Source organism: Athene noctua, chromosome 32 (assembly GCF_965140245.1).
Source record: "Athene noctua chromosome 32, bAthNoc1.hap1.1, whole genome shotgun sequence".
Lineage (NCBI taxonomy): Eukaryota > Metazoa > Chordata > Aves > Strigiformes > Strigidae > Athene > Athene noctua.
The window spans coordinates 1052319-1122864 of NC_134068.1; the positions used below are offsets into that span (position 1 = coordinate 1052319).

At 56.2% G+C, this 70546-nt stretch overlaps 2 pseudogenes; one reads left to right on the plus strand and one right to left on the minus strand.

The window, feature by feature from the left end:
- Nucleotides 1-8779: 8779 nt before the first annotated feature.
- LOC141972320 (acrosin-like) lies at nucleotides 8780-14445 on the minus strand (annotated as a pseudogene).
- A 4096-nt stretch (nucleotides 14446-18541) lies between these two features.
- LOC141972321 (acrosin-like) lies at nucleotides 18542-53934 on the plus strand (annotated as a pseudogene).
- Nucleotides 53935-70546: the final 16612 nt, after the last annotated feature.

Here is a 70546-nt window from a genome sequence, read left to right on the forward strand (position 1 = left end):
GCCCTGGAGAACCTCTGGCACCGATCAGCTACAGAAACGGATGCACAAGGCCCTCTGAGGTCCTCTCCGGCTGTTCCTGTCAGTCCACGCTCCGTGACAGAAACCCCCTGGGTCAGAGCTGCCTGGGCTGAGGCGTTCACGGGAGGAAACGCTGCCATAAGCTCCGGCAGGAGCAGCAGCCCGGGCAGTTTGTCTCCGGGCTCTGTCTGCCATTAGCGATGGGATTCACCCACCAAATGGCTTCTTCCCCCCCACAAATATCCAGCCCCATGCCGGGGGAGGGACGGGGAGCTGCTCCCAGTGCCCCGGCCCAGTCCCTCCGACAGCAGAGCAGCTGACCTGAGGGCTGTCCCAGCAGCCCCAGTCCCATTCCGGAACCCACCCGAAGCCCTTTGTCACTAACGGCCCCGCTGGAGATCCCTCAGGGCTCGGGATCTGCAGCGAGAGGCAAAACGGCATTAACCCGGCCCCATCCGCCGGGGCCGCTGCTCCCCCGGGCGGGCTGAAGGACGGTGCCTCCCAGCCCCGAACCGCCGCTCCCCCCCTTTCAGCTCCCCGGGAATTCAGCACCACGAGTCACCGGACAGGCCGCGGGGCCGCGGGGGGGGGAAGCCGCTTTTCTCTGGTTTTTTTTCCCGTTTCCCGCCCAAAGCTCCCGCCGCTCCGGGGTCCCGCTGTACTCACCCCGAGCGGCTGCTCCCGCGCAGGGGCCGGGCGAGGCTCCCTCCTCCCGGGGGTGCCCGCGGGGGGGCCGGGGGGGGCAGGACGGAGCGGCGCTTCGCTCCCGCGGAGGGCGCCGGGCGCGGGGGGGGCGGTTTCCCCGCCGCCTCCTCCCGGCGCCGGGGCTGCGGCAGCGGCGGGCGGACGGGGGGCGCTTCTCGGCGCGGGGCCGGGACGCAGCTTCCGCCCGGCAAAGGCGGCCGGTCCGCCGGCGCCGGCACCGAGAGAGCCGCTCCGCTCCCTCCGCCCCGCCCCGCTCCCTCTGCCAGCCACACGGCAGCTGGGACAGCCTGCGATGTGACGAGCACGGTGACGTCCCTGCGAGGAAATCCGCCACAGGCCACGGCAGAGAACAGCAGGAGCTCAGCCAGGGCAGGAGGAAGGAGGCCTCTGCCAAAAGCCTGGGCAGGGGCTGACGGGGAGAGGTGGCGCAGGAACGCAGCGCTGCTGCCTCCGTCCTCACGCCCGCTTCCGTCACAGACGTGTTCTCACCCAAAGGGAACGTGGTGCTGCCATTGCGGGCCAGGACGGGGCGTGAAAAGAACACGCTGGCTCCCAGCAGTAAGATGACCACGTTAGTGTCAACATTCCCAGGATATTCAAAATTCCCCAAATTCTCAAACACAATTGTAAGGAGCCACAGGACCGAGGACTTCATCGTGCCATCAATCAGTGTCACGCAGTTCAGTAAAAAACAAAAAATACTATTCCCACTCCCACGGGTGGTCAACAGCAGCACGGGGACTATAAACAGCAAATGAGGAGAGGAAATTTTAAGGAGCCCAGCGATGGACATTGTGACCAGCCAATAGCATGAACGCTTCTAACAAACGGTTATGGCACACTGACAGCCTCTGGGAAAATGGAGCGGTACAATGGGTTGCTAAAGACGACACGGAGAGCAACGGGGGGTGGGACTTTCAAACCCTGGGACGTGCATTTCGCAGAAGCCACCTGGTCAGTCCATCGCAGAGGGCCAGCCAAGCAGGCTGGGCCTGCTCAGTCAAACCTCCTACCTACTGTGGATGGGGTAAAGCCCCCGTAATGCGCATTAAAAATATGCTGGGGCACACAGTCTGGGTTACTCCTGCAACAGGTAAAGGTAAACGCGTGCGTGAGATTTCTTTTGCCAAGGACCCGAGTGCACTTGGTGGGTAATGCAGAAGGACAGGGAAGTCTGATGTGTGCCTCGAGGGGATTGGATTTTAGGAGAAAAGAGCTGATGAATGTTAACTGCCAACTAAGCCTGTTATTGCATCGCGTCATCGCTCTGTTTGATAGATCTTACACTAACGGCCTCACATGAATAGAAAAGATGAACTTTGGTAGGGTCAGGGCTGATTGCAGCACCTGGTGCCCAGCAGCGCCCTGCAGATGGACACCTTCGGCCTGCAGACTGTGAGCAGGGACCGCGCCAGAGGCACCAGCTCCACTTGTGGCAGAGACTTCATGCCATTGTCCCGCTGAGCCCAAGGTCACCCGCTCCACCGACGCAGCCAACTCCGCTTCATCCCTCCTGCCTTAAAAGACTGTCATGAGAGATGGAAGCCGGAGTTATGGACTAAATGATCTCCCTGCACATTTTGGAGGGATGGCCCATAGATGAAGGGAATGAGATCTGTGGAGACATTTGAGAGCAGGGAATGGGATGGGGATTCCTTACCATGTACTGGAAACCTGAGCATAATGTAAGGGGTGGAGCCAGTCCTGGTTTCAGCTGGGATGAGGACGATTTATCTTCTTAGTAGCCAGAATAACGCCGTGTTTTGGATTGCGTACGGGATTTGCTATGAGAAGAATGCTGATCATACAGGGGTTAATGTAAGAGATCAAGGTCTCGGAGGGGGCGCAGCCAGAGCACCAAATTCGCCAGTGGCATATCCCATCTCCTGTAACGTCATGCTCAGGGTGTCAAGGAGGGGCGGCTGGGAAGCAGGAGGTTCTCTCTTGCATCTGGGACTGCGATTGCGGGGTCTCGGTTTTTGGGGATCGCTGGCTGGGCAGGGGCTGGGTATCAGCGGGCAGGTGGTGAGCAATTTGTCCCTGCAGTTTGGTCCCCCATTTCCCAGGCAGGGGGAGGGTGAGCGATTGGCTGCGTGGGGTTTGGCTGCCGGGCAAGTTCAAAGCACGACAAGGGGCTGAGCAAGCGCAGAGGCCCAGGTTTGCTCTTGGGCTGAACAGGTGCCAAGGGCTGCTGAAGGCCGGGGACAACATTCCTTCCTAGGAGCTTCTGTGTGGCCTGAGCTGATGGTGTGTTGGATGGGTCTGGTACAGCAGCAGTCAGGGTGGGCAACAGGACCCGGAGCTGGGCAACGGGAATGCCCTTCTGTACAGCAGTCTCCATGTCACAATTCCAGCCGTGACTCTGAGCAGAACTTGTAAAGAAAAGTAGCTTTGCCACTGGTGTGAACCTTCCCCGGGGAGACTGAGCCGGCTGCGGGGCCAGCGAGGCCCGAGGCACACGGCCATGGCACTGGGCAGCCGGCCAAGGCCAGCCCGCAAGGAGGGAGGGCTGGGCAAGGGGCTGCCAGGCCCCGGGGGAAGAAACCCTCTGGGCCCAGCCCCTAACGCTGCCCCTGGAGAAAGGCAGAGGAGGAGGAAGCCGACAAATGAGCGTGGAATCTCCCAGGGCAGAGATCAACAGTCAACTTTATTGCGCTGGTGGAGGGGCGTCAGATCCATCACCTGGGGACAGATCACGGCTGGTCCCGCGTCTGCGTCCGGGCCGGCTGTAAGGGGTTTGGGCCCGACGTTCCATGCGGGAGCGGTGCCTCCTCCGCACGGGCCCACGGGGGCTGGAGCTGCTGCCACTCTCGAGCGCTGGAGAGGGGCAGGAGGACTCCGCTGGCAGCTGGCTGGCGGTGCTGGGGCTGCTGCTCTCAGGCACTGGGGAGCCCTGGGACGTCCCCAGTGCTGCCTGGCCGGGGGGGCTGCCCTCAGCCCTTGGTGCTGGCGCGTGGCTCCTCTCCCGGCGTGTTCTGGGCCGGCTGTAGGGTGTCTGGGCACGACGTTGCACCCGGGAGCGGTGTCGTGTGTGCTCGGGCCCAGGTGAGCTGGAGCTGCTGCTGCTGCCCCAAAGCACTTGGGAGTCCGATGACCCCCATGACCCCTGGCTACCAGAGCTGGGGCTGCTGCTCTCTGGTGCTGGCGAGCGGTGGGATGACCCCGATCCTGAATCGCTGCCATTGCCAGAGCCAGCGAGCTCTGAGCTGTCACTGGAGTCTGTAAGGGGAAGCAGGAAGGTCAGGGGCACAGAGGCCACAGTGGAGAGGCCAGAGCGGTGCCCCCAGCCCTGCTGGGGCAGAGAGGCTCTGCCAAGCCCAACCTGGGCACCGCCTGCCAGGCCTTGCCTGGGCCCTGGCCCCAGCCCAGGGGCATGAAGGTGCTTTGCCTCTTACCGGTGCCCTGACCAGTACAGCTCTCACACACCCAGCTGGTCCTGGTGGTGCTGACGCTGGAGCAGCGCCGGTGGGTGCCCACGGCAGCGCAGGAGCTGCACAGGAGCATTTCCCAGGGCCTGGGGAAGCAAAAGGGTTCATGGCTGTGAGGACAAAGTGACCGCAGCACGGGATTGTGCAGCAGAGCTCCTGTTCTCATCCTTCTGCTCTGAGCTCTTGGTGAGACAGATCCCGTGCAGAGCCCAGGGTGCTGCTTTGCCAACTTACCCCTGTTCCTCTGCGTGCTCCCTGCCTCTGGGACAAAGGCACTCACGGGCATCGCAGCGCCTGTGCCTCTGGACTAAGGCTTCGACTGGAGGCCCGTTGTCCTGTGATGGCAATCTGATGGAGAAAGGGAAATGGCTGACCCCCTGCTGCTCCGGCATAGGGCCGATGCAGGGCAGCCCTGCTCCTCCCTCCTGCCCAGTTTACAGCTCCTCCGTGAAGCTGAAGCCCAGGCAGACGGGACAGCGGAGGGGCAGGACTGCAGGGGCAGCCCCGGGCATGGCACAGGGCTTGCAGCCTCCTGTGCTGTGAGCCGGCAGGACACCAACCTCACGGGCACTCGGATGCCCATGGTGAGCATGTCATCGAGAAAGCCATTTCTGTCTCTGCAGTGAGGGCAGCTGAAGTGACTAACAGAGTTGTACCGACCCTGGCCCTGCAGCGGAAACAAAAGGAGCAGGAGTCAGGCCCTGGTGCTGCCCAGCTCCTGCCGTGTCCCGGGGGCGAGGGAACGGCTCCTACCTGGATGCAGACCCGGTGGAACCAGGCATGTTTGCAGGCCGGGCACACCAAGGTGTGGAAGGACTTTCTGTCCTCCACAGGCTCCAGGCAGATGAGGCACTCGGTGCCCTCCTCCAGAGCTGCCTCCACCTCCTGCTCTGGGCGGTGCTCCCTGCAGAAGGACCTGGGGGGGGAGAGGGAAGGGATGGGTGAGTTGAGAAGTGCTGGGTCCTTCCTCGGTGGGGGCAAGTTGGGAAGAAATGGTACCTGTACGGAAAAAAGTACTGGGTGATGCATTCACCCTCGATGGCACAGGGCAGGTGGAAGCTGCAGTCGCAGCCCTCCTGGGAGCAGCTGATGGCGGCCCCGCTCTCCCCACAGACGAAGCATCGCTGGAAAGAGAAGAGCATCCCCCGTCAGCGGCAGCCTCAGGGCCTCCCCAGCCAGCCCCACGCCTCCGGGCAGGGCGCAGGATGTGGCCGCCGCTGGGCCACAGCCCACAGATCCGCCCGGCGCACGAGGCTCCTGGGCTGGAGCTCTGTGGAGCTGCTGGGAGCAAGACTTTTGTCCCGGAGCTGCTTGGAGGGGCTGGGATTTCTTTCCTGGGCTCTGGGCTAAGCTCCCCCAAACCTCTCTGACACCAATCTCTCTGATAGGGTCAGGTCCTCACCTTCTGCACTACCCGCTCGACTAGGTCACAAAGCTCCTCACTGATAAAGGCCCCGTCTCCTGATTCCTCATCCAGCAAGTAAAAAATCTTGCTGGCAAAAATCTGCAGAAGAGAAGACACGAGAGGATGAGTGATGAGGAGAGTGTGGCTGGGAGAGCATGTCAGCCAGCAGGAGGGTGCCCCAGGGGACTCACCATGCAGAAGAAATGGGCACAGAACAATTCCATATCTATATTCGGCCCGCAGAGAAATTGGTCCACTGCACTCTGGCCACACAGCACGCACGCTGGAGGGGAAAGAACAAATGCCGGCAGGAATGAGCACCTCTGTGGGGCTGGGGGAAGCGTCCCTGAGGGATTGTCCCCAGGGCCCTGCTCCGTCCCTGAGGGGCTGAGGGGCAGGGCTGGGGGCCGTGGCGAGGAAGGGGCATCGCAGGCACTGCCTCCCACTGCCACCACGCTCAGCCCCACGCTGACCGCCCCGACAGCCCCTCTGCTGTGCTGCGGGAGGGAAACTTTGCTCTCACCCTGCTCCATCGAGTCGGGGGCCTCGTCCTCTCGCCTCTCAGACATGGCGCACGTCCTCAGCGAGTGTTGGGAGCGTCCCTGTTTCAGCAGCACCGGGGTGTCTCTCCCAGATGCTCCTTGGCTTACTCTGAGGGAGAAGCGGGGCGCGGGTCAGCTCTCAGCACAGCCCCGGCGTCCTGAGGTGTGGGACCTCCCCTATTTCCTCGGCAGCCCCCGACCAGCCCCATCCCTCCCCTGCCCTCTCCTCACCTCCCAGGTCGCACTGACGTATGGCTGGAGCCCAGCGACCCTTGTTATAGGCTTGTTGCCACGGGTTACAGCGGCCGTTGTGACATCAGCACCCCTATATGTGGGCAGGGACGGCTTTGGTGGTGTCACCATGGCCGTCGTGACATCACACCCCCATATCTGGGCAGGGACACCCTTAGCGGGACACCGTGTCACCGGTGACATCAGCACCCCCACATACGGGCGCTGACCCGCCCAGCCCGAGAGGACTCCTGACAGCAGGGCTGGGCTGCAGACGTGGCTGCAGGTGCTGTGGGGAGATGCTGGGTGTCTGGGGGCTGACCTGGCTGCTTTGGTGGTTTGAGGGCGCTGTACTCTCTGCGCCCGCTGCTCAGAAGGTGTTTTCTGTCGGCAGGGCTGGTGGCCCATCGCTCTGTGTTCTCAGATCTGAGCCCACAGGAGTCCCTCGCTGGGCCTGGCTGCAGAGAGCTCTGTGGTACCTTGACAGGGTTTGACATTTCCCAGACAATGCTCAAAGCTGCCAGCTGACGCTGTTTAACACTCTCCTCTGTAAGAGCCTCCCAGCGGGGATGCCTATCAACTCTGGCTTTCCCTTCAAGGAATTGTTACCAAAAGCTGCTGTATCTTTGTCACTTGCCAGATGCCACCAAAGAATCTCGACTTCTGTTGTTTGGGGCTTTTACATGTTGCCTTTAATTAGGATGTGTGCTCTTCTGGCCAGGGGCTGGTGGGTAGCTCTCTGGTGACCAAATCCCGGAGAAAACAAGGGGGTTTCCTGTAGGACCTCTTGTACTTGAAGGAACAATCCTTTAGCCCAGGGTCTTTGGACATGTCTTTGGTACGGGGATACCAGGCCTCCAAATCCAGCAGTTTATATCACCTTATTCTTTGGTCTCTTTGTGTTCTCCTTCTGGCCCTTAACCTGCAGCAGCAGTTTGGGGCTGCACAGAGGTTCAGGGCAGGGTCCCCTCTTCCTCCAGGACAGGATCTGCTGATTCAGCTCAGTATTTTAAGCAAGATGGAGCCCAATGTATCCTCCTTGTGGCAAGAGCTGGTAGCCGGGCTGGATGAGCAGTTCATTCACCGTTCCTTACACACTGAAGGAAGAGAGATTTGCACCTTTAAAATTGCTTTCTTAACCAGGGTTTAGCACCCTTGGGTTCTCAAGGGTTAAAATACCTCTGGCACCTTGGATCAGTGTATGGGGATTTAAAAGTGCTCTAGATGAAGCAGGCAAATGAGTCAAACTGCGTTTAGTGAATTCCCTGGCTGTCAGTAACGCAGCCAACCCTGTGCTGAGGACATCTGGGGCTCGTCTGCTGTTCGTAGTGGAGGTTTCGGGCCCTTTTTCAGAGATGTCCCCGCTCTGTAAGTGACGGCTTTACTGACCAGAGGGCAGGAGGCACTTTGGGAGTGGCCCCTTCTGATGGAGGCTGGAGAGCTCTGCTCTTCTGTCCTGGCCGTCAGGCCGTGGCTTTCCCAGTGCTCCCATCTCTCAGCTCAGCTCTGCTTTCTGTCATTAGGACACAGCTTTGATTTGCCAGGGCTGAGGGAATTGGGACGTCCCCTACTGCCCATCTGCACGAGACACACCCCTCTAGCAAGGGACAGGACAACCTCACACATACAGAAAGTGAAACCACCCGCTAATTACTCCATGGGAATGCAGCAGGCAGAGCTTTTTGTCCAGACTGCGCCCGCGCTGCTGTTAGCGTCAGGAGCCCAGAGCTTCCAGCACGGCATCTTCCTCCCCGTTCCCCTCCCTGCCCTGGGCAGATCTCTGTTTCAGGTCTGTCCCTGCTGTTTCATGAGCTGTGCCCTCTAGGCGTGGTTGTCGAGTGTTAGGACAGACTTTGGGTGTTGTGTTGCGTTGTGTTACACAGCAGTGGTTGTGTCAGTCAGATGTGGACAAGTCCAAAGTGCAGATGTGCGATGACAAGTGCCCGTTATCTGGCCCCGACTCCAGGAGAACTGAACCCCTTCAGCCTTCTCATTGCGCGTGTGTGTGCATGCACGTGCCACCAAGCTGTCTGCGTGTCACATCGATTTTTCCTATCCCCTCTGTGGCCCTGATGTGACAGTCTTCTCCATGCCGGGTGGCTCTGAGCACCTTCCTCTGTGAACAGGCTGGGGTCAGCCCTTTGGAGGGACTCTTTCCCTTTGTGCCCGACGTGGCTGCCTGCAGCCTCACTTTGCAGGTGGCAGGCATGGAAGTCCTTGCCTTGCACAGGAGACTGAATTGGACTGCAGCGTGTTTAGCTGGGAAATTCGGCAACTTTATTTCAAGAACTAAGTCAGCCTGAGCGTTTGTGTGTGCTCAGAGGAGTGTGGGCAGGACCGAGCAGGCCTTTGACACTGAGGCTGCCTTTGGGTCCGCAGGCAGTGAGCGTCCCAGCAGGAGATGGCCCTGGTCCACTGCAGCCTGCGCTGGATCCTCTTCCTCCTGTTGCTCAAGCCCTTTTTGCCTTTAGGATCTGCAGGAGCTCCTGCAGCCGGGTAAAGGATTGCAGCAACTTCTGGAGGGGAAAGGGGCAGGAGGTAGACCAGCCCCACTGTGCTGGTGTTGGGCTGGGCCTCTGAAAAGGAGCTGAGGCGGTGAGAGAAGGACTCCATGCCCATGATGTTGGTGCAGCCCTTGGTGTCGAATACAGTCCCATCTGTTGCAGGATCCAGTGGTAGTAGTGCTGAGTCGAGGTGTACATTCCATGCCGTTTCGCTCTGGCGCAGCCTCTCCCCCAGCTGCTCACCCCAACGAGCCAGAAGTAGTCAGCACTCTTGTCTTTGCAGACGAGAGGAACACCGCTGTCACCCTGCAATGGAGGAATGAGGGTCATGGTGGTGTCGGGTGGCTGCTGGCAGCACTAGGGCCGGCTCCTTCTCTCTGCCAGCACCCCTCAGAGCTGTGCCCGCGGCACAGAGGCCCTGCTCAGGTGCTGAGGGTGACTGGACCTTGTCTGGGAGGGGGTGGTGGGCCCATGGGGTAGGACTCGCGCTCATCTCTGCACAGCCATGCTGGCCGGGTGCAAGAGGGATGTTCCAGGGCTGGGAGCTGGATCTCAGGGCTGCCAGGAGCGCTGGGTGGGCTTTCTGGGCAGAGTCCCGGGCCTCTGGGCAAGTGGGGCCCTGGGCAAGGACCTGCAGCTGGGGAAGGGGAGCCCCAGCAGCGGTGGGGACTCTGCGGTGGTGGGAGGGCGACTGGCCAAGCAAAGACCGTGCTGGGGAGTGTCTGGGCAGCTGTAGGGGGCTACCGGTGCCACTGGGCGTTGCCTTGTCGCAGGCTCCTACCTGGCAGGTGTCAATGCCGCCCTGCAGGTAGCCATCGCAGAGGTTGTGGGGGTGGACGGCTCCGCGGTACCACTGGCTGCTGTTGCAGAGGTTGAGTTCGATGAGGCGGACCTGGGCCTCCTGCGGGACGTCCGTTGGTCCTGCGGCTGCGAGCACAGAAAGGAATTAATGCCAGGCAGCAGGTTGCCAGGTCTCCCGCCCTGTCTGGGGGAACCCCTCTATTCCCTGGGGTTTGGCTTTGTAGCCTGACAGGCGCTGCCCCAGCATTGCCTGGCTCTCTTGCCACGGGCCCCAGGCCAGGCCCATCTCTCTACGGGCACACGTCCCCACAGGCGGGCTCTGGCTCTCGCCTCCGCTGTCAGGAAACCCAGCCCGCCTCCCCGTGTGCCGAGCTCGCACTCAGGATGCGAACACTCTTTGTGAAATCACCTCTCGCCATCGTGGCCCCCCAGCCGCTGACGTAGCGCATTGTCAGCTCCGACACTCGCAGCCAGCTGTCGGGCACGCAGGGCAGAGTGATGTAGTAGCCTCACTGCACGGGTTGGTCCAACTGCAGCAGCGCAACGTCGTTCCTCTTGGTGACGTTGCTGTAGCGTGGGTGAACCAGCAGCCGCTTAATGCTGCCAACTTGGGTCTCTGGGCCCGGCTGAGTCAAATGGGTGGCCCCGACCACCACGCACCACATGGTGACATGCCTGGAAGGCAGATGGGGAGAGGGCTCAGAGGGATCCCAGCCACGTGCTGCCGCAGCCCAGCAGGTCCCTGCTCTCTGTTTCACACGGGGCAGAGGAAAGCAGTGCTACGGAGGCTCAGAGTGCCCCTGCGTGCCTTGGGCTCGAGGCGTGTCGAGCTGGAGGCTATAGGAAGCCGTGGCAGGATCCCAGCTCTCTCCTGAGCAGCCTCTCAGCCGGGCTCTGCAGTGCCCAGGCACTGGGTGTACGGCAGGGAAAGGGGACGGGAGTAGCACGTGGTGCTGCGGAAGGGGGACCCGCGAGTGCCGGGGGATATCCCCGTTCCTGGCCCTCCTTCCCTGGCCTCGAGGAAGCAGTGGGCTGCTGTCAGGACCCACTCTGTGCTGATGGGAGACCCTCCACACACATGCCCCGTGCCTGCTTCCCAGGGGTCCTGGATGCTGATGATCCAGGGCCAGGCCCCTGGCAGGGTGCCTGTGGCCCCACGACGTGCGACGTGCCGTAGTGAGCAGCCATGGGCCGGAGCCCACAGGTCCCCCTGTAACCAGAAACCCATCACCCTCCTGCTCGACGGCTCGCGGCTCTCCCTGCTGGAGGTCAGCCCTCTGCCCTCCCCACAAGGTTCTGCATGGATCGTGAGGCCAGGGAACCCCGGGGGGTGGACAGGAGGCATCTGCCCCATTTCGGCTTTAGCCCCGCAGGCGAGTTGTGCCAGCAGCCCGGGTGTGGCCACAGGGGAGGCAGAAGCTGGGGTCGGACACGCCCGGCAGACCCCCCTGAATGCCCTGCCCAGGGGACGGGGGTGTGCAGGCGTTAATAAACTGGTCCCCTTGTGCCCCTGCAGCCTCCTCCTCTCCACTGTTAGCTCATTTGGACTTGACCTCCACACATCATCATCCTTTCTGCAAAGCTATCTCCGGCATCAGGACACACTTTTAGGACTTTCACATGATTGTACCTTAACAAAGATTGATGGGTTTGTAGGTCCTCCAAGTTAGCAAGGGACACAGAACTGATCCTGTGCTGAATTAGAGGCATGGGCTTGCTGCTGTCCTTCTACATGGAGACGAGTGCCATGGATTTGATATTGCTCGGAGTAAGAGGAAGGACCCAGTAATTGCTGGAGGTCTGAACTGGGAGCTGCAGCTCCACTGGAGAACTGACGGCACTGATCCCACTCAGGGCTTCTCGCCACTCTAAGATTAAGATGGCTAAGGGAACATTATTTTGGCCCAGCTTTTATCTTAGCTACTCTATCGAGAAAAGCGGCCAAGAAGAGAACTGAATGCAAATTATTCTCTTCTGTAACACAGACATGGCTGTCAGGAAAAGGACCCAAACACAACCAGGACAGCATGGGATCATTTTTATTCTCAGATAACCTTAACTGGATTCCTGCTCAGTCAGGAGAATGCAGTTCAGGAGCTTATTTACCAGCCATCACACTCTTTAACTCCATCCTTGGCTTCATCCCTAGCAAGGAGAACTAAAGAATGAGATTAATCCCTTTGCAGAGAGGATCAAAAGAGTCCAGGCATCATCATCCATCTTGCCACGGAAAAGACACTTCCTCAGCAGATAGACAATAGAAACCGGTTGCTAAACTGTTTGTATCCTTTCCTCACCCTCATAAAAGATGTAAGATCCGCAACTTAGTCAAAAAGTCACAGACAGGCAAAGGAGAACCGTTACTGTTGAGCTTCGCTCTCTGTTGGTTCCTGCAACATCTCATCTCACCGAGAGCGCTGAGCGAGTGTCCTGATTAAATAATAATAAACCTTGCTGCCTTTAATCATTGGGTTTTATCATTAATAACAAGGTTCAAAACTCCAGGCTGCCATTTGTAAAGGGCGCACAGAAAACGTGAAGTAGCGTTATGCTTCATCTGAGGAATACGATCCCTTTCCCAGAAGGGCCAAACAGCCTCAAAGTGCTCAAGGACAGTCAAGGACAACTCAAGCTGTGGAGAAAAGACAAGCTCATTTTATTTCCATGGAGAATAAGCCTGGGCAGACCAGGCATAGAGGTAGAGCTTCCCGAGGCACACAAAGCTGAATCCTCTGAAGGCATCAGGTGCCTGCATGGGAATTTAGGCTGCCCTGACTCCCACAGATGCCTTGGCAACAGGAGGCACCTAAAGATCTGGGACTGTGGCCAAAGCAGACCAGCTGCCTTGGCCAAAAGCCACAGGGGATTGGGGCTAAGAAAGGTGACCCTAATTCAGGCTCTAGCTTCACACCTGCAACCTTGACCTTCCTCTTCATAAGCACATTTACCCCTGCTGTGGACACAGGACAGTAAAATGAAAGAGAAGACCAAGACCCGGAACAGTCACCTTCACTAGACAGGAATAACTGCATCTACTACAGCACCACCACCCTGATGGGGAAACCTGTTGGTTTGGAATAAAAGCTTATAGGAGAATAGTGTTTTCTCTAAAGGTGTCCATGATGCTAAACAAACATTTTAAGGACAGGAACTGTGGCTTTTTTCCACCCATAATTAACAGTGTTTTCAGAGCTTTTACACAAACCATTTAGGGGTTGTTAACTAAAAATCTGCCTCGTTACTTTTACTGTTTAACACTTTCAATTTCTCCTTTCTTTTCTGGCTTATGCATTTCTATTGAAACTCCCCTCTTTTCATCTCAGTCTGCAGCCCATGTGCAGCGCAGAATAAAACTTTACACCCTTGAGAGAAAAAGTAAAAAAAAAAAAAAAAATAAACAGGACAGAAATAATCTTGAAGAAATAATCTTCACTAAGGTTGGAATGCGACCTGGCAGGAAGAGGAGGGAAGCGTGACTCCTGCAGCAGTGTTTTTAAGATGACAGGAAAAGTAAGAGACTTCAGAGAAAAAGGTGTGCTGTAAGGAGGCAATTTAGCCATGACCACAGCCTCAGAGGGAGCAGAAACAGTGCCTGAGGAATGGAAACCAAAGCGTGGATAGTCACGGCGCTGTGGAACCAGAGATGGAAGGCTCTACCGTTCCATCATTAGAACAAGGAAAGCAATTAACCCCCCCTCAGAGCAAAGTCCGTTTGCCCTGACTGACGAGAAGAAGCAGGTTCTTTCCCATATTCAGTGGTTGAGAATAGAAACAGCTCGGAGACAAGCACTAGCGACTGCAGCTCTATTCTTTGAGACTCTTCCTCTCCACGGCACAGGAAAGGCTCTTTCTGGGGAGCCGGTTTGAGACCCCGAACCCAGCACCTGCACCTCAGGACCATACTGAACATAACAGTGCAAACCCAAAACAACTTCCAATTCACGTTCTCAAGTTGTAGCTTGAAAAACGCAACTCCTGCCATAACATCTCCTCCACTGCACTCGGCTCTCTCCTGAAGAAGAGTGAGAGCACGCACTAGAGACACTCGCACAGCAGCGTGGAGTTCACGACAGAAGTTTGGGAAAACTGTGGCAGAAGAGTTGTAACAGGGATCTAAAGGGCATTTGGTACAGTTTGCTGAAGCAAGTTCAAATGCTTGCTCTTCTGTACACAGAAACCACAAGCTGAAGTCCATCAGCTCCCCTCTCTGCTCTGAACCCCTCTGACCCTGCGCAAGTCCAGAACCAGACTCAAGGTTTCAGCATCAGCCTACTGCAGCTTCTCCAGGGTGGCTTAAACCAGGCTGGATTTAGGTATCAAATGAGCATCAAGGAACAACTCCAGCCCCCAACTGTGATGTGTTCTTTCTAATTATCTTCACTCCAGTGAAGCAACCACCAGCAGGGCAGCAGGGAACAGACACAGTCGCACCTCAGCCAGCAGCAGCTTTCTGTCAGGTCTTCAGAACCTTCACAAGATGAAGAAACTAACGACCATATGCTCAGAAAGCATTGTCATGAGGAGCACAACAGGCACATCGAATCATTGAAATCTAACTACTGCCAAGTCCTGTAAAAAGCTCCAACAAAAAAAGCCCTCCCAGCCTGCTTCGCACTAAGTTTTTCATTTCCCAGGTTAAAAGAAGTTTTACATTATCATCACCACCTGCCCTCCACTAAAACCGTCCTTTCTCCGCAGATGGGTGAGGCCCACTCTCCTTAATAAATCCTCACATAGAGAAGAGAAGGAACAGAAACAGCAACTCCGTACACATTGGGTATTTCCTCTGCAATCACGTAGCCTTGGGACATCTTCCATAATTCCCCTCAGTCTGCATTGTAACAACCTTGAGAAGAACTTTCTGTCATTCTTTCTGTCTGTTTTCTAGCTTTTAACCCTTTGATATTATCCAACTAGGGTTAAGTTCTTGAAGAGCCTTCAGTTTCTTCAAGGGGCATGGTTTTTTCCTCCCCTTTCTAAAAGCATTCATTACTCCGCTGTTCAACCACACTGCTGTTCTCTGAAAGGATTTTAGCTATGGTTTTGACAGGTGGTAAAACATTTACTCTGAACTGCTCACACAAGGTCTTTGAACAGTCTCCAAGCCTCCTGCAAGCCTTGTACCCTCTGCCCCTCCCGCTCATTCCCTGTTAACAAGCTTTCTCCACTTCAAAAAGAAAACCCCACCAACAGTGTAGTCTTAAGGGACTTGGGGGCTGTTTCATGACTGTAAAGCATTGAGTTGGAGTACATTTGGTCTCTACAACTGAACAGCTGTTTCCTCGTTACCTCTTGAGCCAGGTCCTGTACACAGCTGACAACCAGCAGAGTTACATGTCCCTTGTGGGTTCTCTGCTTGACGGCTCAAGGAGCTGTCAGTCCGGGGGCCTAAATACATTTAAACAAACTGTCATGACATTCAATCAGTCTACGCGGGTTAAACTGAAGTCTCCTGTTATCACTAAGAGCAATTTCAAAGGAAAAGTTTAATGAAACTGTAGTCATGACCTCTTCCCCTTGCCAGCTCTGTCAGGTCTCCCAGCCAAGGAACTTCTCTGCTTTTAAATCAAGTGGAATCTTTGGACTCATACTTTCCACTTCCTTCTCTTGCTGTCTTACTGTAGAAGAAACATCTGGGGATAAAAATGCAATTATTTCTCTCCCTCCTCTTTATCTCCCTAAGAAATGAATGCTTCTGAATCACAGCAGGCCCACCATACTACTCTTAAAGCAAGAGAAGACATGTTTGGTAAGACGCCCCTACAAACCTTCTGCTTCCATCTGCCTAGTTATTTTCCTGATCCAGTTAGTGGTGCAGAGAATTAAACCTCAGCCTTCAAGACCAACAGCTCCCAGGAGACCACTCCAGATATAATACTATTTAAATATGAAACAGCTCCTGTCCTCAGCTAGAGCTCCTCAGCTACAGCTGAGGAGGCATAAACCAGAGAAAAGTTGTAATTACTAGGAGGGATTAAGAATTAATAAAAAAACGTAAAGGTTTTGATACCCGAGAGGCTCCCAGCTCAGGGGAGATGCTGGTCACAGGCCACTGCCATCCAGGAGAGCTCAAAGGGTCTCTCTTGGGGTTGCAACTTACAGGGTCCAAGATAATTGACTTTTGTCAGATCCCTTTTGCTCACGCCCAGCTCAAACAACAAAGTATTCTGGTGCCTTCCAGCAGTCGCACAAGAACTTGAACAACGGGCAACTCTGTTATTGTTCTCATCTGACCCCATCCCAGGCACACCTGTGCCAGGCCCTTGGGAGATGATGGGCTGGTATAACCGTTTCCAAGCAATCGGGAGGGCAGGAGCCAGGCTCGTTAAGAGGTGCCTTAATGTTATCAGTCCTTATCTCCACAGATGGGTGTATTGCTCGGGGGAGGTGGCTGGAATCACACCTGGCACCAAGCAGCCCAACAAGGAGGGGCGGGGAGGGGGGAGAACTGCACCACCACAATCCACCCCGTGACTAAAATCAGTTTATCTTGTCCATAGAGTGGCAGTGTGGCTGCCTCTTGCCTTTATGCCTATCAACAGAGGATGCCACAATCCAATTATAATTGGAGGGGATTTTGTCTTTGATTAGCGTCTATCAAAAAAAAAAATTATTTGTGGGAAGTATACACACAGAGATACTTCTGTAACTGCGTAATCTGTCTAACCATCCCCCAAACCCTAGTATACAAAACTACTAACCAGTCCTATAAGCAGTAAACAAAGTTAGAATTAGGAAAATCATGACCGGGTGAAACGTGGAATTAAACAGTCCTGTGCCTGTTGGTGACCACCCAAAAAAAGCTTTCCCACCATCGATGCTCCCCATTCTTTTTGACTCTCACTAGAACTTGGTGTATTTCTTTTATATCATGCTGGACCGTGATAAGAGTCTTTTGTCCATTTTTAAAAGCAGTTTGAAAGGCAAAGAGCAGAGCCTACCTGGAGCCATCTTGGACCAAAGCTGGCCAGCCAGATCCTACTCAGGGTTGTCTTTGATCCTGGCCTGCCACTCACAGACTAATTAGAGCCCAGTTGGACACCACCTGGCCACCCAGAGGACACGTAGAACCTGCCTGGAGCAGAGGTAATCCTGCCAGGGCCTACCCAGAGCCCTTGTGGCCTACTGCCAGCTAGCCAGAGACTACTTGCAGCCCTCTTGGACCAAAGCTGGCCAGACAGATCCTACTCAGAGTTCTCCTTGAGAACAGCCTGGCACCCAGAGCCTACTTAGAGCTCACTTGGACACAAGCTGGCCAGCCAGAGGCAATTCAGAGTCTGCCTAGACCACAACTCAGCCAGCCAGAGCTTACTCAGAGCCGCCTGGGAGCCCAGCTTGCCAGGCAGAGCCTACTCAGAGACCTTTGGGCCTTCAGGCTGCCAGCCAGAGCCTACCTGGAGCCCTTGGTATAGGCCCCTGAGACCCCAAACGCTAAACACTGGCTAAGAAAGCAATTTTAGATACACAAATCTAATTTCCTTCAGTGTTTAAGGAACTGAGTGAACTGCTCCTCCATCCTGGATACCAGCTCTTGCTACAAGGAGGATTCATTTCCCTGCATCTTGCATGCGGCTCCTGCTTCAAATACTGAGATGAATCAGCAGATCCTGTCCTGGAGGAACAGGGGATCCTGCCCTGAACCTCTGTGCATCACACAGCCCCATTTGTCTCTGCAGATTAAGAGTCAGAAGCAAAAGAGAAACAGAACAAACAATACGCTGATATAAACTGCTGGATTTGGAGGCCTGGTATCCCCGTACCAAAAGACAAGTCCCAAGACACCCGGGCTAAAGGATTGTTCTTTCAAGTACAAGAGGTCCTACAGGAAACCCCCTTGTTTTCTCCGGGATTTGGTCACCAGAGAGCTGCCCACCAGCCCCGGGAGAGAAGAGCACACATCCTAATTAAAGGCAACATGTAAAAGCCCCAAACAACAGAAGTCGAGATTCTTTGGTGGCATCTGGCAAGTGACAAAGATACAGCAGCTTTTGGTAACAATTCCTTGAAGGGAAAGCCAGAGTTGATAGGCATCCCCGCTGGGAGGCTCTTACAGAGGAGAGTGTTAAACAGCGTCAGCTGGCAGCTTTGAGCATTGTCTGGGAAATGTCAAACCCTGTCAAGGTACCACAGAGCTCTCTGCAGCCAGGCCCAGCGAGGGACTCCTGTGGGCTCAGATCTGAGAACACAGAGCGATGGGCCACCAGCCCTGCCGACAGAAAACACCTTCTGAGCAGCGGGCGCAGAGAGTACAGCGCCCTCAAACCACCAAAGCAGCCAGGTCAGCCCCCCAGACACCCAGCATCTCCCCGCAGCACCTGCAGCCACGTCCGCAGCCCAGCACTGCTGTCAGGAGTCCTCTCGGGCTGGGCGGGTCAGCGCCCGTATGTGGGGGTGCTGATGTCACCGGTGACACGGTGACCCGCTAAGGGTGTCCCTGCCCAGATATGGGGGTGTGATGTCACGACGGCCATGGTGACACCACCAAAGCTGTCCCTGCCCACATATAGGGGTGCTGATGTCACAACGGCCGCTGTAACCCATGGCAACTAGCCTATAACAAGGGTCGCTGGGCTCCAGCCGTGCGTCAGTGCGACCTGGGAGGTGAGGAGAGGGCAGGGGAGGGATGGGGCTGGTCGGGGGCTGCCGAGGAAATAGGGGAGGTCCCACACCTCAGGACGCCGGGGCTGTGCTGAGAGCTGACCCATGCCCCGGTTCTCCCTCAGAGTCAGCCAAGGAGCATCTGGGAGAGACACCCCGGTGCTGCTGAAACAGGGACGCTCCCAACACTCGCTGAGGACGTGCGCCATGTCTGAGAGGCAAGAGGACGAGGCCCCCGACTCGATGGAGCAGGGTGAGAGCAAAGTTTCCCTCCCACAGCACAGCAGAGGGGCTGTCGGGGCGGTCATCATGGGGCTGAGCGTGGTGGCAGTGGGAGGCAATGCCTGCGATGCCCCTTCCTCGCCACGGCACCCAGCCCTGCCCCTCAGCCCCTCAGGGACGGAGCAGGGCCCTGGGGACAATCCCTCAGGGACGCTTCCCCCAGCCCCACAGAGGTGCTCATTCCCGCCGGCATTTGTTCTCTCCCCTCCAGCGTGCGTGCTGTGTGGCCAGAGTGCAGTGGACCAAATTCTCTATGGGCAGAAAGTAGATATGGAATTGTTCTGTGCCCATTTCTTCTGCATGGTGAGTCCCCTGGGGCACCCTCCTGCTGGCTGACATGCTCTCCCAGCCACGCTCTCCTCATCACTCATCCTCTCGTGTCTTCTCTTCTGCAGATTTTTGCCAGCAAGTTTTTTTACCGTCAGGATGATGAAACAGGGGAGCTTAGAGTGGTCACTGAGGACATTCACCACATAGTGGAGCGGGCAGTGCAGGAGGTGAGGACCTGACCATATGAAGGGGATTTGTGTCAAAGAGGATTGCGGGAGCTTATTCCAGAGCCCAGGAAAGAAATCCCAGCCCCTCCAAGCAGCTCTGGGACAAAAGCCTTGCTCCCAGCAGCTCCACAGAGCTCCAGCCCAGGAGCCTCGTGCGCCGGGCGGATCTGTGGGCTGTGGCCCAGCAGCGGCCACATCCTGCGCCCTGCCCGGAGGCGTGGGGCTGGCTGGGGAGGCCCTGAGGCTGCCGCTGATGGGGGATGCTCTTCTCTTTCCAGCGATGCTTCGTCTGCGGGGAGAGCGGGGCCGCCATCAGCTGCTCCCAGGAGGGCTGCGACCGCAGCTTCCACCTGCCCTGTGCCATCGAGGGTGAATGCATCACCCAGTACTTTCTTCCGTACAGGTACCATTTCTTCCCAACTTGCCCCCACTGGGGAAGGACCCAGCACTTCTCAACTCACCCATCCCTTCCCTCTCCCCCCCCAGGTCCTTCTGCAGGGAGCACCGCCCAGAGCAGGAGGTGGAGGCAGCTCCAGAGGAGGGCACCGAGTGCCTCATCTGCCTGGAGCCTGTGGAGGACAGAAAGTCCTTCCACACCTTGGTGTGCCCGGCCTGCAAACACGCCTGGTACCACCGGGTCTGCATCCAGGTAGGAGCTGTTCCCTCGCCCCCGGGACACGGCAGGAGCTGGGCAGCACCAGGGCCTGACTCCTGCTCCTTTTGTTTCCGCTGCAGGGCCAGGGTCGGTACAACTCTATTAGTACCTTTAGCTGCCCTCACTGCAGAGACAGAATTGGCTTTCTCGATGAGATGATCACGATGGGCATCCGAGTGCCCGTGAGGTTGGTGTCCTGCCGGCTCACAGCACAGGAGGCTGCAAGCCCTGTGCCATGCCCGGGGCTGCCCCTGCAGTCCTGCCACTCCGCTGTCCCGTCTGCCTGGGCTTCAGCTTCACGGAGGAGCTGAAAACCAGGCAGGAGGGAGGAGCAGGGCTGCCCTGCATCGGCCTTATGACAGGCAGTAGGGGCTCAGCCATTTCCCTTTCTCCATCAGATTGCCATCACAGGACACCGGGTATCCAATCGAAGTCTTAGTCCAGAGGCACAGGCGCTGCGATGCCCGTGAGTGCCTCTGTCCCACAGGCAGGGAGCACGCCGAGGAACAGGGGTAAGTTGGCAAAGCAGCACCCTGGGCTCTGCATGGGATCTGTCTCACCAAGAGCTCAGAGCAGAAGGATGAGAACAGGAGCTCTGCTGCACAATCCCATGCTGCGCTCACTTTGTCCTCACAGCCATGAACACTTTTGCTTCCCCAGGCCCTGGGAAATGCTCCTGTGCAGCTCCTGCGCTGCCGTGGGCACCCACCGGCGCTGCTCCAGCGTCAGCACCACCAGGACCAGCTGGGTGTGTGAGAGCTGTACTGGTCAGGGCACCGGTAAGAGGCAAAGCACCTTCATGCCCCTGGGCTGGGGCCAGGGCCCAGGCAAGGCCTGGCAGCGGGTGCCCAGTCTGGGCTTGGCAGAGCCTCTCTGCCCCAGCAGGGCTGGGGGCACCACTCTGGCCTCTCCACTGTGACCTCTGTGCCTCTGACCTTCCTGCTTCCCCTTACAGACTCCAGTGACAGCTCAGAGCTCGCTGGCTCTGGCAATGGCAGCGGCTCAGGATCGGGGTCATCCCACCACTTGCCAGCACCAGAGAGCAGCAGCCCCAGCTCTGGTAGCCAGGTGTCATCGGGGTCATCGGACTCCCAAGTGCTTTGGGGCAGCAGCAGCAGCTCCAGCTCACCTGGGCCCGAGCACAGGCAACGCCGCTCCCGGGTGCAACGTCTGGCCCAGACACCCTACAGCCGGCCCAGAACACGCCGGGAGAGGAGCCACACGCCAGCACCAAGGGCTGAGGGCAGCACCCCCGGCCAGGCAGCGCTGGGGACGTCCCAGGGCTCCCCAGTGCCGGAGAGCAGCAGCCCCAGCACCGACAGCCAGCTGCCAGCGGAGTCCTCCTGCCCCTCTCCAGCGCTCGAGAGTGGCAGCAGCTCCAGCCCCCGTGGGCCCGTGCGGAGGAGGCACCGCTCCCGCATGGAACGTCGGGCCCAAACCCCTTACAGCCGGCCCGGACGCAGACGCGGGACCAGCCGTGATCTGTCCCCAGGTGATGGATCTGATGCCCCTCCACCAGCGCAATAAAGTTGACTGTTGATCTCTGCCCTGGGAGATTCCACGCTCATTTGTCGGCTTCCTCCTCCTCTGCCTTTCTCCAGGGGCAGCGTTAGGGGCTGGGCCCAGAGGGTTTCTTCCCCCGGGGCTGGCAGCCCCTTGCCCAGCCCTCCCTCCTTGCGGGCTGGCCTTGGCCGGCTGCCCAGTGCCATGGCCGTGTGCTTTGGGCCTCGCTGGCCCCGCAGCCGGCTCAGTCTCCCTGAGGAAGGTTCACACCAGGGGCAAAGCTACTTTTCTTGACAAGTTCTGCTCAGAGTCACGGCTGGAATTGTGACATGGAGACTGCTGTACAGAAGGGCATTCCCGTTGCCCAGCTCCGGGTCCTGTTGCCCACCCTGACTGCTGCTGTACCAGACCCATCCAACACACCATCAGCTCAGGCCACACAGAAGCTCCTAGGAAGGAATGTTGTCCCCGGCCTTCAGCAGCCCTTGGCACCTGTTCAGCCCAAGAGCAAACCTGGGCCTCTGCACTTGCTCAGCCCCTTGTCGTGCTTTGAACTTGCCCGGCAGCCAAACCCCACGCAGCCAATCGCTCACCCTCCCCCTGCCTGGGAAATGGGGGACCAAACTGCAGGGACAAATTGCTCACCACCTGCCCGCTGATACCCAGCCCCTGCCCAGCCAGCGATCCCCAAAAACCGAGACCCCGCAATCGCAGTCCCAGATGCAAGAGAGAACCTCCTGCTTCCCAGCCGCCCCTCCTTGACACCCTGAGCATGACGTTACAGGAGATGGGATATGCCACTGGCGAATTTGGTGCTCTGGCTGCGCCCCCTTCAAGACCTTGATCTCTTACATTAACCCCTGTATGATCAGCATTCTTCTCATAGCAAATCCCGTACGCAATCCAAAACACAGCGTTATTCTGGCTACTAAGAAGATAAATCATCCTTATCCCAGCTGAAACCAGGACTGGCTCCACCCCTTACGTTATACCATTTCTACACCATTTACGTTATGCTCAGGTTTCCAGTACATGCTAAGGAATCCCCATCCCATTCCCTGCTCTCAAATGTCTCCACAGATCTCATTCCCTTCATCTATGGGCCACCCCTCCAAAATGTGCAGGGAGATCATTTAGTCCATAACTCCGGCTTCCATCTCTCATGACAGTCTTTTAAGCCAGGAGGGACGAGGCAGAGTTGGCTCCGTCGGTGGAGCGGGTGACCTTGGGCTCAGCGGGACAATGGCATGAAGTCTCTGCCACAAGTGGAGCTGGTGCCTCTGGCGCGGTCCCTGCTCACAGTCTGCAGGCCGAAGGTGTCCATCTGCAGGGCGCTGCTGGGCACCAGGTGCTGCAATCAGCCCTGACCCTACCAAAGTTCATCTTTTCTATTCATGTGAGGCCGTTAGTGTAAGATCTGTCGTCCAGAGAGATGATGTGATGCAATAACTGGCCTGTCATTCGGTTGGAAAAATACCCTTGGGATCATCACGTCCAACCATCAGCCCGACTCTACAAAGTTCTCCCCTACACCATATCCCCCAACATCTCATCTAAACGACCCTTAAACACATCCAGGATGGCGACTCCACCACGTCCCTGGGCAGCTTCTTCCATTGTCTAACCACTGTTTCTGTGAAAATGTTTTCCTCACGTCCACTCTGAACCTCCCCTGTTGCAGTATAAAGCCATTCCCTCTTGTTCTGTCACTAATTCCCTGTGAGAAGAGACCAGCACCAACCTCTCTACAATGTCCTTTCAGGGAGAGGTAGAGAGTGATGAGTTCTCCCCTCAGCCTTCTCCTCCTCACACTCAACACTCCCGGCTCCTTCAATGGCTCCTCACAGGATTTATTCTCCAGGCCCTTCCCCAGCCTCGTTGCCCTCCTCTGCCCTCGCTCCAGCACCTCAAGATCTCTCTCGTATTGAGGTGCCCAAAACTGGACCCAACACTCCAGGTGTGGCCTCACCAGTGCAGAGCACAGGGGGACTGTCACCTCCCTCCTTCTGCTGGTCACATTATTTCTAATACAAGCCAGGATGCCCTTGGCTTCCTTGGCCACCTGGGCACACTGCCGGCTCATGTTCAGCTGATTATCAATGAGAACCCCCAGATCCTTCTCTCCCAGACAGCTCCAGCCACTCCTCCCCATCCTGTAGCCATGCAGGGCATGGTTGTGGCCCAAGGGCAGGACCTGGCACTTGGCCTTGTTGAAGCTCATCCCGTTGACACTGGCCACCGATCCAATCTATCCAAGTCTCTCGGCAGAGCCTCCCTGTCCTCATGCAGATCGACACTCCCGCTGCACTTGGTGTCACCTGCAAACTCACTGATGATCCACACTCTGTGTCCTTATCAAGATCATCAGTAAAGTTGTTCATCAGAATTTGTCCCAATTCCGAGCCCTGAGGTCACCACTTGTGACCGGCCGCCAGCTGGATTTAGCTCCACTGACCTCCCCTCTCTGGGACCATCCATCCAGCCCGTGCTTGACCCAGCAGACCGTTCCTCCTCCAGGCCATGGGCAGCCAGTTTTTCTATGAGAATTCTGTGGGGAACTGTGTCAAATGCTTTTTGAAAATCCACGTAGACAATATCCACAGCTTTTCCCTCGCCCAGTAGTCGGGTCATTCTGTTGTAGAAGGAGATCAGGTTTGCAAGGCAGGACCTGCCATTCATAACCCCATGCTGACTGGGCCTGATCCCCTAGCTGTCCATTATACGACTTGTAATGGCACCCAAGATGACCTGCTCCATGACCTTCCCTGGCACCGAGGGCACACTGACAGGTCTATAGTTTCCTGGACCCTCCTTTCTGCCTCTCTTGTAGATGGGTGTCACATTTGCCACCCTTCAGTCCAGTGGGACCTCCCCAGTTAGCCATGACCTCAGGTAAATCATGGACAGCGGCTTCGCGAGCACATCTGCCAACTCCCTCGGCACCCTTGGGTGTAACCCATCCGCTCCCACAGACTTGTGTGCATCCAAGGGGTGCAGCAGGTCTCTGACCACCTCCTGTTCCACTGTGCTGAGCTCAGCCTGCTTCCCTCCCCATCTCCCAGCTCCTGAGGCTGGGTGTCCGGGGAATAGCCAGTTCCACTGCTAAAGACTGAGGCAAATTAGGCCCTGAGCACGTCAGCCTTTTCCTCATCCTCACTTACCATGTTTCCCTCAGCATCCAGTAAAGGAGGGAGATTTTCCCTAATCCTCCTTTTCCTGTTAATGAATTTATAGAAACATTTTTTATTATCTTTAAACGCTCTAGCCAGGTTGAGCTCTGGCTGCGCTAAATGCCACAGTGGTCCTTCCCCCCAAATTCTATGGGAGACGAGAAAAAAACCCTGATGTGCTTTACCTGGTCCAACACAGCTTGGTTGGCATTTGCAGGTTCTGGCATCACTTGGCAGCTCCATTTGCAGTGGGACGGGTCTCCTTGGCTTGTGTCTCCACAGCCAATCGGCCATCCCAAGGCCCAGCAGGTCCAGTACCTCTCCTGCAGGGCACTGGCACACACCAACATCTGGTTCTGTGACCGGAAGCGAAGGAGAGGAAGATTAGAAAAAACAGCAGCTCCAAGTGGGACACAGGGAAGGGACAAACCCAGGCCGTGACATGCATCTCAGCCTCAGCCCACAGGAGCCTCAGGCACAGTCACAGCAGCGGCAAAGCACCACAGCGTGTTCAGAAGCAGTGCTGGGGAAAGGGCAGCTTGCTTTCCTTATGCCTTGTGCAGCACTGAAGGGACAAGCTGGTCTCCTCGCCACTGCCCGGCCAGCGGGTGCAGCTCCCTGCAGCACACGGCTGTGCCAGGAGGTGCTGGGGCAGCCTGAAGGCACCAGCTCCGCTGGGCGAGGAAGTTACAAGCCTGCGGCAACACTGCCCACGGGCAGTGAGCATGGCCAGCACAGCCCAAAGCCCCACAGCTACAGTGATCTTTGAAAGGGCACTTCCTTCAGCCCTGCTGCTCCTGCAAGGTGAACAGGTACCACGTGCCTTTACATAGGGGTGACTGCAGCAAATGGGTGCAGACTCGGTCTGCTCCAGGCAGATAAGGTACTCTAAAGTGCTAACGTCTGCCCCGGGGCCTTTTCAGTAAGAAGCCCTTGGAGACACAGGCTGCCACACTTGTGCCAGCCAGAAGAGGAGAGGTCAGCATGTCAGTGATTCTGGCTGAACTGCCTCTCGTCACAAAGTCGGGAGGAAGAGTTTCATTTTTTTGGTGCTACATCTCTTTGTGCTTCCCTTTCCTGGAAAAACTCAAGGTGATGGTTGGAGCAGTAACACAGAAAGGGCACGTCCCAGGCTCCATCAGGGTCCCTACGCTATAGGAATGGGAAGGTCTGGTCCCCCAACGCCACCCGCAGCTCCCTGCAGGGGGAGCAGGGGGTTACCTGGGAAGCACCGATGCCTGTTCCACGACCTGCTCTGTCAGCTGAGGACAGACAGAGCAAGTCCGAGATGGACATCCAGACAGACGGGGGCTTGTACAAACCAAGGTGCTTCAGCCAGAAAATACTGAAGAGAGGCCAGAGTCCCAAACAACCTGAGAGTAGAGCATGTGATAAATGGGACGATGGAAAGGAGGAAAAGGGTTCCCGAAGCCCCCAAGGCTTTTCCACGGGGCAGGAAAAGTCAGAGAGCAGGTAGCATTGCTGAGAGTCAGGGCAGCTGTAAGTGAGCCCAGCTCATGGGCTCAGAAAAGCAGAGCTGTAACTCGTACTGAGCGACAAGATTTGCTCAGCTAAGATGTGTCAAACACTCAGTAAAAGAGCAGTTCTGCTTTGGCCTGTGGTTTTTTTTCCCACTGGATGAATAATCTTTTCTATCGAGATGCAATCAGGAACCCAACTCCAATTTTCTGGGAACAGCCTTTCCTCTGATCAGGAACCTGGAAATCTCAGCTCAGCCACTCACAAGTTTCTAGCTCGCAGGGAGATGCTTAGAACAGCGCCGCAGATCAGACACCACAAGCAGTCACTGCAAAAATCAGGGAAAACCAGAGCTGCTGCTTGCCAGCAGAGCAGTTTAGCTGAGGAGCAGAGCAAAGGATCCTCCTGTCGCTGATCCCTTGACAGTCTGCAGCTGCTTTCCATCCCTCATCGCCACCCAGAGTGAGAAGGCTGAAGGGGTTCAGTTCTCCTGGAGTCGGGGCCAGATAACGGGCACTTGTCACCGCACATCTGCACTTTGGACTTGTCCACATCTGACTGACACAGCCACTGCTGTGTAACACAACGCAACACAACACCCAAAGTCTGTCCTAACACTCGACAACCACGCCTAGAGGGCACAGCTCATGAAACAGCAGGGACAGACCTGAAACAGAGATCTGCCCAGGGCAGGGAGGGGAACGGGGAGGAAGATGCCGTGCTGGAAGCTCTGGGCTCCTGACGCTAACAGCAGCGCGGGCGCAGTCTGGACAAAAAGCTCTGCCTGCTGCATTCCCATGGAGTAATTAGCGGGTGGTTTCACTTTCTGTATGTGTGAGGTTGTCCTGTCCCTTGCTAGAGGGGTGTGTCTCGTGCAGATGGGCAGTAGGGGACGTCCCAATTCCCTCAGCCCTGGCAAATCAAAGCTGTGTCCTAATGACAGAAAGCAGAGCTGAGCTGAGAGATGGGAGCACTGGGAAAGCCACGGCCTGACGGCCAGGACAGAAGAGCAGAGCTCTCCAGCCTCCATCAGAAGGGGCCACTCCCAAAGTGCCTCCTGCCCTCTGGTCAGTAAAGCCGTCACTTACAGAGCGGGGACATCTCTGAAAAAGGGCCCGAAACCTCCACTACGAACAGCAGACGAGCCCCAGATGTCCTCAGCACAGGGTTGGCTGCGTTACTGACAGCCAGGGAATTCACTAAACGCAGTTTGACTCATTTGCCTGCTTCATCTAGAGCACTTTTAAATCCCCATACACTGATCCAAGGTGCCAGAGGTATTTTAACCCTTGAGAACCCAAGGGTGCTAAACCCTGGTTAAGAAAGCAATTTTAAATGTGCAAATCTCTCTTCCTTCAGTGTGTAAGGAACGGTGAATGAACTGCTCATCCAGCCCGGCTACCAGCTCTTGCTACAAGGAGGATACATTGGGCTCCATCTTGCTTAAAATACTGAGCTGAATCAGCAGATCCTGTCCTGGAGGAAGAGGGGACCCTGCCCTGAACCTCTGTGCAGCCCCAAACTGCTGCTGCAGGTTAAGGGCCAGAAGCAGAACACAAAGAGACCAAAGAATAAGGTGATATAAACTGCTGGATTTGGAGGCCTGGTATCCCCGTACCAAAAGACATGTCCAAAGACCCTGGGCTAAAGGATTGTTCCTTCAAGTACAAGAGGTCCTACAGTCAACGCCCTTGTTTTCTCCGGGGTTTGGTCACCAGAGAGCTGCCCACCAGCCCCGGGACAGAAGAGCACATCTCCCTCCTGGGGGGGCAGCTCTCACTGCCACACTGCTGCCCAGGGAGGACAGGGTCAAGACAGCTGCAAAAAGTTCATGGGACTTCTCAAAGCTGAAAAAAAAGGAAAGAGAAATTAACCAAGATCTTTTTGCCAGGTTGTCTGTGACAAGAGCCGTCAGAACATGAATGGCTGACGGACAGCTGCGGAGAACTGTCAGGATTCGACAAAAGAGTTCAGACAGCGTGAAATCAGAATGAGAATGAATATTCACCAAAAAAATCACTTAGTCGTTTGATCTGCCCATGAGGTACCTCTGTGTCACAGGGTAAATATCCCATTCCGCTGCCCAGAGCCAGACCAAGAGCACTCCTTTCCCGAAGATGACTGCCACAGGCCGCGGCAGGGTGAGGATGGACACCATCTCTTCTCCAGCTGGTGAACCTGGGGAAGAGGAGCTCCCTCGGGTCCGACACAAGGACTCCGGCAGGTGTTCGAGCGGGCGGTGCTGCTCACGCTCAGCTATGGCCGGATGGGCTCATGGGCTTGTCAGAGCCACAGCGGCAGCTAAATCCAAACCTCAGCCACCCCGACCTTCCTCATCTGCTCTGGTTTCATAGAGGTAATGTGAGTTTGGAAAATAACTCCACACCACTCAGCTTTTGTGCCAGGGATCCCATCTTCAGTAGGGTTGTCCCTCTTTCCTTACAGAAAATGCAAAGGGCAGTGGGGAGACGGAGCAACTTGTTTCCCATCCATGGGGAGCATTTGTTCAGCCCTCCAGCACTGGGAAGCAAATTATCTCTTGGTGCGAGGGCACAGAGTCCAGCACAATTCTGCCAGCAAAGAGCTTGGCCCAGGTCTCCCTTCGTGATCCCTGATTTCTAACAAGCATCCCATTGCTGACCCGGGATTCAGGAAAGGGGCACCCACACAGCTGAGGAGACCCAGGCTCCCGCTCCCTCCTCCTGCCTTCCACAGCAGGCCTAACACCCAGGGAAAAAAAGATCTGGGAGACACCAGACATAACATCTCCTTTAGTCTTACAGCTGCCCTGTTCTTTCCCCCATGTCATTACGGTCAAAGTAGAAGGCACTTGGTGTCCCCCCTGCGGGTCCATTCTCCACAAGGTTTTGAAGGGCAGCTCGGCAGCAGAGCTCCATGGAAATGGAGCCAGCTCTGAGATCTGCATCCCCAAGCTCAGTGGCAAGTGGGCAAGCCAAGTCTTGACAAAACGTCAGTCTTCCCCAAGAAGCCACCAAGGACACAATTCCCGTGCCCTCTGCCCTGTGCTCTAGCAATTCCCTTTGTCACATCCAAGGTCCGCGGTGTCTGACGGTGCGGTTCGACTGCTGGAAGCTGGTGGCTACGGTTCAGGTAGCTGTGCGTTTGGACAGGCACAGCCTCGTCCCGCTGGGGCTCTGCTGTGACAGCCCAGAGCCAGACGTCTGTCCATGCTGACACAGGGGAGATGTAGTCCCCAACTAGCACCCCCAGCACACAGCACTAACAGACAATTCTTAAAGAATTCCCATTTCTTCTTAGCAAGGAGGGGTGTGTTTTCATACAACGGCTTTCCCGCCAGCTCACTACAGCACATCAGTGGTCTGCACTTCACTCCCTTCCCAGTACTTGCTGACAGACCACGCTGGGAACAGATTTCCCAGGTCAGAAAAATCAGAGCCACGTAAGACACATTTGCTTTCATCTCCTGCCTCAACAACAACTTGTGCCAGGACTGCGTGGTTAAAACTGATGCCAGGTTTATGGTACGGGATGTCCCACTGGGGATCACGGATGGGGCAGCAGCAGAGGGTGCCACCAATGTTCTGGCTGCCCTGAACAAGTCCCAGACTCTGCCACAAGCACCGTAGGACCATAAAAGAGACAATCCCTGACCCAGAATAATCATGAACTGTGTTATAAGCTTGAACTCAGATGAAGACATCTAGTTTTACCCTTAAGGAATACTTTATCCTGAAGGATCACAAAAATTGAGCAGACCAACCTCAGACAAAAGGCCAAGGCTAGAAAGGGACACCCTAAGACACAGTCAGAGAGACCCTGGCTGTAGTGAGGGAATAAACAAGTCACACAAAGGCAAAATCCCTCTGCCATTTACTTTCCAGAAATCCGCAACAACGGAGATTTAGTCCACTATCCCAGGGCTTGTCTACACAACAACCTCTGCAGCCCGGGGCACTGCAGCCCTGCATTCGAGTACGTGCACACCCAGGGTGTGCAGGCTGGCAGCTGGAACCTTTGCATACTTGTCTCTCCATGGCTGCTGGAACATTCTGGCTCCCCAACCCTACGCCCTGGTTCTGCAGTAACTCCCCATACGGGCAAACTACAGTTTCAGGCACATCCCACTGCCTGCCCAGGATGGAATCCCCAAAGTGCCACTGTTCCCTATTCCGTTTTCCCGCAGGAAACAATGGGATAGAGAGGAATGTGTGCAGGCCCTTCGGCAATGCACGCAGCCGAGCCACACAGGAGCAGCTGCTGTGACGTGGGAGATGCTGAGACACAAGCGAGACCTCTGGGGCTGTCAGCTGCCAACTCAACACCTGGCAATGACAGAAGTGGTAAAGGACATTCTAACTGCTCTTAAAATACCAAAATGCCAAATCTCTTCCTGCCAAGATACTGAGTTTCTCCAATAAGCTGGAGGTTAAAAACAATCCTGCCAAATCACTGATGATTTCATCAAATATACAGAGAGCTCGAGGCTGAAGGCTCTATTTTGCTTGACAAGCAAAGCAGACGCACTGAGAGGGAGGGAGGAAAATACATTAAGGACAGACTGAGTGAGAGGGTATCAGAAAACATCTTGATTTTTCAGAAATTCTTCTTTATGATCTCAAAAGCGTATGCAAGTGTGATGGCTTGACTTTGGATAAACGCCAGGTATCCACCACGTCGCTCTATCACTTCCCCCCCGCCCCTTTTCCCCTTGTTTTCTCAACAGGGCAAAGAGGGGAAAGAAGATAAACCAACCCCTGTGGGTAAAACAAAAGCAGTTTTAATATAAGCAAAGCAAAGATCTGCACGCGGAAGCAAAAGCAAACAGATTTATTCTCTCCTTCCCATGGACAGGCGCTGTGGGGCCTTCTCAGGAAGCGGGGCTCCAATACGCGGAGTGGTTGCCTCGGAGGACCAAGGGTGACCCCATCCCCTTCCTCCTTTCTCCCAGCTTTATACTGAGCAGACGTCACATGGTATGGAATATCCCTTGGGTCGGTTCGGGTCAGCTGTCCTGGCTGTGTCCCCTCCCAAGATCTTGCCCACCCCGTCCCACTGGGGGAAATGTCAGAAAGAGCCTTGGTGCTGTGTAAGCCCTGCTCAGCAGCAGCCACAACACCAGGGTGCTGCCAACACCCTGCAGCTCCCAGCATAAACCACAGCACCGTGAGGGCTGTTACAGGGGAAAACCGATTCCAGTTCAGCCAGACCCAGCACAAAGGCACGTAGGGGCAATCTTTGCCTGGCTGCTCTTGCCAAAACCAACTGGAGGTCGACAAAACTCAGCACTAGGGTGGGCCTGCACTATCAGCACACACACAAACGTGTCTCACCCCAAGGAAACAAGTCCCCCGCCCTCAGAAACCTGCAGGAGGTGGGTTTGGTAGCCACTACACCCAAAGGCACTGGTTAGAAACTGTAACCAAGGCACAGCCAAGACACCAATCTAACACCAATCTAAAATCACAGAGCAGTAAAAATTCAGCTTTGGTCTAGAAAAAAGCCCCACCACTATTCTGCACGGTTTCTCTATCGCTGGATCAGTTGTATCAGGACTCGTTGTACCAGTACAATGTTTGAAGGCTTCACCACATGCCAGACTTCATCAGCGTCACGCACGATGGACAGCACTTCCCATCTCCAAAGCACACACCGATGTGAAGGGATGTCGCCTGCAGGAAACGTGACCAGGGACACCCGGCACAGCGACTGCAAGGCCAGAACAAGCAGTGACCCGGGATGGGAACAGCTGGCCAGGGAGCAGCCCTGCAGGAACAGGCCTGGGAGCCGCAGGGAACCAGAAGCTGGATGCACACCCTGTCTCATAAAATGACAGCAAAGGTCCCCGGGCTCTCTGAGCCGGAGCAGAGCCTCCAAGGCACGAGCAGCCACCCCTCAGCTCTGCCCAGCACTGAGGAGGCTGCTGGGCACTCGGCTCCACGGGAGCCAGCTCACGGGCTGATCCACCGGCAATCTAGGAAGGGCCACGGACACTTAGGAGAAGTTTGGGGCCAACAGAACCGTCCAGTCTTGGGAGGAACTGGGGTCTGCATTTCTGCAGCAGAGCACCAAAGAGACACAGCACAAAGACAGCCAGGAAGCTGAGGAGCAGCAGCTCTGCTGAACGTCGGCCGTGAGCAAGGTGGGAAACAGCAGATTCCAACAGCAGCAGGGACGCTCCAGGTTAGAGCTCAGGGAAAACTTTCCCATGAAAAGGCTGATGGAGCCCTGGCAGAGGGTGCTTACGGGAGAGGTGGAGACTGCTGAGGATGAAACAAACATCTTGCAAGAAGAACACGAGCACACCTGACCCTGCTTGAGGCCAGACGAGGCGACAGCCCACGGCCCCGTCCGAGCCCACGGAGCTGCGTGTGGCAGCCCTGAGCCTCCCCACGGGGCCCTGCAGAGACACTGCAGAAGGACAGAGCTCACCCCGCTGACCTGGGACAGAAACGCAGACACGTGCCCAGGAGACCTCCGGGCACAAGGGCAAAATTCTCAGGCCACTGAACAAACCTCAAAACCAGAGGCTTACTGAACTGTTTACCTGCCCCTCCTTTTAGAATTCCTCCACACACACAGTTTTAATCTAACTCCAGGAATGTGAAGTATGTGTAAGAATATATTCTTACAGCTGCTATCTCCATACTACAGGTTTAACAGTGAACTCTGTACACTGCCTTAGAACTCCAAAATTAATTCCCACACTCCTCCTACTTTCTTATTTCTTCACACACACACACACACACACACATACCCATCCCCATGGAATTGTAGTGAAAAGCAAGATAAACAAAGATGATCAGATGAAGGCCACAAGCTGAAACATGAGAGATCTGCTATCAGCAGGGTTAAATACATCAGGGAGGAAGGAGATACATTGACAGCTGAAAGGTTTGTTCCTTTGAGTTTGTTTTTACTGCACATTTTCTGCTAGATCCACTTTTGAGAAAGTCAGGGTGCAATAAACAGAGTCATTCTCTGTGGGGGTTATTGATGAGGAAAAAAAGTAGTTATAATAGTATTGATTTGGGGTGAACTGGTAAAAAGGGACAATCAATAGAGCTGAGTCAGATATAAACCAGGAGGAGTCACACCAGTCATGACAGGAGTGTTACAGGAGCCAAATCCTGGTACCAGCTGGGAAGGGAAGAAGCTCTAAGTGGGATCCCCAGTGTAAGCCTGACTTTATATCGTGCCTGACTTCTGAGCACAACCACACGGGAAAATAACAGCAATAACAACTTCACAACAGCCATGATGGAGTATCTGTCACTGGGTATTTCACCCACGCACCATTGCTCAGTGTGCTGCCTTCTCCTAGACTCTGACCCCAAAAAATCACTCTTGGAAAGATCCTAAAACGCCTCACAAACGGGGTTTGACACAGAAGTCGTGACACCCCCAAGGTGCACGGCAGCGGTGTTAGTAACGGTCAGCATCCCACCAGAACTCCCTGCAGGCTGTGATGAACCCTGCTGCATCCCGGGGAGACAGAAACCCTGCCCTGGAGAACCTCTGGCACCGATCAGCTACAGAAACGGATGCACAAGGCCCTCTGAGGTCCTCTCCAGCTGTTCCTGTCAGTCCACGCTCCGTGACAGAAACCCCCTGGGTCAGAGCTGCCTGGGCTGAGGCGTTCACGGGAGGAAACGCTGCCATAAGCTCCGGCAGGAGCAGCAGCCCGGGCAGTTTGTCTCCGGGCTCTGTCTGCCATTAGCGATGGGATTCACCCACCAAATGGCTTCTTCCCCCCCACAAATATCCAGCCCCATGCCGGGGGAGGGACGGGGAGCTGCTCCCAGTGCCCCGGCCCAGTCCCTCCGACAGCAGAGCAGCTGACCTGAGGGCTGTCCCAGCAGCCCCAGTCCCATTCCGGAACCCACCCGAAGCCCTTTGTCACTAACGGCCCCGCTGGAGATCCCTCAGGGCTCGGGATCTGCAGCGAGAGGCAAAACGGCATTAACCCGGCCCCATCCGCCGGGGCCGCTGCTCCCCCGGGCGGGCTGAAGGACGGTGCCTCCCAGCCCCGAACCGCCGCTCCCCCCCTTTCAGCTCCCCGGGAATTCAGCACCACGAGTCACCGGACAGGCCGCGGGGCCGCGGGGGGGGGAAGCCGCTTTTCTCTGGTTTTTTTCCCGTTTCCCGCCCAGAGCTCCCGCCGCTCCGGGGTCCCGCTGTACTCACCCCGAGCGGCTGCTCCCGCGCAGGGGCCGGGCGAGGCTCCCTCCTCCCGGGGGTGCCCGCGGGGGGGCCGGGGGGGGCAGGACGGAGCGGCGCTTCGCTCCCGCGGAGGGCGCCGGGCGCGGGGGGGGCGGTTTCCCCACCGCCTCCTCCCGGCGCCGGGGCTGCGGCAGCGGCGGGCGGACGGGGGGCGCTTCTCGGCGCGGGGCCGGGACGCAGCTTCCGCCCGGCAAAGGCGGCCGGTCCGCCGGCGCCGGCACCGAGAGAGCCGCTCCGCTCCCTCCGCCCCGCCCCGCTCCCTCTGCCAGCCACACGGCAGCTGGGACAGCCTGCGATGTGACGAGCACGGTGACGTCCCTGCGAGGAAATCCGCCACAGGCCACGGCAGAGAACAGCAGGAGCTCAGCCAGGGCAGGAGGAAGGAGGCCTCTGCCAAAAGCCTGGGCAGGGGCTGACGGGGAGAGGTGGCGCAGGAACGCAGCGCTGCTGCCTCCGTCCTCACGCCCGCTTCCGTCACAGACGTGTTCTCACCCAAAGGGAACGTGGTGCTGCCATTGCGGGCCAGGACGGGGCGTGAAAAGAACACGCTGGCTCCCAGCAGTAAGATGACCACGTTAGTGTCAACATTCCCAGGATATTCAAAATTCCCCAAATTCTCAAACACAATTGTAAGGAGCCACAGGACCGAGGACTTCATCGTGCCATCAATCAGTGTCACGCATTTCAGTAAAAAACAAAAAATACTATTCCCACTCCCACGGGTGGTCAACAGCAGCACGGGGACTATAAACAGCAAATGAGGAGAGGAAATTTTAAGGAGCCCAGCGATGGACATTGTGACCAGCCAATAGCATGAACGCTTCTAACAAACGGTTATGGCACACTGACAGCCTCTGGGAAAATGGAGCGGTACAATGGGTTGCTAAAGACGACACGGAGAGCAACGGGGGGTGGGACTTTCAAACCCTGGGACGTGCATTTCGCAGAAGCCACCTGGTCAGTCCATCGCAGAGGGCCAGCCAAGCAGGCTGGGCCTGCTCAGTCAAACCTCCTACCTACTGTGGATGGGGTAAAGCCCCCGTAATGCGCATTAAAAATATGCTGGGGCACACAGTCTGGGTTACTCCTGCAACAGGTAAAGGTAAACGCGTGCGTGGGATTTCTTTTGCCAAGGACCCGAGTGCACTTGGTGGGTAATGCAGAAGGACAGGGAAGTCTGATGTGTGCCTCGAGGGGATTGGATTTTAGGAGAAAAGAGCTGATGAATGTTAACTGCCAACTAAGCCTGTTATTGCATCGCGTCATCGCTCTGTTTGATAGATCTTACACTAACGGCCTCACATGAATAGAAAAGATGAACTTTGGTAGGGTCAGGGCTGATTGCAGCACCTGGTGCCCAGCAGCGCCCTGCAGATGGACACCTTCGGCCTGCAGACTGTGAGCAGGGACCGCGCCAGAGGCACCAGCTCCACTTGTGGCAGAGACTTCATGCCATTGTCCCGCTGAGCCCAAGGTCACCCGCTCCACCGACGGAGCCAACTCTGCCTCGTCCCTCCTGCCTTAAAAGACTGTCATGAGAGATGGAAGCCGGAGTTATGGACTAAATGATCTCCCTGCACATTTTGGAGGGATGGCCCATAGATGAAGGGAATGAGATCTGTGGAGACATTTGAGAGCAGGGAATGGGATGGGAATTCCTTAGCATGTACTGGAAACCTGAGCATAACGTAAATGGTGTAGAAATGGTATAACGTAAGGGGTGGAGCCAGTCCTGGTTTCAGCTGGGATGAGGACGATTTATCTTCTTAGTAGCCAGAATAACGCCGTGTTTTGGATTGCGTACGGGATTTGCTATGAGAAGAATGCTGATCATACAGGGGTTAATGTAAGAGATCAAGGTCTCGGAGGGGGCGCAGCCAGAGCACCAAATTCGCCAGTGGCATATCCCATCTCCTGTAACGTCATGCTCAGGGTGTCAAGGAGGGGCGGCTGGGAAGCAGGAGGTTCTCTCTTGCATCTGGGACTGCGATTGCGGGGTCTCGGTTTTTGGGGATCGCTGGCTGGGCAGGGGCTGGGTATCAGCGGGCAGGTGGTGAGCAATTTGTCCCTGCAGTTTGGTCCCCCATTTCCCAGGCAGGGGGAGGGTGAGCGATTGGCTGCGTGGGGTTTGGCTGCCGGGCAAGTTCAAAGCACGACAAGGGGCTGAGCAAGCGCAGAGGCCCAGGTTTGCTCTTGGGCTGAACAGGTGCCAAGGGCTGCTGAAGGCCGGGGACAACATTCCTTCCTAGGAGCTTCTGTGTGGCCTGAGCTGATGGTGTGTTGGATGGGTCTGGTACAGCAGCAGTCAGGGTGGGCAACAGGACCCGGAGCTGGGCAACGGGAATGCCCTTCTGTACAGCAGTCTCCATGTCACAATTCCAGCCGTGACACTGAGCAGAACTTGTAAAGAAAAGTAGCTTTGGCCCTGGTGTGAACCTTCCCCGGGGAGACTGAGCCGGCTGCGGGGCCAGCGAGGCCCGAAGCACACGGCCATGGCACTGGGCAGCCGGCCAAGGCCAGCCCGCAAGGAGGGAGGGCTGGGCAAGGGGCTGCCAGCCCCGGGGGAAGAAACCCTCTGGGCCCAGCCCCTAACGCTGCCCCTGGAGAAAGGCAGAGGAGGAGGAAGCCGACAAATGAGCGTGGAATCTCCCAGGGCAGAGATCAACAGTCAACTTTATTGCGCTGGTGGAGGGGCATCAGATCCATCACCTGGGGACAGATCACGGCTGGTCCCGCGTCTGCGTCCGGGCCGGCTGTAAGGGGTTTGGGCCCGACGTTCCATGCGGGAGCGGTGCCTCCTCCGCACGGGCCCACGGGGGCTGGAGCTGCTGCCACTCTCGAGCGCTGGAGAGGGGCAGGAGGACTCCGCTGGCAGCTGGCTGTCGGAGCTGGGGCTGCTGCTCTCCGGCACTGGGGAGCCCTGGGACGTCCCCAGCGCTGCCTGGCCAGGGGGGCTGCCCTCAGCCCTTGGTGCTGGCACGTGGCTCCTCTCCCGGCGTGTTCTGGGCCGGCTGTAAGGCGTCTGGGCACGACGTTGCACCCGGGAGCGGTGTCGTGTGTGCTCGGGCCCAGGTGAGCTGGAGCTGCTGCTGCTGCCCCAAAGCACTTGGGAGTCCGATGACCCCCATGACACCTGGCTACCGGAGCTGGGACTGCTGCTCTCTGGTGCTGGCGAGCGGTGGGATGACCCCGATCCTGAGCCGCTGCCATTGCCAGAGCCAGCAAACTCTGAGCTGTCACTGGAGTCTGTAAGGGGAAGCAGGAAGGTCAGGGGCACAGAGGCCACAGTGGAGAGGCCAGAGCGGTGCCCCCAGCCCTGCTGGGGCAGAGAGGCTCTGCCAAGCCCAGACTGGGCACCCGCTGCCAGGCCTTGCCTGGGCCCTGGCCCCAGCCCAGGGGCATGAAGGTGCTTTGCCTCTTACCGGTGCCCTGACCAGTACAGCTCTCACACACCCAGCTGGTCCAGGTGGTGCTGACGCTGGAGCAGCGCCGGTGGGTGCCCACGGCATCACAGGAGCTGCACAGGAGCATTTCCCAGGGCCTGGGGAAGCAAAAGGGTTCATGGCTGTGAGGACAAAGTGACCGCAGCATGGGATTGTGCAGCAGAGCTCCTGTTCTCATCCTTCTGCTCTGAGCTCTTGGCGAGACAGATCCCATGCAGAGCCCAGGGTGCTGCTTTGCCAACTTACCCCTGTTCCTCTGCGTGATCCCTGCCTCTGGGACAAAGGCACTCACGGGCATCGCAGCGCCTGTGCCTCTGGACTAAGGCTTCGACTGGAGACCCGTTGTCCTGTGATGGCAATCTGATGGAGAAAGGGAAATGGCTGAGCCCCTGCTGCTCCGGCATAGGGCCGATGCAGGGCAGCCCTGCTCCTCCCTCCTGCCCAGTTTACAACTCATCAGTGAAGCTGAAGCCCAGGCAGACGGGACAGCGGAGGGGCAGGACTGCAGGGGCAGCCCCGGGCATGGCACAGGGCTTGCAGCCTCCTGTGCTGTGAGCCGGCACGACACCAACCTCAAGGGGACTCGGATGCCCATGGTGAGCATGTCCTTGACAAAGCCATTTCTGTCTCTGCAGTGAGGGCAGCTAAAGGTACTAAGAGAGTTGTACCGACCCTGGCCCTGCAGCGGAAACAAAAGGAGCAGGAGTCAGGCCCTGGTGCTGCCCAGCTCCTGCCGTGTCCCGGGGGCGAGGGAACGGCTCCTACCTGGATGCAGACCCGGTGGTACCAGGCGTGTTTGCAGGCCGGGCACACCAAGGTGTGGAAGGACTTTCTGTCCTCCACAGGCTCCAGGCAGATGAGGCACTCGGTGCCCTCCTCCAGAGCTGCCTCCACCTCCTGCTCTGGGCGGTGCTCCCTGCAGAAGGACCTGGGCGGAAGAGGGAAGGGACGGGTGAGTTGAGAAGTGCTGGGTCCTTCCCCAGTGGGGGCAAGTTGGGAAGAAGTGGTACCTGTACGGAAGAAAGTACTGGGTGATGCATTCACCCTCGATGGCACAGGGCAGGTGGAAGCTGCGGTCGCAGCCCTCCTGGCAGCAGCTGATGGCGGCCCCGCTCTCCCCGCAGACGAAGCATCGCTGGAAAGAGAAGAGCATCCCCCGTCAGCGGCAGCCTCAGGGCCTCCCCAGCCAGCCCCACGCCTCCGGGCAGGGCGCAGGATGTGGCCGCTGCTGGGCCACAGCCCACAGATCCGCCCGGTGCCCCAGGCTCCTGGGCTGGAGCTCTGTGGAGCTGCTGGGATCAAGGCTTTTGTCCCGGAGCTGCTTGGAGGGGCTGGGATTTCTTTCCTGGCCTCTGGGCTTAGCTCCCCCAAACCTCTCTGACACAAATCTCTCTGATAGGGTCAGGTCCTCACCTTCTCCACTGCCTGGTCGACCATGTGGCGAATGTCCTCAGTGACCATTCTAAGCTCCCCTGATTCATCATCCTGCAAGTAAAAAAACTTGCTGGCAAAAATCTGCAGAAGAGAAGACACGAGCGGATGAGTGATGAGGAGACCATGGGTGGGAGAGCATGTCAGCCAGCAGGAGGGTGCCCCAGGGGACTCACCATGCAGAAGAAATGGGCACAGAACAATTCCATATCTACTGTCTGCCCGCAGAGATATTGGTCCACTGCACTCTGGCCACACAGCACGCACGCTGGAGGGGAGAGAACAAATGCCGGCGGGAATGAGCACCTCTGTGGGGCTGGGGGAAGCGTCCCTGAGGGATTGTCCCCAGGGCCCTGCTCCGTCCCTGAGGGGCTGAGGGGCAGGGCTGGGTGCCGTGGCGAGGAAGGGGCATCGCAGGCACTGCCTCCCCCTGCCACCGTGCTCAGCCCCACGCTGACCGCCCCGACAGCCCCTCTGCTGTGCTGCGGGAGGGAAACTTTGCTCTCACCCTGCTCCATCGAGTCGGGGGCCTCGTCCTCTCGCCTCTCAGACATGGCGCACGTCCTCAGCGAGTGTTGGGAGCGTCCCTGTTTCAGCAGCACCGGGGTGTCTCTCCCAGATGCTCCTTGGCTGACTCTGAGGGAGAAGCGGGGCATGGGTCAGCTCTCAGCACAGCCCCGGCGTCCTGAGGTGTGGGATCCCTTCTCCTTCCTCGGCAGCCCCCGACCAGCCCCATCCCTCCCCTGCCCTCTCCTCACCTCCCAGGTCGCACTGACGCACGGCTGGAGCCCAGCGACCCTTGTTATAGGCTTGTTGCCGTGGGTTACAGCGGCCATTGTGACATCAGCACCCCTATGTGTGGGCAGGGACAGCTTTGGTGGTGTCACCATGGCCATTGTGACATCACACCCCCATATCTGGGCAGGGACACCCTTAGCGGGACACCGTGTCACCGGTGACATCAGCACCCCCACATACGGGCGCTGACCCGCCCAGCCCGAGAGGACTCCTGACAGCAGGGCTGGGCTGCGGACGTGGCTGCAGGTGCTGTGGGGAGATGCTGGGTGTCCGGGGGCTGACCTGGCTGCTTTGGTGGTTTGAGGGCGCTGTACTCTCTGCGCCCGCTGCTCAGAAGGTGTTTTCTGTCGGCAGGGCTGGTGGCCCATCGCTCTGTGTTCTCAGATCTGAGCCCACAGGAGTCCCTCGCTGGGCCTGGCTGCAGAGAGCTCTGTGGTACCTTGACAGGGTTTGACATTTCCCAGACAATGCTCAAAGCTGCCAGCTGACGCTGTTTAACACTCTCCTCTGTAAGAGCCTCCCAGCGGGGATGCCTATCAACTCTGGCTTTCCCTTCAAGGAATTGTTACCAAAAGCTGCTGTATCTTTGTCACTTGCCAGATGCCACCAAAGAATCTCGACTTCTGTTGTTTGGGGCTTTTACATGTTGCCTTTAATTAGGATGTGTGCTCTTCTGGCCAGGGGCTGGTGGGCAGCTCTCTGGTGACCAAATCCCGGAGAAAACAAGGGGGTTTCCTGTAGGACCTCTTGTACTTGAAGGAACAATCCTTTAGCCCGGGTGTCTTGGGACTTGTCTTTTGGTACGGGGATACCAGGCCTCCAAATCCAGCAGTTTATATCAGCGTATTGTTTGTTCTGTTTCTCTTTTGCTTCTGACTCTTAATCTGCAGAGACAAATGGGGCTGTGTGATGCACAGAGGTTCAGGGCAGGATCCCCTGTTCCTCCAGGACAGGATCTGCTGATTCATCTCAGTATTTGAAGCAGGAGCTGCATGCAAGATGCAGGGAAATGAATCCTCCTTGTAGCAAGAGCTGGTATCCAGGATGGAGGAGCAGTTCACTCAGTTCCTTAAACACTGAAGGAAATTAGATTTGTGTATCTAAAATTGCTTTCTTAGCCAGTGTTTAGCGTTTGGGGTCTCAGGGGCCTATACCAAGGGCTCCAGGTAGGCTCTGGCTGGCAGCCTGAAGGCCCAAAGGTCTCTGAGTAGGCTCTGCCTGGCAAGCTGGGCTCCCAGGCGGCTCTGAGTAAGCTCTGGCTGGCTGAGTTGTGGTCTAGGCAGACTCTGAATTGCCTCTGGCTGGCCAGCTTGTGTCCAAGTGAGCTCTAAGTAGGCTCTGGGTGCCAGGCTGTTCTCAAGGAGAACTCTAAGTAGGATCTGTCTGGCCAGCTTTGGTCCAAGAGGGCTGCAAGTAGTCTCTGGCTAGCTGGCAGTAGGCCACAAGGGCTCTGGGTAGGCCCTGGCAGGATTACCTCTGCTCCAGGCAGGTTCTACGTGTCCTCTGGGTGGCCAGGTGGTGTCCAACTGGGCTCTAATTAGTCTGTGAGTGGCAGGCCAGGATCAAAGACAACCCTGAGTAGGATCTGGCTGGCCAGCTTTGGTCCAAGATGGCTCCAGGTAGGCTCTGCTCTTTGCCTTTCAAACTGCTTTTAAAAATGGACAAAAGACTCTTATCACGGTCCAGCATGATATAAAAGAAATACACCAAGTGCTAGTGAGAGTCAAAAAGAATGGGGAGCATCGATGGTGGGAAAGCTTTTTTTGGGTGGTCACCAACAGGCACAGGACTGTTTAATTCCACGTTTCACCCGGTCATGATTTTCCTAATTCTAACTTTGTTTACTGCTTATAGGACTGGTTAGTAGTTTTGTATACTAGGGTTTGGGGGATGGTTAGACAGATTACGCAGTTACAGAAGTATCTCTGTGTGTATACTTCCCACAAATAATTTTTTTTTTTGATAGACGCTAATCAAAGACAAAATCCCCTCCAATTATAATTGGATTGTGGCATCCTCTGTTGATAGGCATAAAGGCAAGAGGCAGCCACACTGCCACTCTATGGACAAGATAAACTGATTTTAGTCACGGGGTGGATTGTGGTGGTGCAGTTCTCCCCCCTCCCCGCCCCTCCTTGTTGGGCTGCTTGGTGCCAGGTGTGATTCCAGCCACCTCCCCCGAGCAATACACCCATCTGTGGAGATAAGGACTGATAACATTAAGGCACCTCTTAACGAGCCTGGCTCCTGCCCTCCCGATTGCTTGGAAACGGTTATACCAGCCCATCATCTCCCAAGGGCCTGGCACAGGTGTGCCTGGGATGGGGTCAGATGAGAACAATAACAGAGTTGCCCGTTGTTCAAGTTCTTGTGCGACTGCTGGAAGGCACCAGAATACTTTGTTGTTTGAGCTGGGCGTGAGCAAAAGGGATCTGACAAAAGTCAATTATCTTGGACCCTGTAAGTTGCAACCCCAAGAGAGACCCTTTGAGCTCTCCTGGATGGCAGTGGCCTGTGACCAGCATCTCCCCTGAGCTGGGAGCCTCTCGGGTATCAAAACCTTTACGTTTTTTTATTAATTCTTAATCCCTCCTAGTAATTACAACTTTTCTCTGGTTTATGCCTCCTCAGCTGTAGCTGAGGAGCTCTAGCTGAGGACAGGAGCTGTTTCATATTTAAATAGTATTATATCTGGAGTGGTCTCCTGGGAGCTGTTGGTCTTGAAGGCTGAGGTTTAATTCTCTGCACCACTAACTGGATCAGGAAAATAACTAGGCAGATGGAAGCAGAAGGTTTGTAGGGGCGTCTTACCAAACATGTCTTCTCTTGCTTTAAGAGTAGTATGGTGGGCCTGCTGTGATTCAGAAGCATTCATTTCTTAGGGAGATAAAGAGGAGGGAGAGAAATAATTGCATTTTTATCCCCAGATGTTTCTTCTACAGTAACACAGCAAGAGAAGGAAGTGGAAAGTATGAGTCCAAAGATTCCACTTGATTTAAAAGCAGAGAAGTTCCTTGGCTGGGAGACCTGACAGAGCTGGCAAGGGGAAGAGGTCATGACTACAGTTTCATTAAACTTTTCCTTTGAAATTGCTCTTAGTGATAACAGGAGACTTCAGTTTAACCCGCGTAGACTGATTGAATGTCATGACAGTTTGTTTAAATGTATTTAGGCCCCCGGACTGACAGCTCCTTGAGCCGTCAAGCAGAGAACCCACAAGGGACATGTAACTCTGCTGGTTGTCAGCTGTGTACAGGACCTGGCTCAAGAGGTAACGAGGAAACAGCTGTTCAGTTGTAGAGACCAAATGTACTCCAACTCAATGCTTTACAGTCATGAAACAGCCCCCAAGTCCCTTAAGACTACACTGTTGGTGGGGTTTTCTTTTTGAAGTGGAGAAAGCTTGTTAACAGGGAATGAGCGGGAGGGGCAGAGGGTACAAGGCTTGCAGGAGGCTTGGAGACTGTTCAAAGACCTTGTGTGAGCAGTTCAGAGTAAATGTTTTACCACCTGTCAAAACCATAGCTAAAATCCTTTCAGAGAACAGCAGTGTGGTTGAACAGCGGAGTAATGAATGCTTTTAGAAAGGGGAGGAAAAAACCATGCCCCTTGAAGAAACTGAAGGCTCTTCAAGAACTTAACCCTAGTTGGATAATATCAAAGGGTTAAAAGCTAGAAAACAGACAGAAAGAATGACAGAAAGTTCTTCTCAAGGTTGTTACAATGCAGACTGAGGGGAATTATGGAAGATGTCCCAAGGCTACGTGATTGCAGAGGAAATACCCAATGTGTACGGAGTTGCTGTTTCTGTTCCTTCTCTTCTCTATGTGAGGATTTATTAAGGAGAGTGGGCCTCACCCATCTGCGGAGAAAGGACGGTTTTAGTGGAGGGCAGGTGGTGATGATAATGTAAAACTTCTTTTAACCTGGGAAATGAAAAACTTAGTGCGAAGCAGGCTGGGAGGGCTTTTTTTGTTGGAGCTTTTTACAGGACTTGGCAGTAGTTAGATTTCAATGATTCGATGTGCCTGTTGTGCTCCTCATGACAATGCTTTCTGAGCATATGGTCGTTAGTTTCTTCATCTTGTGAAGGTTCTGAAGACCTGACAGAAAGCTGCTGCTGGCTGAGGTGCGACTGTGTCTGTTCCCTGCTGCCCTGCTGGTGGTTGCTTCACTGGAGTGAAGATAATTAGAAAGAACACATCACAGTTGGGGGCTGGAGTTGTTCCTTGATGCTCATTTGATACCTAAATCCAGCCTGGTTTAAGCCACCCTGGAGAAGCTGCAGTAGGCTGATGCTGAAACCTTGAGTCTGGTTCTGGACTTGCGCAGGGTCAGAGGGGTTCAGAGCAGAGAGGGGAGCTGATGGACTTCAGCTTGTGGTTTCTGTGTACAGAAGAGCAAGCATTTGAACTTGCTTCAGCAAACTGTACCAAATGCCCTTTAGATCCCTGTTACAACTCTTCTGCCACAGTTTTCCCAAACTTCTGTCGTGAACTCCACGCTGCTGTGCGAGTGTCTCTAGTGCGTGCTCTCACTCTTCTTCAGGAGAGAGCCGAGTGCAGTGGAGGAGATGTTATGGCAGGAGTTGCGTTTTTCAAGCTACAACTTGAGAACGTGAATTGGAAGTTGTTTTGGGTTTGCACTGTTATGTTCAGTATGGTCCTGAGGTGCAGGTGCTGGGTTCGGGGTCTCAAACCGGCTCCCCAGAAAGAGCCTTTCCTGTGCCGTGGAGAGGAAGAGTCTCAAAGAATAGAGCTGCAGTCGCTAGTGCTTGTCTCCGAGCTGTTTCTATTCTCAACCACTGAATATGGGAAAGAACCTGCTTCTTCTCGTCAGTCAGGGCAAACGGACTTTGCTCTGAGGGGGGGTTGCTTTCCTTGTTCTAATGATGGAACGGTAGAGCCTTCCATCTCTGGTTCCACAGCGCCGTGACTATCCACGCTTTGGTTTCCATTCCTCAGGCACTGTTTCTGCTCCCTCTGAGGCTGTGGTCATGGCTAAATTGCCTCCTTACAGCACACCTTTTTCTCTGAAGTCTCTTACTTTTCCTGTCATCTTAAAAACACTGCTGCAGGAGTCACGCTTCCCTCCTCTTCCTGCCAGGTCGCATTCCAACCTTAGTGAAGATTATTTCTTCAAGATTATTTCTGTCCTGTTTATTTTTTTTTTTTTTTTTACTTTTTCTCTCAAGGGTGTAAAGTTTTATTCTGCGCTGCACATGGGCTGCAGACTGAGATGAAAAGAGGGGAGTTTCAATAGAAATGCATAAGCCAGAAAAGAAAGGAGAAATTGAAAGTGTTAAACAGTAAAAGTAACGAGGCAGATTTTTAGTTAACAACCCCTAAATGGTTTGTGTAAAAGCTCTGAAAACACTGTTAATTATGGGTGGAAAAAAGCCACAGTTCCTGTCCTTAAAATGTTTGTTTAGCATCATGGACACCTTTAGAGAAAACACTATTCTCCTATAAGCTTTTATTCCAAACCAACAGGTTTCCCCATCAGGGTGGTGGTGCTGTAGTAGATGCAGTTATTCCTGTCTAGTGAAGGTGACTGTTCCGGGTCTTGGTCTTCTCTTTCATTTTACTGTCCTGTGTCCACAGCAGGGGTAAATGTGCTTATGAAGAGGAAGGTCAAGGTTGCAGGTGTGAAGCTAGAGCCTGAATTAGGGTCACCTTTCTTAGCCCCAATCCCCTGTGGCTTTTGGCCAAGGCAGCTGGTCTGCTTTGGCCACAGTCCCAGATCTTTAGGTGCCTCCTGTTGCCAAGGCATCTGTGGGAGTCAGGGCAGCCTAAATTCCCATGCAGGCACCTGATGCCTTCAGAGGATTCAGCTTTGTGTGCCTCGGGAAGCTCTACCTCTATGCCTGGTCTGCCCAGGCTTATTCTCCATGGAAATAAAATGAGCTTGTCTTTTCTCCACAGCTTGAGTTGTCCTTGACTGTCCTTGAGCACTTTGAGGCTGTTTGGCCCTTCTGGGAAAGGGATCGTATTCCTCAGATGAAGCATAACGCTACTTCACGTTTTCTGTGCGCCCTTTACAAATGGCAGCCTGGAGTTTTGAACCTTGTTATTAATGATAAAACCCAATGATTAAAGGCAGCAAGGTTTATTATTATTTAATCAGGACACTCGCTCAGCGCTCTCGGTGAGATGAGATGTTGCAGGAACCAACAGAGAGCGAAGCTCAACAGTAACGGTTCTCCTTTGCCTGTCTGTGACTTTTTGACTAAGTTGCGGATCTTACATCTTTTATGAGGGTGAGGAAAGGATACAAACAGTTTAGCAACCGGTTTCTATTGTCTATCTGCTGAGGAAGTGTCTTTTCCGTGGCAAGATGGATGATGATGCCTGGACTCTTTTGATCCTCTCTGCAAAGGGATTAATCTCATTCTTTAGTTCTCCTTGCTAGGGATGAAGCCAAGGATGGAGTTAAAGAGTGTGATGGCTGGTAAATAAGCTCCTGAACTGCATTCTCCTGACTGAGCAGGAATCCAGTTAAGGTTATCTGAGAATAAAAATGATCCCATGCTGTCCTGGTTGTGTTTGGGTCCTTTTCCTGACAGCCATGTCTGTGTTACAGAAGAGAATAATTTGCATTCAGTTCTCTTCTTGGCCGCTTTTCTCGATAGAGTAGCTAAGATAAAAGCTGGGCCAAAATAATGTTCCCTTAGCCATCTTAATCTTAGAGTGGCGAGAAGCCCTGAGTGGGATCAGTGCCGTCAGTTCTCCAGTGGAGCTGCAGCTCCCAGTTCAGACCTCCAGCAATTACTGGGTCCTTCCTCTTACTCCGAGCAATATCAAATCCATGGCACTCGTCTCCATGTAGAAGGACAGCAGCAAGCCCATGCCTCTAATTCAGCACAGGATCAGTTCTGTGTCCCTTGCTAACTTGGAGGACCTACAAACCCATCAATCTTTGTTAAGGTACAATCATGTGAAAGTCCTAAAAGTGTGTCCTGATGCCGGAGATAGCTTTGCAGAAAGGATGATGATGTGTGGAGGTCAAGTCCAAATGAGCTAACAGTGGAGAGGAGGAGGCTGCAGGGGCACAAGGGGACCAGTTTATTAACGCCTGCACACCCCCGTCCCCTGGGCAGGGCATTCAGGGGGGTCTGCCGGGCGTGTCCGACCCCAGCTTCTGCCTCCCCTGTGGCCACACCTGGGCTGCTGGCACAACTCGCCTGCGGGGCTAAAGCCGAAATGGGGCAGATGCCTCCTGTCCACCCCCCGGGGTTCCCTGGCCTCACGATCCATGCAGAACCTTGTGGGGAGGGCAGAGGGCTGACCTCCAGCAGGGAGAGCCGCGAGCCGTCGAGCAGGAGGGTGATGGGTTTCTGGTTACAGGGGGACCTGTGGGCTCCGGCCCATGGCTGCTCACTACGGCACGTCGCACGTCGTGGGGCCACAGGCACCCTGCCAGGGGCCTGGCCCTGGATCATCAGCATCCAGGACCCCTGGGAAGCAGGCACGGGGCATGTGTGTGGAGGGTCTCCCATCAGCACAGAGTGGGTCCTGACAGCAGCCCACTGCTTCCTCGAGGCCAGGGAAGGAGGGCCAGGAACGGGGATATCCCCCGGCACTCGCGGGTCCCCCTTCCGCAGCACCACGTGCTACTCCCGTCCCCTTTCCCTGCCGTACACCCAGTGCCTGGGCACTGCAGAGCCCGGCTGAGAGGCTGCTCAGGAGAGAGCTGGGATCCTGCCACGGCTTCCTATAGCCTCCAGCTCGACACGCCTCGAGCCCAAGGCACGCAGGGGCACTCTGAGCCTCCGTAGCACTGCTTTCCTCTGCCCCGTGTGAAACAGAGAGCAGGGACCTGCTGGGCTGCGGCAGCACGTGGCTGGGATCCCTCTGAGCCCTCTCCCCATCTGCCTTCCAGGCATGTCACAATGTGGTGCGTGGTGGTCGGGGCCACCCATTTGACTCAGCCGGGCCCAGAGACCCAAGTTGGCAGCATTAAGCGGCTGCTGGTTCACCCACGCTACAGCAACGTCACCAAGAGGAACGACGATGCGCTGCTGCAGTTGGACCAACCCGTGCAGTGAGGCTACTACATCACTCTGCCCTGCGTGCCCGACAGCTGGCTGCGAGTGTCGGAGCTGACAACGCGCTACGTCAGCGGCTGGGGGGCCACGATGGCGAGAGGTGATTTCACAAAGAGTGTTCGCATCCCGAGTGCGAGCTCGGCACACGGGGAGGCGGGCTGGGTTTCCTGACAGCGGAGGCGAGAGCCAGAGCCCACCTGTGGGGACGTGTGCCCGTAGAGAGATGGGCCTGGCCCGGGGCCCGTGGCAAGAGAGCAGGGCAATGCTGGGGCAGCGCCTGTCAGGCTACAAAGCCAAACCCCAGAGAATAGAGGGGTTCCCCCAGACAGGGCGGGAGACCTGGCAACCTGCTGCCTGGCATTAATTCCTTTCTGTGCTCGCAGCCGCAGGACCAACGGACGTCCTGCAGGAGGCCCAGGTCCGCCTCATCGAACTCAACCTCTGCAACAGCAGCCAGTGGTACCGCGGAGCCGTCCACCCCCACAACCTCTGCGATGGCTACCTGCAGGGCGGCATTGACACCTGCCAGGTAGGAGCCTGCAACAAGGCAACGCCCAGTGGCACCAGTAGCCCCCTACAGCCACCCAGACACTCCCCAGCACGGGCTTTGCCTGGCCAGTCGCCCTCCCACCACCGCAGAGTCCCCACCGCTGCTGGGGCTCCCCTTCCCCAGCTGCAGGTCCTTGCCCAGGGCCCCACTTGCCCAGAGGCCCGGGACTCTGCCCAGAAAGCCCACCCAGTGCTCCTGGCAGCCCCGAGGTCCACCTCCCAGCCCTGGAACATCCCTCTTGCACCTGGCCAGCATGGCTGTGCAGAGATGAGCGCGAGTCCTACCCCATGGGCCCACCACCCCCTCCCAGACAAGGTCCAGTCACCCTCAGCACCTGAGCAGGGCCTCTGTGCCGCGGGCACAGCTCTGAGGGGTGCTGGCAGAGAGGAGCCAGCCCTAGTGCTGCCAGCGGCCACCCGACATCACCATGACCCTCATTCCTCCATTGCAGGGTGACAGCGGTGGTCCTCTCGTCTGCAAAGACAAGAGTGCTGACTACTTCTGGCTCGTTGGGGTGAGCAGCTGGGGGAGAGGCTGCGCCAGAGCGAAACGGCATGGAATGTACACCTCGACTCAGCACTACTACCACTGGATCCTGCAACAGATGGGACTGTATTCGACACCAAGGGCTGCACCAACATCATGGGCATGGAGTCCTTCTCTCACCGCCTCAGCTCCTTTTCAGAGGCCCAGCCCAACACCAGCACAGTGGGGCTGGTCTACCTCCTGCCCCTTTCCCCTCCAGAAGTTGCTGCAATCCTTTACCCGGCTGCAGGAGCTCCTGCAGATCCTAAAGGCAAAAAGGGCTTGAGCAACAGGAGGAAGAGGATCCAGCGCAGGCGGCAGCGGACCAGGGCCATCTCCTGCTGGGACGCTCACTGCCTGCGGACCCAAAGGCAGCCTCAGTGTCAAAGGCCTGCTCGGTCCTGCCCACACTCCTCTGAGCACACACAAACGCTCAGGCTGACTTAGCTCTTGAAATAAAGTTGCCGAATTTCCCAGCTAAACACGCTGCAGTCCAATTCAGTCTCCTGTGCAAGGCAAGGACTTCCATGCCTGCCACCTGCAAAGTGAGGCTGCAGGCAGCCACGTCGGGCACAAAGGGAAAGAGTCCCTCCAAAGGGCTGACCCCAGCCTGTTCACAGAGGAAGGTGCTCAGAGCCACCCGGCATGGAGAAGACTGTCACATCAGGGCCACAGAGGGGATAGGAAAAATCGATGTGACACGCAGACAGCTTGGTGGCATGTGCATGCACACACACGCGCAATGAGAAGGCTGAAGGGGTTCAGTTCTCCTGGAGTCGGGGCCAGATAACGGGCACTTGTCACCGCACATCTGCACTTGGGACTTGTCCACATCTGACTGACACAACCACTGCTGTGTAACACCACGCAACACCCAAAGTCTGTCCTAACCACGCCTAGAGGGCACAGCTCATGAAACAGCAGGGACAGACCTGAAACAGAGATCTGCCCAGGGCAGGGAGGGGAACGGGGAGGAAGATGCCGTGCTGGAAGCTCTGGGCTCCTGACGCTAACAGCAGCGCGGACGCAGTCTGGACAAAAAGCTCTGCCTGCTGCATTCCCATGGAGTAAGTAGCGGGTGGTTTCACTTTCTGTATGTGTGAGGTTGTCCTGTCCCTTGCTAGAGGGGTGTGTCTCGTGCAGATGGGCAGTAGGGGACGTCCCAACTCCCTCAGCCCTGGCAAATCAAAGCTGTGTCCTAATGACAGAAAGCAGAGCTGAGCTGAGAGATGGGAGCACTGGGAAAGCCACGGCCTGACGGCCAGGACAGAAGAGCAGAGCTCTCCAGCCTCCATCAGAAGGGGCCACTCCCAAAGTGCCTCCTGCCCTCTGGTCAGTAAAGCCGTCACTTACAGAGCGGGGACATCTCTGAAAAAGGGCCCGAAACCTCCACTACGAACAGCAGACGAGCCCCAGATGTCCTCAGCACAGGGTTGGCTGCGTTACTGACAGCCAGGGAATTCACTAAACGCAGTTTGACTCATTTGCCTGCTTCATCTAGAGCACTTTTAAATCCCCATACACTGATCCAAGGTGCCAGAGGTATTTTAACCCTTGAGAACCCAAGGGTGCTAAACCCTGGTTAAGAAAGCAATTTTAAATGTGCAAATCTCTCTTCCTTCAGTGTGTAAGGAACGGTGAATGAACTGCTCATCCAGCCCGGCTCCCAGCTCTTGCTACAAGGAGGATACATTGGGCTCCATCTTGCTTAAAATACTGAGCTGAATCAGCAGATCCTGTCCTGGAGGAAGAGGGGACCCTGCCCTGAACCTCTGTGCAGCCCCAAACTGCTGCTGCAGGTTAAGGGCCAGAAGCAGAACACAAAGAGACCAAAGAATAAGCTGATATAAACTGCTGGATTTGGAGGCCTGGTATCCCCGTACCAAAAGACATGTCCAAAGACCCTGGGCTAAAGGATTGTTCCTTCAAGTACAAGAGGTCCTACAGGAAACCCCCTTGTTTTCTCCGGGATTTGGTCACCAGAGAGCTGCCCACCAGCCCCGGGAGAGAAGGGCACACATCCTAATTAAAGGCAACATGTAAAAGCCCCAAACAAAAAAAGTAGAGATTCTTTGGTGGCATCTAGAAGCAAGTGACAAAGATACAGCAGCTTTTGGTAACAATTCCTTGAAGGGAAAGCCAGAGTTGATAGGCATCCCCGCTGGAAGGCTCTTACAGAGGAGAGTGTTAAACAGTGTCAGCTGGCAGCTTTGAGCATTGTCTGGGAAATGTCAAACCCTGTCAAGGTACCACAGAGCTCTCTGCAGCCAGGCCCAGCGAGGGACTCCTGTGGGCTCAGATCTGAGAACACAGAGCGATGGGCCACCAGCCCTGCCGACAGAAAACACCTTCTGAGCAGCGGGCGCAGAGAGTACAGCGCCCTCAAACCACCAAAGCAGCCAGGTCAGCCCCCGGACACCCAGCATCTCCCCACAGCACCTGCAGCCACGTCTGCAGCCCAGCCCTGCTGTCAGGAGTCCTCTCGGGCTGGGCGGGTCAGCGCCCGTATGTGGGGGTGCTGATGTCACCGGTGACACGGTGTCCCGCTAAGGGTGTCCCTGCCCAGATATGGGGGTGTGATGTCACGACGGCCATGGTGACACCACCAAAGCTGTCCCTGCCCACATATAGGGGTGCTGATGTCACAACGGCCGCTGTAACCCATGGCAACAAGCCTATAACAAGGGTCGCTGGGCTCCAGCCGTGCGTCAGTGCGACCTGGGAGGTGAGGAGAGGGCAGGGGAGGGATGGGGCTGGTCGGGGGCTGCCGAGGAAGGAGGGAATTCCCAAACCTCGGGGCGCTGGGGCTGTGCTGAGAGCTGACCCGCGCCCCTCTTCTCCCTCAGAGTCAGCCAAGGAGCATCTGGGAGAGACACCCCGGTGCTGCTGAAACAGGGACGCTCCCAACACTCGCTGAGGACGTGCGCCATGTCTGAGAGGCGAGAGGACGAGGCCCCCGACTCGATGGAGCAGGGTGAGAGCAAAGTTTCCCTCCCGCAGCACAGCAGAGGGGCTGTCGGGGCGGTCAGCGTGGGGCTGAGCACGGTGGCAGGGGGAGGCAGTGCCTGCGATGCCCCTTCCACGCCACGGCCCCCAGCCCTGCCCCTCAGCCCCTCAGGGACGGAGCAGGGCCCGGGGGACAATCCCTCAGGGACGCTTCCCCCAGCCCCACAGAGGTGCTCATTCCCGCCGGCATTTGTTCTCTCCCCTCCAGCGTGCGTGCTGTGTGGCCAGAGTGCAGTGGACCAATTTCTCTACGGGCCGAAAGTAGATATGCAATTGTTCTGTGCCCATTTCTTCTGCATGGTGAGTCCCCTGGGGAACCCTCCTGCTGGCTGACATGCTCTCCCAGCCACACTCTCCTCATCACTCATCCGCTCGTGTCTTCTCTTCTGCAGATTTTTGCCAGCAAGTTTTTTTACCGTCAGGATGATGAAACAGGGGAGCTTAGAGTGGTCACTGAGGACATTCGCCACTTAGTGGAGCGGGCAGTGCAGGAGGTGAGGACCTGACCATATGAAGGGGATTTGTGTCAAAGAGGTTTGGGGGAGCTTATTCCAGAGCCAAGGAAAGAAATCCCAGCCCCTCCAAGCAGCTCTGGGACAAAAGCCTTGATCCCAGCAGCTCCACAGAGCTCCAGCCCAGGAGCCTGGGGCACCGGGCGGATCTGTGGGCTGTGGCCCAGCAGCGGCCACATCCTGCGCCCTGCCCGGAGGCGTGGGGCTGGCTGGGGAGGCCCTGAGGCTGCCGCTGACGGGGGATGCTCTTCTCTTTCCAGCGATGCTTCGTCTGCGGGGAGAGCGGGGCCGCCATCAGCTGCTCCCAGGAGGGCTGCGACTGCAGCTTCCACCTGCCCTGTGCCATCGAGGGTGAATGCATCACCCAGTACTTTCTTCCGTACAGGTACCACTTCTTCCCAACTTGCCCCCACCGAGGAAGGACCCAGCACTTCTCAACTCACCCGTCCCTTCCCTCTTCCCCCCAGGTCCTTCTGCAGGGAGCACCGCCCAGAGCAGGAGGTGGAGGCAGCTCTGGAGGAGGGCACCGAGTGCCTCATCTGCCTGGAGCCTGTGGAGGACAGAAAGTCCTTCCACACCTTGGTGTGCCCGGCCTGCAAACACGCCTGGTTCCACCGGGTCTGCATCCAGGTAGGAGCCGTTCCCTCGTGCCCCGGACACAGCAGGAGCTGGGCAGCACCAGGGCCTGACTCCTGCTCCTTTTGTTTCCGCTGCAGGGCCAGGGTCGGTACAACTCTATTAGTACCTTCAGATGCCCTCACTGCAGAGACGGAATTGGCTTTCTCGATGACATGCTCACCATGGGCATCCGAGTGCCCGTGAGGTTGGTGTCCTGCCGGCTCACAGCACAGGAGGCTGCAAGCCCTGTGCCATGCCCGGGGCTGCCCCTGCAGTCCTGCCCCTCCGCTGTCCCGTCTGCCTGGGCTTCAGCTTCACGGAGGAGCTGAAAACCAGGCAGGAGGGAGGAGCAGGGCTGCCCTGCATCGGCCCTATGCCGGAGCAGCAGGGGCTCAGCCATTTCCCTTTCTCCATCAGATTGCCATCACAGGACAACGAGCCTCCAGTTGAAGCATTAGTCCAGAGGCACAGGCGCTGCGATGCCCGTGAGTGCCTTTGTCCCACAGGCCGGGAGCACGCCGAGGAACAGGGGTAAGTTGGCAAAGCAGCACCCTGGGCTCTGCACGGGATCTGTCTCACCAAGAGCTCAGAGCAGAAGGATGAGAACAGGAGCTGTGCTGCACAATCCCATGCTGCGGTCACCTTCTCCTCACAACCATGAACCCTTTTGCTTCCCCAGGCCCTGGGAAATGCTCCTGTGCAGCTCCTGCACTGCCGTGGGCACCCACCGGCGCTGCTCCAGCGTCAGCACCACCAGGACCAGCTGGGTGTGTGAGAGCTGTACTGGTCAGGGCACCGGTAAGAGGCAAAGCACCTTCATGCCCCTGGGCTGGGGCCAGGGCCCAGGCAAGGCCTGGCAGTGGGTGCCCAGGTTGGGCTTGGCAGAGCCTCTCTGCCCCAGGAGAGCTGGGGGCACCGCTCTGGCCTGTCCACTGTGGCCTCTGTGCCCCTGACTTTCCTACTTCCCCTTACAGACTCCAGTGACAGCTCAGAGCTCGCTGGCTCTGGCAATGGCAGCGGCTCAGGATCGGGGTCATCTCACCGCTCACCAGCACCAGAGAGCAGCAGCCCCAGCTCTGGTAGCCAGGGGTCATGGGGGTCATCGGACTCCCAAGTGCTTCGGGGCAGCAGCAGCAGCTCCAGCTCACCTGGGCCCGAGCACACACGACACCGCTCCCGGGTGCAACGTCGTGCCCAGACGCCTTACAGCCGGCCCAGAACACGCCGGGAGAGGAGCCACGTGCCAGTACCAAGGGCTGAGGGCAGCCCCCCTGGCCAGGCAGCGCTGGGGACGTCCCAGGGCTCCCCAGTGCCGGAGAACAGCAGCCCCAGCACCGCCAGCCAGCTGCCAGCGGAGTCCTCCTCCCCCTCTCCAGCGCTCGAGAGTGGCAGCAGCTCCAGCCCCCGTGGGCCCGTGCGGAGGAGGCACCGCTCCCGCATGGAACGTCGGGCCCAAACCCCTTACAGCCGGCCCGGACGCAGACGCGGGACCAGCCGTGATCTGTCCCCAGGTGATGGATCTGATGCCCCTCCACCAGCGCAATAAAGTTGACTGTTGATCTCTGCCCTGGGAGATTCCACGCTCATTTGTCGGCTTCCTCCTCCTCTGCCTTTCTCCAGGGGCAGCGTTAGGGGCTGGGCCCAGAGGGTTTCTTCCCCCGGGGCTGGCAGCCCCTTGCCCAGCCCTCCCTCCTTGCGGGCTGGCCTTGGCCGGCTGCCCAGTGCCATGGCCGTGTGCTTCGGGCCTCGCTGGCCCCGCAGCCGGCTCAGTCTCCCCGGGGAAGGTTCACACCAGGGCCAAAGCTACTTTTCTTTACAAGTTCTGCTCAGTGTCACGGCTGGAATTGTGACATGGAGACTGCTGTACAGAAGGGCATTCCCGTTGCCCAGCTCCGGGTCCTGTTGCCCACCCTGACTGCTGCTGTACCAGACCCATCCAACACACCATCAGCTCAGGCCACACAGAAGCTCCTAGGAAGGAATGTTGTCCCCGGCCTTCAGCAGCCCTTGGCACCTGTTCAGCCCAAGAGCAAACCTGGGCCTCTGCGCTTGCTCAGCCCCTTGTCGTGCTTTGAACTTGCCCGGCAGCCAAACCCCACGCAGCCAATCGCTCACCCTCCCTCTGCCTGGGAAATGGGGGACCAAACTGCAGGGACAAATTGCTCACCACCTGCCCGCTGATACCCAGCCCCTGCCCAGCCAGCGATCCCCAAAAACCGAGACCCCGCAATCGCAGTCCCAGATGCAAGAGAGAACCTCCTGCTTCCCAGCCGCCCCTCCTTGACACCCTGAGCATGACGTTACAGGAGATGGGATATGCCACTGGCGAATTTGGTGCTCTGGCTGCGCCCCCTCCGAGACCTTGATCTCTTACATTAACCCCTGTATGATCAGCATTCTTCTCATAGCAAATCCCGTACGCAATCCAAAACACGGTGTTATTCTGGCTACTAAGAAGATAAATCATCCTTATCCCAGCTGAAACCAGGACTGGCTCCACCCCTTACGTTATACCATTTCTACACCATTTACGTTATGCTCAGGTTTCCAGTACATGGTAAGGAATCCCCATCCCATTCCCTGCTCTCAAATGTCTCCACAGTTCTCATTCCCTTCATCTATGGGCCATCCCTCCAAAATGTGCAGGGAGATCATTTAGTCCATAACTCCGGCTTCCATCTCTCATGACAGTCTTTTAAGGCAGGAGGGATGAAGCGGAGTTGGCTGCGTCGGTGGAGCGGGTGACCTTGGGCTCAGCGGGACAATGGCATGAAGTCTCTGCCACAAGTGGAGCTGGTGCCTCTGGCGCGGTCCCTGCTCACAGTCTGCAGGCCGAAGGTGTCCATCTGCAGGGCGCTGCTGGGCACCAGGTGCTGCAATCAGCCCTGACCCTACCAAAGTTCATCTTTTCTATTCATGTGAGGCCGTTAGTGTAAGATCTGTCGTCCAGACAGATGATGTGATGCAATAACTGGCCTGTCATTCGGTTGGAAAAATACCCTTGGGATCATCACGTCCAACCATCAGCCCGACTCTACAAAGTTCTCCCCTACACCATATCCCCCAACATCTCATCTAAACGACCCTTAAACACATCCAGGATGGCGACTCCACCACCTCCCTGGGCAGCTTCTTCCATTGTCTAACCACTGTTTCTGTGAAAATGTTTTCCTCACGTCCACTCTGAACCTCCCCTGTTGCAGTTTAAAGCCATTCCCTCTTGTTCTGTCACTAATTCCCTGTGAGAAGAGACCAGCACCAACCTCTCTACAATGTCCTTTCAGGGAGCTGTAGAGAGTGATGAGTTCTCCCCTCAGCTTACTCCTCCTCACACTCAACACTCCCAGCTCCTTCAATGGCTCCTCACAGGATTTATTCTCCAGGCCCTTCCCCAGCCTCGTTGCCCTCCTCTGCCCTCGCTCCAGCACCTCAAGATCTCTCTCGTATTGAGGTGCCCAAAACTGGACCCAACACTGCAGGTGTGGCCTCACCAGTGCAGAGCACAGGGGGACTGTCACCTCCCTCCTTCTGCTGGTCACATTATTTCTAATACAAGCCAGGATGCCCTTGGCTTCCTTGGCCACCTGGGCACACTGCCGGCTCATGTTCAGCTGATTATCAATGAGAACCCCCAGATCCTTCTCTCCCAGACAGCTCCAGCCACTCCTCCCCATCCTGTAGCCATGCAGGGCGTGGTTGTGGCCCAAGGGCAGGACCTGGCACTTGGCCTTGTTGAAGCTCATCCCGTTGACACTGGCCACCGATCCAATCTATCCAAGTCTCTCGGCAGAGCCTCCCTGTCCTCATGCAGATCGACACTCCCGCTGCACTTGGTGTCACCTGCAAACTCACTGATGATCCACACTCTGTGTCCTTATCAAGATCATCAGTAAAGTTGTTCATCAGAATTTGTCCCAATTCCAAGCCCTGAGGTCACCACTTGTGACCGGCCGCCAGCTGGATTTAGCTCCACTGACCTCCCCTCTCTGGGACCGTCCATCCAGCCCGTGCTTGACCCAGCAGACCGTTCCCCCCTCCGGGCCATGGGCAGCCAGTTTTTCTATGAGAATTCTGTGGGGAACTGTGTCAAATGCTTTTTGAAAATCCACGTAGACAATATCCACAGCTTTTCCCTCGCCCAGTAGTCGGGTCATTCTGTTGTAGAAGGAGATCAGGTTTGCAAGGCAGGACCTGCCATTCATAACCCCATGCTGACTGGGCCTGATCCCCTAGCTGTCCATTATACGACTTGTAATGGCACCCAAGATGACCTGCTCCATGACCTTCCCTGGCACCGAGGGCACACTGACAGGTCTATAGTTTCCTGGACCCTCCTTTCTGCCTCTCTTGTAGATGGGTGTCACATTTGCCACCCTCCAGTCCAGTGGGACCTCCCCAGTTAGCCATGACCTCAGGTAAATCATGGACAGCGGCTTCGCGAGCACATCTGCCAACTCCCTCGGCACCCTTGGGTGTAACCCATCCGCTCCCACAGACTTGTGTGCATCCAAGGGGTGCAGCAGGTCTCTGACCACCTCCTGTTCCACTGTGCTGAGCTCAGCCTGCTTCCCTCCCCATCTCCCAGCTCCTGAGGCTGGGTGTCCGGGGAATAGCCAGTTCCACTGCTAAAGACTGAGGCAAATTAGGCCCTGAGCACGTCAGCCTTTTCCTCATCCTCACTTACCATGTTTCCCTCAGCATCCAGTAAAGGAGGGAGATTTTCCCTAATCCTCCTTTTCCTGTTAATGAATTTATAGAAACATTTTTTATTATCTTTAAACGCTCTAGCCAGGTTGAGCTCTGGCTGCGCTAAATGCCACAGTGGTCCTTCCCCCCAAATTCTACGGGAGACGAGAAAAAAACCCTGATGTGCTTTACCTGGTCCAACACAGCTTGGTTGGCATTTGCAGGTTCTGGCATCACTTGGCAGCTCCATTTGCAGTGGGACGGGTCTCCTTGGCTTGTGTCTCCACAGCCAATCGGCCATCCCAAGGCCCAGCAGGTCCAGTACCTCTCCTGCAGGGCACTGGCACACACCAACATCTGGTTCTGTGACCGGAAGCGAAGGAGAGGAAGATTAGAAAAAACAGCAGCTCCAAGTGGGACACAGGGAAGGGACAAACCCAGGCCGTGACATGCATCTCAGCCTCAGCCCACAGGAGCCTCAGGCACAGTCACAGCAGCGGCAAAGCACCACAGCGTGTTCAGAAGCAGTGCTGGGGAAAGGGCAGCTTGCTTTCCTTATGCCTTGTGCAGCACTGAAGGGACAAGCTGGTCTCCTCGCCACTGCCCGGCCAGCGGGTGCAGCTCCCTGCAGCACACGGCTGTGCCAAGAGGTGCTGGGGCAGCCTGAAGGCACCAGCTCCGCTGGGCGAGGAAGTTACAAGCCTGCGGCAACACTGCCCACGGGCAGTGAGCATGGCCAGCACAGCCCAAAGCCCCACAGCTACAGTGATCTTTGAAAGGGCACTTCCTTCAGCCCTGCTGCTCCTGCAAGGTGAACAGGTACCACGTGCCTTTACATAGGGGTGACTGCAGCAAATGGGTGCAGACTCGGTCTGCTCCAGGCAGATAAGGTACTCTAAAGTGCTAACGTCTGCCCCGGGGCCTTTTCAGTAAGAAGCCCTTGGAGACACAGGCTGCCACACTTGTGCCAGCCAGAAGAGGAGAGGTCAGCATGTCAGTGATTCTGGCTGAACTGCCTCTCGTCACAAAGTCGGGAGGAAGAGTTTCATTTTTTTGGTGCTACATCTCTTTGTGCTTCCCTTTCCTGGAAAAACTCAAGGTGATGGTTGGAGCAGTAACACAGAAAGGGCACGTCCCAGGCTCCATCAGGGTCCCTACGCTATAGGAATGGGAAGGTCTGGTCCCCCAACGCCACCCGCAGCTCCCTGCAGGGGGAGCAGGGGGTTACCTGGGAAGCACCGATGCCTGTTCCACGACCTGGTCTGTCAGCTGAGGACAGACAGAGCAAGTCCGAGATGGACATCCAGACAGACGGGGGCTTGTACAAACCAAGGAGCTTCAGCCAGAAAATACTGAAGAGAGGCCAGAGTCCCAAACAACCTGAGAGTAGAGCATGTGATAAATGGGACGATGGAAAGGAGGAAAAGGGTTCCCGAAGCCCCCAAGGCTTTTCCACGGGGCAGGAAAAGTCAGAGAGCAGGTAGCATTGCTGAGAGTCAGGGCAGCTGTAAGTGAGCCCAGCTCATGGGCTCAGAAAAGCAGAGCTGTAACTCGTACTGAGCGACAAGATTTGCTCAGCTAAGATGTGTCAAACACTCAGTAAAAGAGCAGTTCTGCTTTGGCCTGTGGTTTTTTTTCCCACTGGATGAATAATCTTTTCTATCGAGATGCAATCAGGAACCCAACTCCAATTTGCTGGGAACAGCCTTTCCTCTGATCAGGAACCTGGAAATCTCAGCTCAGCCACTCACAAGTTTCTAGCTCGCAGGGAGATGCTTAGAACAGCGCCGCAGATCAGACACCACAAGCAGTCACTGCAAAAATCAGGGAAAACCAGAGCTGCTGCTTGCCAGCAGAGCAGTTTAGCTGAGGAGCAGAGCAAAGGATCCTCCTGTCGCTGATCCCTTGACAGTCTGCAGCTGCTTTCCATCCCTCATCGCCACCCAGAGTGAGAAGGCTGAAGGGGTTCAGTTCTCCTGGAGTCGGGGCCAGATAACGGGCACTTGTCACCGCACATCTGCACTTGGGACTTGTCCACATCTGACTGACACAGCCACTACTGTGTAACACAACGCAACACAACACCCAAAGTCTGTCCTAACACTCGACAACCACGCCTAGAGGGCACAGCTCATGAAACAGCAGGGACAGACCTGAAACAGAGATCTGCCCAGGGCAGGGAGGGGAACGGGGAGGAAGATGCCGTGCTGGAAGCTCTGGGCTCCTGACGCTAACAGCAGCGCGGGCGCAGTCTGGACAAAAAGCTCTGCCTGCTGCATTCCCATGGAGTAATTAGCGGGTGGTTTCACTTTCTGTATGTGTGAGGTTGTCCTGTCCCTTGCTAGAGGGGTGTGTCTCGTGCAGATGGGCAGTAGGGGACGTCCCAATTCCCTCAGCCCTGGCAAATCAAAGCTGTGTCCTAATGACAGAAAGCAGAGCTGAGCTGAGAGATGGGAGCACTGGGAAAGCCACGGCCTGACGGCCAGGACAGAAGAGCAGAGCTCTCCAGCCTCCATCAGAAGGGGCCACTCCCAAAGTGCCTCCTGCCCTCTGGTCAGTAAAGCCGTCACTTACAGAGCGGGGACATCTCTGAAAAAGGGCCCGAAACCTCCACTACGAACAGCAGACGAGCCCCAGATGTCCTCAGCACAGGGTTGGCTGCGTTACTGACAGCCAGGGAATTCACTAAACGCAGTTTGACTCATTTGCCTGCTTCATCTAGAGCACTTTTAAATCCCCATACACTGATCCAAGGTGCCAGAGGTATTTTAACCCTTGAGAACCCAAGGGTGCTAAACCCTGGTTAAGAAAGCAATTTTAAATGTGCAAATCTCTCTTCCTTCAGTGTGTAAGGAACGGTGAATGAACTGCTCATCCAGCCCGGCTACCAGCTCTTGCTACAAGGAGGATACATTGGGCTCCATCTTGCTTAAAATACTGAGCTGAATCAGCAGATCCTGTCCTGGAGGAAGAGGGGACCCTGCCCTGAACCTCTGTGCAGCCCCAAACTGCTGCTGCAGGTTAAGGGCCAGAAGCAGAACACAAAGAGACCAAAGAATAAGGTGATATAAACTGCTGGATTTGGAGGCCTGGTATCCCCGTACCAAAAGACCCTGGGCTAAAGGATTGTTCCTTCAAGTACAAGAGGTCCTACAGTCAACGCCCTTGTTTTCTCCGGGGTTTGGTCACCAGAGAGCTACCCACCAGCCCCGGGACAGAAGAGCACATCTCCCTCCTGGGGGGGCAGCTCTCACTGCCACACTGCTGCCCAGGGAGGACAGGGTCAAGACAGCTGCAAAAAGTTCATGGGACTTCTCAAAGCTGAAAAAAAAGGAAAGAGAAATTAACCAAGATCTTTTTGCCAGGTTGTCTGTGACAAGAGCCGTCAGAACATGAATGGCTGACGGACAGCTGCGGAGAACTGTCAGGATTCGACAAAAGAGTTCAGACAGCGTGAAATCAGAATGAGAATGAATATTCACCAAAAAAATCACTTAGTCGTTTGATCTGCCCATGAGGTACCTCTGTGTCACAGGGTAAATATCCCATTCCGCTGCCCAGAGCCAGACCAAGAGCACTCCTTTCCCGAAGATGACTGCCACAGGCCGCGGCAGGGTGAGGATGGACACCATCTCTTCTCCAGCTGGTGAACCTGGGGAAGAGGAGCTCCCTCGGGTCCGACACAAGGACTCCGGCAGGTGTTCGAGCGGGCGGTGCTGCTCACGCTCAGCTATGGCCGGATGGGCTCATGGGCTTGTCAGAGCCACAGCGGCAGCTAAATCCAAACCTCAGCCACCCCGACCTTCCTCATCTGCTCTGGTTTCATAGAGGTAATGTGAGTTTGGAAAATAACTCCACACCACTCAGCTTTTGTGCCAGGGATCCCATCTTCAGTAGGGTTGTCCCTCTTTCCTTACGGAAAATGCAAAGGGCAGTGGGGAGACGGAGCAACTTGTTTCCCATCCATGGGGAGCATTTGTTCAGCCCTCCAGCACTGGGAAGCAAATTATCTCTTGGTGCGAGGGCACAGAGTCCAGCACAATTCTGCCAGCAAAGAGCTTGGCCCAGGTCTCCCTTCGTGATCCCTGATTTCTAACAAGCATCCCATTGCTGACCCGGGATTCAGGAAAGGGGCACCCACACAGCTGAGGAGACCCAGGCTCCCGCTCCCTCCTCCTGCCTTCCACAGCAGGCCTAACACCCAGGGAAAAAAAGATCTGGGAGACACCAGACATAACATCTCCTTTAGTCTTACAGCTGCCCTGTTCTTTCCCCCATGTCATTACGGTCAAAGTAGAAGGCACTTGGTGTCCCCCCTGCGGGTCCATTCTCCACAAGGTTTTGAAGGGCAGCTCGGCAGCAGAGCTCCATGGAAATGGAGCCAGCTCTGAGATCTGCATCCCCAAGCTCAGTGGCAAGTGGGCAAGCCAAGTCTTGACAAAACGTCAGTCTTCCCCAAGAAGCCACCAAGGACACAATTCCCGTGCCCTCTGCCCTGTGCTCTAGCAATTCCCTTTGTCACATCCAAGGTCCGCGGTGTCTGACGGTGCGGTTCGACTGCTGGAAGCTGGTGGCTATGGTTCAGGTAGCTGTGCGTTTGGACAGGCACAGCCTCGTCCCGCTGGGGCTCTGCTGTGACAGCCCAGAGCCAGACGTCTGTCCACGCTGACACAGGGGAGATGTAGTCCCCAACTAGCACCCCCAGCACACAGCACTAACAGACAATTCTTAAAGAATTCCCATTTCTTCTTAGCAAGGAGGGGTGTGTTTTCATACAACGGCTTTCCCGCCAGCTCACTACAGCACATCAGTGGTCTGCACTTCACTCCCTTCCCAGTACTTGCTGACAGACCACGCTGGGAACAGATTTCCCAGGTCAGAAAAATCAGAGCCACGTAAGACACATTTGCTTTCATCTCCTGCCTCAACAACAACTTGTGCCAGGACTGCGTGGTTAAAACTGATGCCAGGTTTATGGTACGGGATGTCCCACTGGGGATCACGGATGGGGCAGCAGCAGAGGGTGCCACCAATGTTCTGGCTGCCCTGAACAAGTCCCAGACTCTGCCACAAGCACCGTAGGACCATAAAAGAGACAATCCCTGACCCAGAATAATCATGAACTGTGTTATAAGCTTGAACTCAGATGAAGACATCTAGTTTTACCCTTAAGGAATACTTTATCCTGAAGGATCACAAAAATTGAGCAGACCAACCTCAGACAAAAGGCCAAGGCTAGAAAGGGACACCCTAAGACACAGTCAGAGAGACCCTGGCTGTAGTGAGGGAATAAACAAGTCACACAAAGGCAAAATCCCTCTGCCATTTACTTTCCAGAAATCCGCAACAACGGAGATTTAGTCCACTATCCCAGGGCTTGTCTACACAACAACCTCTGCAGCCCGGGGCACTGCAGCCCTGCATTCGAGTACGTGCACACCCAGGGTGTGCAGGCTGGCAGCTGGAACCTTTGCATACTTGTCTCTCCATGGCTGCTGGAACATTCTGGCTCCCCAACCCTACGCCCTGGTTCTGCAGTAACTCCCCATACGGGCAAACTACAGTTTCAGGCACATCCCATTGCCTGCCCAGGATGGAATCCCCAAAGTGCCACTGTTCCCTATTCCGTTTTCCCGCAGGAAACAATGGGATAGAGAGGAATGTGTGCAGGCCCTTCGGCAATGCACGCAGCCGAGCCACACAGGAGCAGCTGCTGTGACGTGGGAGATGCTGAGACACAAGCGAGACCTCTGGGGCTGTCAGCTGCCAACTCAACACCTGGCAATGACAGAAGTGGTAAAGGACATTCTAACTGCTCTTAAAATACCAAAATGCCAAACCTCTTCCTGCCAAGATACTGAGTTTCTCCAATAAGCTGGAGGTTAAAAACAATCCTGCCAAATCACTGATGATTTCATCAAATATACAGAGAGCTCGAGGCTGAAGGCTCTATTCTGCTTGACAAGCAAAGCAGACGCACTGAGAGGGAGGGAGGAAAATACATTAAGGACAGACTGAGTGAGAGGGTATCAGAAAACATCTTGATTTTTCAGAAATTCTTCTTTATGATCTCAAAAGCGTATGCAAGTGTGATGGCTTGACTTTGGATAAACGCCAGGTGTCCACCACGTCGCTCTATCACTTCCCCCCCGCCCCTTTTCCCCTTGTTTTCTCAACAGGGAAAAGAGGGGAAAGAAGATAAACCAACCCCTGTGGGTAAAACAAAAGCAGTTTTAATATAAGCAAAGCAAAGATCTGCACGCGGAAGCAAAAGCAAACAGATTTATTCTCTCCTTCCCATGGACAGGCGCTGTTGGGGCCTTCTCAGGAAGCGGGGCTCCAATACGCGGAGTGGTTGCCTCGGAGGACCAAGGGTGACCCCATCCCCTTCCTCCTTTCTCCCAGCTTTATACTGAGCAGACGTCACATGGTATGGAATATCCCTTGGGTCGGTTCGGGTCAGCTGTCCTGGCTGTGTCCCCTCCCAAGATCTTGCCCACCCCGTCCCACTGGGGGAAATGTCAGAAAGAGCCTTGGTGCTGTGTGAGCACTGCTCAGCAGCAGCCACCACACCAGGGTGCGGCCAACACCCTGCAGCTCCCAGCATAAACCACAGCACTGTGAGGGCTGTTACAGGGGAAAACCGATTCCAGTTCAGCCAGACCCAGCACAAAGGCACGTAGGGGCAATCTTTGCCTGGCTGCTCTTGCCAAAACCAACTGGAGGTCGACAAAACTCAGCACTAGGGTGGGCCTGCACTATCAGCACACACACAAACGTGTCTCACCCCAAGGAAACAAGTCCCCCGCCCTCAGAAACCTGCAGGAGGTGGGTTTGGTAGCCACTACACCCAAAGGCACTGGTTAGAAACTGTAACCAAGGCACAGCCAAGACACCAATCTAACACCAATCTAAAATCACAGAGCAGTAAAAATTCAGCTTTGGTCTAGAAAAAAGCCCCACCACTATTCTGCACGGTTTCTCTATCGCTGGATCAGTTGTATCAGGACTCGTTGTACCAGTACAATGTTTGAAGGCTTCACCACATGCCAGACTTCATCAGCGTCACGCACGATGGACAGCACTTCCCATCTCCAAAGCACACACCGATGTGAAGGGATGTCGCCTGCAGGAAACGTGACCAGGGACACCCGGCACAGCGACTGCAAGGCCAGAACAAGCAGTGACCCGGGATGGGAACAGCTGGCCAGGGAGCAGCCCTGCAGGAACAGGCCTGGGAGCCGCAGGGAACCAGAAGCTGGATGCACACCCTGTCTCATAAAATGACAGCAAAGGTCCCCGGGCTCTCTGAGCCGGAGCAGAGCCTCCAAGGCACGAGCAGCCACCCCTCAGCTCTGCCCAGCACTGAGGAGGCTGCTGGGCACTCGGCTCCACGGGAGCCAGCTCACGGGCTGATCCACCGGCAATCTAGGAAGGGCCACGGACACTTAGGAGAAGTTTGGGGCCAACAGAACCGTCCAGTCTTGGGAGGAACTGGGGTCTGCATTTCTGCAGCAGAGCACCAAAGAGACACAGCACAAAGACAGCCAGGAAGCTGAGGAGCAGCAGCTCTGCTGAACGTCGGCCGTGAGCAAGGTGGGAAACAGCAGATTCCAACAGCAGCAGGGACGCTCCAGGTTAGAGCTCAGGGAAAACTTTCCCGTGAAAAGGCTGATGGAGCCCTGGCAGAGGGTGCTTACGGGAGAGGTGGAGACTGCTGAGGATGAAACAAACATCTTGCAAGAAGAACACGAGCACACCTGACCCTGCTTGAGGCCAGACGAGGCGACAGCCCACGGCCCCGTCCGAGCCCACGGAGCTGCGTGTGGCAGCCCTGAGCCTCCCCACGGGGCCCTGCAGAGACACTGCAGAAGGACAGAGCTCACCCCGCTGACCTGGGACAGAAACGCAGACACGTGCCCAGGAGACCTCCGGGCACAAGGGCAAAATTCTCAGGCCACTGAACAAACCTCAAAACCAGAGGCTTACTGAACTGTTTACCTGCCCCTCCTTTTAGAATTCCTCCACACACACAGTTTTAATCTAACTCCAGGAATGTGAAGTATGTGTAAGAATATATTCTTACAGCTGTTATCTCCATACTACAGGTTTAACAGTGAACTCTGTACACTGCCTTAGAACTCCAAAATTAATTCCCACACTCCTCCTACTTTCTTATTTCTTCACACACACACACACACACACACATACCCATCCCCATGGAATTGTAGTGAAAAGCAAGATAAACAAAGATGATCAGATGAAGGCCACAAGCTGAAACATGAGAGATCTGCTATCAGCAGGGTTAAATACATCAGGGAGGAAGGAGATACATTGACAGCTGAAAGGTTTGTTCCTTTGAGTTTGTTTTTACTGCACATTTTCTGCTAGATCCACTTTTGAGAAAGTCAGGGTGCAATAAACAGAGTCATTCTCTGTGGGGGTTATTGATGAGGAAAAAAAGTAGTTATAATAGTATTGATTTGGGGTGAACTGGTAAAAAGGGACAATCAATAGAGCTGAGTCAGATATAAACCAGGAGGAGTCACACCAGTCATGACAGGAGTGTTACAGGAGCCAAATCCTGGTACCAGCTGGGAAGGGAAGAAGCTCTAAGTGGGATCCCCAGTGTAAGCCTGACTTTATATCGTGCCTGACTTCTGAGCACAACCACACGGGAAAATAACAGCAATAACAACTTCACAACAGCCATGATGGAGTATCTGTCACTGGGTATTTCACCCACGCACCATTGCTCAGTGTGCTGCCTTCTCCTAGACTCTGACCCCAAAAAATCACTCTTGGAAAGATCCTAAAACGCCTCACAAACGGGGTTTGACACAGAAGTCGTGACACCCCCAAGGTGCACGGCAGCGGTGTTAGTAACGGTCAGCATCCCACCAGAACTCCCTGCAGGCTGTGATGAACACTGCTGCATCCCGGGGAGACAGAAACCCTGCCCTGGAGAACCTCTGGCACCGATCAGCTACAGAAACGGATGGACAAGGCCCTCTGAGGTCCTCTCCGGCTGTTCCTGTCAGTCCACGCTCCGTGACAGAAACCCCCTGGGTCAGAGCTGCCCGGGCTGAGGCGTTCACGGGAGGAAACGCTGCCATAAGCTCCGGCAGGAGCAGCAGCCCGGGCAGTTTGTCTCCGGGCTCTGTCTGCCATTAGCGATGGGATTCACCCACCAAATGGCTTCTTCCCCCCCACAAATATCCAGCCCCATGCCGGGGGAGGGACGGGGAGCTGCTCCCAGTGCCCCGGCCCAGTCCCTCCGACAGCAGAGCAGCTGACCTGAGGGCTGTCCCAGCAGCCCCAGTCCCATTCCGGAACCCACCCGAAGCCCTTTGTCACTAACGGCCCCGCTGGAGATCCCTCAGGGCTCGGGATCTGCAGCGAGAGGCAAAACGGCATTAACCCGGCCCCATCCGCCGGGGCCGCTGCTCCCCCGGGCGGGCTGAAGGACGGTGCCTCCCAGCCCCGAACCGCCGCTCCCCCCCTTTCAGCTCCCCGGGAATTCAGCACCACGAGTCACCGGACAGGCCGCGGGGCCGCGGGGGGGGGAAGCCGCTTTTCTCTGGTTTTTTTTCCCGTTTCCCGCCCAAAGCTCCCGCCGCTCCGGGGTCCCGCTGTACTCACCCCGAGCGGCTGCTCCCGCGCAGGGGCCGGGCGAGGCTCCCTCCTCCCGGGGGTGCCCGCGGGGGGGCCGGGGGGGGCAGGACGGAGCGGCGCTTCGCTCCCGCGGAGGGCGCCGGGCGCGGGGGGGGCGGTTTCCCCGCCGCCTCCTCCCGGCGCCGGGGCTGCGGCAGCGGCGGGCGGACGGGGGGCGCTTCTCGGCGCGGGGCCGGGACGCAGCTTCCGCCCGGCAAAGGCGGCCGGTCCGCCGGCGCCGGCACCGAGAGAGCCGCTCCGCTCCCTCCGCCCCGCCCCGCTCCCTCTGCCAGCCACACGGCAGCTGGGACAGCCTGCGATGTGACGAGCACGGTGACGTCCCTGCGAGGAAATCCGCCACAGGCCACGGCAGAGAACAGCAGGAGCTCAGCCAGGGCAGGAGGAAGGAGGCCTCTGCCAAAAGCCTGGGCAGGGGCTGACGGGGAGAGGTGGCGCAGGAACGCAGCGCTGCTGCCTCCGTCCTCACGCCCGCTTCCGTCACAGACGTGTTCTCACCCAAAGGGAACGTGGTGCTGCCATTGCGGGCCAGGACGGGGCGTGAAAAGAACACGCTGGCTCCCAGCAGTAAGATGACCACGTTAGTGTCAACATTCCCAGGATATTCAAAATTCCCCAAATTCTCAAACACAATTGTAAGGAGCCACAGGACCGAGGACTTCATCGTGCCATCAATCAGTGTCACGCAGTTCAGTAAAAAACAAAAAATACTATTCCCACTCCCACGGGTGGTCAACAGCAGCACGGGGACTATAAACAGCAAATGAGGAGAGGAAATTTTAAGGAGCCCAGCGATGGACATTGTGACCAGCCAATAGCATGAACGCTTCTAACAAACGGTTATGGCACACTGACAGCCTCTGGGAAAATGGAGCGGTACAATGGGTTGCTAAAGACGACACGGAGAGCAACGGGGGGTGGGACTTTCAAACCCTGGGACGTGCATTTCGCAGAAGCCACCTGGTCAGTCCATCGCAGAGGGCCAGCCAAGCAGGCTGGGCCTGCTCAGTCAAACCTCCTACCTACTGTGGATGGGGTAAAGCCCCCGTAATGCGCATTAAAAATATGCTGGGGCACACAGTCTGGGTTACTCCTGCAACAGGTAAAGGTAAACGCGTGCGTGAGATTTCTTTTGCCAAGGACCCGAGTGCACTTGGTGGGTAATGCAGAAGGACAGGGAAGTCTGATGTGTGCCTCGAGGGGATTGGATTTTAGGAGAAAAGAGCTGATGAATGTTAACTGCCAACTAAGCCTGTTATTGCATCGCGTCATCGCTCTGTTTGATAGATCTTACACTAACGGCCTCACATGAATAGAAAAGATGAACTTTGGTAGGGTCAGGGCTGATTGCAGCACCTGGTGCCCAGCAGCGCCCTGCAGATGGACACCTTCGGCCTGCAGACTGTGAGCAGGGACCGCGCCAGAGGCACCAGCTCCACTTGTGGCAGAGACTTCATGCCATTGTCCCGCTGAGCCCAAGGTCACCCGCTCCACCGACGCAGCCAACTCCGCTTCATCCCTCCTGCCTTAAAAGACTGTCATGAGAGATGGAAGCCGGAGTTATGGACTAAATGATCTCCCTGCACATTTTGGAGGGATGGCCCATAGATGAAGGGAATGAGATCTGTGGAGACATTTGAGAGCAGGGAATGGGATGGGGATTCCTTACCATGTACTGGAAACCTGAGCATAATGTAAGGGGTGGAGCCAGTCCTGGTTTCAGCTGGGATAAGGATGATTTATCTTCTTAGTAGCCAGAATAACGCCGTGTTTTGGATTGCGTACGGGATTTGCTATGAGAAGAATGCTGATCATACAGGGGTTAATGTAAGAGATCAAGGTCTCGGAGGGGGCGCAGCCAGAGCACCAAATTCGCCAGTGGCATATCCCATCTCCTGTAACGTCATGCTCAGGGTGTCAAGGAGGGGCGGCTGGGAAGCAGGAGGTTCTCTCTTGCATCTGGGACTGCGATTGCGGGGTCTCGGTTTTTGGGGATCACTGGCTGGGCAGGGGCTGGGTATCAGCGGGCAGGTGGTGAGCAATTTGTCCCTGCAGTTTGGTCCCCCATTTCCCAGGCAGGGGGAGGGTGAGCGATTGGCTGCGTGGGGTTTGGCTGCCGGGCAAGTTCAAAGCACGACAAGGGGCTGAGCAAGCGCAGAGGCCCAGGTTTGCTCTTGGGCTGAACAGGTGCCAAGGGCTGCTGAAGGCCGGGGACAACATTCCTTCCTAGGAGCTTCTGTGTGGCCTGAGCTGATGGTGTGTTGGATGGGTCTGGTACAGCAGCAGTCAGGGTGGGCAACAGGACCCGGAGCTGGGCAACGGGAATGCCCTTCTGTACAGCAGTCTCCATGTCACAATTCCAGCCGTGACTCTGAGCAGAACTTGTAAAGAAAAGTAGCTTTGCCACTGGTGTGAACCTTCCCCGGGGAGACTGAGCCGGCTGCGGGGCCAGCGAGGCCCGAGGCACACGGCCATGGCACTGGGCAGCCGGCCAAGGCCAGCCCGCAAGGAGGGAGGGCTGGGCAAGGGGCTGCCAGGCCCCGGGGGAAGAAACCCTCTGGGCCCAGCCCCTAACGCTGCCCCTGGAGAAAGGCAGAGGAGGAGGAAGCCGACAAATGAGCGTGGAATCTCCCAGGGCAGAGATCAACAGTCAACTTTATTGCGCTGGTGGAGGGGCGTCAGATCCATCACCTGGGGACAGATCACGGCTGGTCCCGCGTCTGCGTCCGGGCCGGCTGTAAGGGGTTTGGGCCCGACGTTCCATGCGGGAGCGGTGCCTCCTCCGCACGGGCCCACGGGGGCTGGAGCTGCTGCCACTCTCGAGCGCTGGAGAGGGGCAGGAGGACTCCGCTGGCAGCTGGCTGGCGGTGCTGGGGCTGCTGCTCTCAGGCACTGGGGAGCCCTGGGACGTCCCCAGTGCTGCCTGGCCGGGGGGGCTGCCCTCAGCCCTTGGTGCTGGCGCGTGGCTCCTCTCCCGGCGTGTTCTGGGCCGGCTGTAGGGTGTCTGGGCACGACGTTGCACCCGGGAGCGGTGTCGTGTGTGCTCGGGCCCAGGTGAGCTGGAGCTGCTGCTGCTGCCCCAAAGCACTTGGGAGTCCGATGACCCCCATGACCCCTGGCTACCAGAGCTGGGGCTGCTGCTCTCTGGTGCTGGCGAGCGGTGGGATGACCCCGATCCTGAATCGCTGCCATTGCCAGAGCCAGCGAGCTCTGAGCTGTCACTGGAGTCTGTAAGGGG